Source organism: Drosophila arizonae, chromosome 5 (assembly GCF_054131065.1).
Source record: "Drosophila arizonae isolate 15081-1271.41 chromosome 5, UAZ_ARI_1.0, whole genome shotgun sequence".
NCBI classification, from domain to species: Eukaryota; Metazoa; Arthropoda; class Insecta; order Diptera; family Drosophilidae; genus Drosophila; species Drosophila arizonae.
Window position 1 is genome coordinate 17,081,291 of NC_142925.1, and position 60,948 is coordinate 17,142,238.

At 38.3% G+C, this 60,948-nt stretch overlaps 9 protein-coding genes and 2 long non-coding RNA genes across 18 annotated transcripts in view; 6 read left to right on the forward strand and 5 right to left on the reverse strand.

Moving 5' to 3' along the window:
• The window catches only part of LOC108615233 (uncharacterized), a 5,821-nt gene extending 3,467 nt beyond the window's left edge, over positions 1–2,354 (reverse strand). The window contains exons 1-2 of the long non-coding RNA XR_001915934.2: positions 2,104–2,354; positions 1,940–2,041 (exon numbers count right to left, since the gene is read on the reverse strand). This is a non-coding gene — a long non-coding RNA (uncharacterized LOC108615233). The remainder of the gene's footprint in view (positions 1–1,939; positions 2,042–2,103) is intronic.
• A 200-nt stretch (positions 2,355–2,554) lies between these two features.
• LOC149268586 (uncharacterized) lies at positions 2,555–3,982 on the forward strand. The gene is made up of 2 exons (XR_016270452.1): positions 2,555–2,960; positions 3,051–3,982. It is a non-coding gene; the product is annotated as an uncharacterized LOC149268586 (long non-coding RNA).
• A 7,911-nt stretch (positions 3,983–11,893) lies between these two features.
• On the reverse strand, positions 11,894–16,229 carry LBR (lamin B receptor). The gene is made up of 3 exons (XM_018012150.2): positions 15,845–16,229; positions 15,229–15,566; positions 11,894–14,169 (listed from the first exon to the last, which is right to left on the reverse strand). Exons 2-3 carry the CDS (start codon positions 15,535–15,537, stop codon positions 12,361–12,363), a joined length of 2,118 nt encoding a protein of 705 aa, XP_017867639.1. The 5' UTR covers positions 15,538–15,566; positions 15,845–16,229; the 3' UTR covers positions 11,894–12,360.
• A 74-nt stretch (positions 16,230–16,303) lies between these two features.
• On the forward strand, positions 16,304–20,767 carry Tango11 (transport and golgi organization 11). Of its 3 annotated transcripts, none has more exons than XM_018012153.2 (3): positions 16,304–16,458; positions 16,618–17,269; positions 19,497–20,767. In XM_018012153.2, the coding sequence occupies exons 2-3, from the start codon at positions 16,706–16,708 to the stop codon at positions 19,785–19,787; spliced, it is 855 nt and encodes a 284-aa protein (XP_017867642.1). In that variant the 5' UTR covers positions 16,304–16,458; positions 16,618–16,705; the 3' UTR covers positions 19,788–20,767. The 3 variants fall into 3 exon arrangements, with proteins under 3 accessions (XP_017867642.1, XP_017867643.1, XP_017867640.1); XM_018012154.2 differs by having other exon boundaries at positions 16,305–16,458; positions 16,621–17,269; XM_018012151.2 differs by having other exon boundaries at positions 16,319–16,458; positions 16,540–17,269.
• On the reverse strand, positions 18,062–19,425 carry LOC108616739 (MIT domain-containing protein 1). Its single transcript, XM_018012157.2, has one exon. It carries the CDS (start codon positions 19,027–19,029, stop codon positions 18,193–18,195), a length of 837 nt encoding a protein of 278 aa, XP_017867646.1. The 5' UTR covers positions 19,030–19,425; the 3' UTR covers positions 18,062–18,192.
• Positions 20,768–21,944: 1,177 nt separating the features above from the next.
• On the reverse strand, positions 21,945–25,132 carry HmgD (High mobility group protein D). 3 transcript variants are annotated; one of them, XM_089472018.1, is made up of 3 exons: positions 25,108–25,132; positions 22,380–22,591; positions 21,945–22,306 (listed from the first exon to the last, which is right to left on the reverse strand). In XM_089472018.1, exons 2-3 carry the CDS (start codon positions 22,527–22,529, stop codon positions 22,118–22,120), a joined length of 339 nt encoding a protein of 112 aa, XP_089328144.1. In that variant the 5' UTR covers positions 22,530–22,591; positions 25,108–25,132; the 3' UTR covers positions 21,945–22,117. The 3 variants fall into 3 exon arrangements, with proteins under 3 accessions (XP_089328144.1, XP_089328143.1, XP_017867650.1); XM_089472017.1 differs by lacking the exon at positions 25,108–25,132 and adding an exon at positions 24,182–24,255; XM_018012161.2 differs by lacking the exon at positions 25,108–25,132 and adding an exon at positions 23,488–23,647.
• Positions 25,133–27,055: 1,923 nt separating this feature from the next.
• LOC108616740 (uncharacterized) lies at positions 27,056–28,539 on the forward strand. Its single transcript, XM_018012158.2, has 2 exons — positions 27,056–27,679; positions 27,763–28,539. The coding sequence occupies exons 1-2, from the start codon at positions 27,347–27,349 to the stop codon at positions 28,234–28,236; spliced, it is 807 nt and encodes a 268-aa protein (XP_017867647.1). The 5' UTR covers positions 27,056–27,346; the 3' UTR covers positions 28,237–28,539.
• Positions 28,540–37,134: 8,595 nt separating this feature from the next.
• HmgZ (HMG protein Z) lies at positions 37,135–48,286 on the forward strand. 3 transcript variants are annotated; one of them, XM_018012162.2, is made up of 3 exons: positions 37,135–37,507; positions 46,928–47,154; positions 47,231–48,286. In XM_018012162.2, the coding sequence occupies exons 2-3, from the start codon at positions 47,002–47,004 to the stop codon at positions 47,411–47,413; spliced, it is 336 nt and encodes a 111-aa protein (XP_017867651.1). In that variant the 5' UTR covers positions 37,135–37,507; positions 46,928–47,001; the 3' UTR covers positions 47,414–48,286. The 3 variants fall into 3 exon arrangements, with proteins under 3 accessions (XP_017867651.1, XP_089328146.1, XP_089328145.1); XM_089472020.1 differs by lacking the exon at positions 37,135–37,507 and adding an exon at positions 39,793–39,964; XM_089472019.1 differs by lacking the exon at positions 37,135–37,507 and adding an exon at positions 39,793–39,960.
• A 1,048-nt stretch (positions 48,287–49,334) lies between these two features.
• Positions 49,335–55,283, forward strand: CngB (Cyclic nucleotide-gated ion channel subunit B). Of its 2 annotated transcripts, none has more exons than XM_089470246.1 (6): positions 49,335–49,494; positions 49,804–49,933; positions 51,724–53,304; positions 53,534–53,683; positions 53,745–54,174; positions 54,239–55,283. In XM_089470246.1, the coding sequence occupies exons 2-6, from the start codon at positions 49,907–49,909 to the stop codon at positions 55,153–55,155; spliced, it is 3,105 nt and encodes a 1,034-aa protein (XP_089326372.1). In that variant the 5' UTR covers positions 49,335–49,494; positions 49,804–49,906; the 3' UTR covers positions 55,156–55,283. The 2 variants fall into 2 exon arrangements, with proteins under 2 accessions (XP_089326372.1, XP_089326373.1); XM_089470247.1 differs by having other exon boundaries at positions 49,407–49,564.
• Positions 55,284–57,506: 2,223 nt separating this feature from the next.
• On the reverse strand, positions 57,507–60,354 carry Cpr51A (Cuticular protein 51A). The gene is made up of 2 exons (XM_018012159.2): positions 60,194–60,354; positions 57,507–58,006 (listed from the first exon to the last, which is right to left on the reverse strand). Exons 1-2 carry the CDS (start codon positions 60,248–60,250, stop codon positions 57,650–57,652), a joined length of 414 nt encoding a protein of 137 aa, XP_017867648.1. The 5' UTR covers positions 60,251–60,354; the 3' UTR covers positions 57,507–57,649.
• On the forward strand, positions 59,350–60,153 carry LOC108616742 (waprin-like protein). Its single transcript, XM_018012160.2, has 4 exons — positions 59,350–59,507; positions 59,587–59,658; positions 59,724–59,897; positions 59,966–60,153. Exons 1-4 carry the CDS (start codon positions 59,504–59,506, stop codon positions 60,064–60,066), a joined length of 351 nt encoding a protein of 116 aa, XP_017867649.1. The 5' UTR covers positions 59,350–59,503; the 3' UTR covers positions 60,067–60,153.
• Positions 60,355–60,948: the final 594 nt, after the last annotated feature.

The following is a 60,948-nucleotide window of genomic DNA, read 5'->3' on the forward strand; positions in this document are numbered from 1 at the left end:
CTATCAAATCTAATATAAAATGCAATTTTGCTGCCTTCACTGTTAATGGCATTTGGCCTTTATCTTAAGACTTCTCATTTATTTAAAGCATAATCTACTCTGGTCAGATTAAAATCTCGAAGCTGCTTCTTTAGCCAGTTTTCCATTTGCCAGCCAAGTTATAAAATGCACAAATTAAAACATACCAAAATGAGTTTTAAATATTTACAACGCGACCTCAAAGTGCCCTCGCACTACAACAAATGCATAGAAACACAAACACACACACACATGTATACTATACTACACACGCACGCACACACACACACTACACACACATTTAGCATATACTCACAGCACTCGCATAAATTGTTGCTTTATTGCAAAAGGTTTAACAAATATTTTCATATGCAGCCTTTGCTTGGGGCGTACAACCAACACCCTGCACACACCTACACACACAGACATCACACACACGCACACACACACAGGAAAGTGCGAAACCCTTTGAGACGCGCTAGACATACGCAAAACAACAAGTTGGTGCGTTGGCATTCGGTTGATTCCGACTACAGCATACTCTGTTTTGAGGCATACGAGAAACTACTAAAATACTACATATTGTTACATTAGTGTTGGCGTCAAGCTGAGAACTTGAAGGCATTATACGAGCCAGTTTATATCTTGACTTCTGCTCTTACTCTTAAAATAATCTCACTACTAAGAGAGAAAGAACGTAGTTCCAGACATTGCGTAGTGAGAGTGAGATGATCATTCAAAGCATTGATGCTCAGTGGATGTGGAGAAGATTATTAGAAATAAGAGACTCGGAAAGAAGTCGTATTTGGAGACGGCAGTACACTAGGAGTCTTAAAGTCAAACATAGGTAAGCAGAAATTATGTTTAAAGCTATGTATGAAATAAAAGGAGGCGTGTCTTAATAGCCCAAAAAGTCCTCTAAGTATTTATAGATAAGTATTTCTATATATTGGACCGTCCATCCAACCAACTATCTACATATCTATGTGGACCTATAAGAATTAAATACATGCTTGCATTAAAATAATCTGTAGTATTAACAATTTCCTCAAGATCTATTAAAATTTATATTGATCTTCATCTATATCATACTACATTTAATCTAAAAGTATATACTGCTAAAAACTATACGAGTTAAGGATAGTTGCTATAGTTTATACTTATATATTTCATTTATTTCAATAAAAAATAGTTAGAAATCATTCAAGCGTGAAGAACCCAATTGAGCATCCACAACCAAACACATACGCTCGTCTAGTAACTCAGCAAGGTGTATAAAAGGAAAGCCGAGTGGGAAAAGATAAAGAAGCGCAAAACAAAAATGTATGAAATTATTTTACAAGTGTTTGCATGTAACGGCAGCGGAAGTGTTGGGATAGTGGCGAGCATATGAAAGGGTCTGCTGTCTGCCCCATGATATATAGACGCACACATATATGTACATATATGTATAGAGGTAAATTTTTAAACAAGCGTATATCCTTATATATATAAAATTATACATGTTTGCCCGAAGAAGTCGAGTTCGTATGCCGCTTGAATTAAAATGAGTTTAAGTGGTTTCGCTTCTGGCCAAAGTTTTTTTCATAGTTAAGGCAGCCCACACAATGGTTAATTGTGCTGTTAGCCGTGGCTGCTTAAATACATATTAAGCATAAATATATGTAAATGTCTGCAAAGTTACAACGCCTCTTTTAATTAAAGCCCCATTTGCAAGTGAATGGCAAAAGCGTGTAGCCAACTTTAATAAAAAAAAAAATAATTATTAACAATTAAATGGATGAGACGCAAACTTTGAAATTGTAAATAAAAATAAAGACAGAATTATAATACAGAACCAATTGCCTTGAATATATGCATATTATTAATTAAAGAGAGCTCAGTGTGGATTATAATACCAGATATAAAAACTCCGACTTACCATCCTTTTCCATCCCAGTTTTACAAATGCTGAACAGTTGATTAATAATAAATTACTAAATGGCATCCATACTCTACACCGCGTATATTACGTATGGGAAATCTGCAAAGAAAACCGAGAATGATTAAAAATTTGCTGTGTTTTATATCCATACATATACATACACGTGAATATCCATATAAATATAAGTATTAACTCGCTCAAAACGATCATTTTGCCTATCCATAGTAAAGCCACGCTCTTTAATAAACTCTGCCGTACTTTCGCAATAAGCTTGCTCTCTTTTTAAATCGATCTCGTTAATTTACAGCTTCCTCTATATTGTACCGCTGTCAGGCAACTGACAAACACGTTGATTTTTCGATGAGAGGCCTACTGCCATCTCGTTCTCTCTCTCTCTCTCAGTGACCGCTTGGACTATTTTCATCAACAGCTCTATTTGTCTCACTCTCGCAAGGTGCCAATTTGAGTAAACTAAGACGAGTGCTGCCAACTCGAGTAATAACTCCTACAATACTCTAATAATAAGACGTTATGTTGTCTATCACAATATCAAATCACATTATATTCGTGACACGATAATTTATATATTGCAACAAATTTTGTATATATCAATATAATATAGTTTATTTATATATTACAGCTAAAGCATAAAAAAATAAATATATAAAATCAAGATCAATTTAAAGTAATCATAAAACACTCTTAAATTAAAATACAATAAAAACCTTTTATGCTAATCTCTTGTCTATTCAAATAAATTTCGATATTTCATATTTAATAAATTCACAAATTTTGCTTATCTGGCATTTTCAATTAGACAAGATTTGGTAGGCTTTTTCGACATGAAATCAAATTACTCAACGAGAAAGTCAAGCAAATAAAACTCAAAGTTGACCAACACAAAAACCTTTTAGCATCAATTAGTGCTATTTCTTGGGCCAGATCTCAACACCTACGCCGGGGTAGGCCAGATAGACAGATATACATAAACGTAACGTTAAATTGCTTGGCTTGGATGGTAAGGAAAATATGCGAAGCAAAAACAAACTTAATTGTCTGCACAGTTTTATTTACTCGGACGACTCACATCCTTGGCATGTCCTTGCAGCCTGCAGTCGGCAGTCTGCTGGTAATTACGGACAGCCAGTGCCTGTGTGCCGCACTGCACTGCACTCCAGTTCCACTTAACGAACATGCTCCGAGTCTGGACAAACAATAGGCCTGGGCTTGGGCCTGGCCGGACAACATGCACGGATCGTTGCCCGAACAGGGATAAGTTGGACCTTGTTCTTGTTTAGTGTCGAACACAATAAGACTGCACGAGTCGAAAGGTGCTCTGTGGCATGCACTGTGGCATGCTTGGCCAGGCAGCGCGAACAACTCTGTGGCATGTTGTAGGTGTTGTTATCATATTTGCATGTTCCCACACTCGGGCTCCTCTATCTGTGGCTCTGTCTCCCTCTCACTCTGCTGCCTTTGCCAATAACTCAATCAGTGGCGCATTGCAGCTGCATCGTTGAGCATCATTCATCATGTCCAGACCGTAGTCCGGTAGCCGGCAGACAGCTCACAAAATATGAATCGCACTTGCCCCAAGTCAGTTCAGGAATCATCGCGATTATGTCACAGCATCAGCAGGAGCAGGAACAGGAGCAGGAGCTGGAGCAGGAGCAGGAACGGAGCAACGCAGCTTACAATTTATAATTGTCAAACGGAAACTTGCCAGACAAATGGATAGATAGTGCCAGCATTGTGAGCATAACAAGAGTCTATATACCCTTACATACATATTGTATGGATCGGCTTCAGGAATGCAGCTGCTTCCTGCGCGCTCCACACAAATTGAAGTAACCAACTGGCTCGTATTGATTTATGGACATGGGAAATTGACTTGTGATATATTGGCGGGACCTTGAAATCAAATATACACTGAGAGAAATATAAATATATAATATATAAGAGATTAAAATATATTTATAAATACTGGGATACTTTACCTATTAAAATGTATTTAATATGTGTTACACTTAGATAAATATATATGAGAATAAATTTAATAAATCATTTATGTTTAAATTATATATATTCAAATTCAAGTTATCTCAAACAGTTGTTCTTAAATTCATATAAAAATGTAAATCAATAAAAAATAATTCCATTATAATTTCTCTGTGTGCATTTGCATGCAGCATTGCATTGAAACAGAAAGCGAACGCATGAAGCTCATTTCAAATTCCATTTCGAAGGTGGCATAAATTAAGTGCATTCATAATCACAATAATGCTATTAACTATCTGCCCTTTGTCCTCTGACCTCTGGGCAAACCCACACAGAGCGGAGTCCTTAAACGCACAAGCGAATGCAAGGGGAACAATGAGAAAAGGACTTACTGCTCGAAGGCTTAGCCGTGGCTTTGACATTTTAATTTATGGCACGGATTTGCCAGCCATTCAGTGGGTTACGGGCTAGTCCGCGAAATAATTGCGAGCTTTGGAAATAAATTTTAAACGTTGATATTTAATTTTTAATGAAATGCCCCATTTGTTATATTTGCAACAGGAATAAAAATTAGCTTCAAAAAGAATTTAAATTAATTTTTTATTTATTTCTTTTGATCTCATGATAACAATCTTTATATAAATAATAAAGAAAACTGATTTGAATACACCAACATCCTATACCAATTGCAGGCATAGTGTGACCAAGGCAATGATGTGTGAAATGTGCGCAAAATGAACGTAAGGAGGAGATTTGTCATCAATGCCTTACACCAACAACAACGATTTCTAATAGCTTGCGACGCAGACAAACAGACACACAACATGGACAGATCGTTAAAGTATTCAAGAAGTCAAAGGACTTGACAACTTTGTCAAGTGAGAGAACAAAAGGACTTTGCCGCCTGTCGCCAAATGCAGCTCATTCATCTTCGTCACGAAACTGGGGCCAAGTTTGCATTTAAATTGGTAATTAACGCAAATGAAAACGAAAGTCACGCAAAACAAAAACAAAATGCGAAAAAAAAAACAGCAATGTGCACAAACACAAAGACAGATAGAGCATCAGAGAAAGAGAGAGATAGAGTGAGCGAGAGTGCGGAAACAACTTATTACGTAAAACGGAAACAATCAACTACACAAAAGATAACAAACGTGCTGGGCATGAAGGATGCGAGTAAAAGCAAATGATAAAGCGCAGAGCAGAGCTTAGCTGAACGAACGCCAAGGCAGCACACACATTGGCAACTGAGAACGTACCGTTACTGAGCGCCAAATTGATTGCCTGGCTACAAAGAATGGAGAGAGCACTGAAGCGCCGAGAGAGAGAGAGGCAAAGCGAGCGACCACTTAGATGGCAAATGTCAGAAAAATGTCACCCAGCGTAATGACAATAACATTTATACTATTCCTTTTGTTATTGGTTCCGCTGCTTCTGCTGCTGCTCCTAGTGACGCTGCTGCTGCTGTCGTTGCTGCTACTTCTCTCAGCTGCTGACTCTCTCTAATGTTGCTGCTAGTGTTGGTGACTCTGCTGTTGCTGCTTATTCTATTTCTAGTGTTGGTGCCGCTGTTCCTTCTCTTCTACTGCCGCTGCCTCTGCATCCGCCAGTGCCACTGCCACCGTTATCATTTCATTAAATCGAAAGAGCGAATAATGAACAAGAGACAAAGCGCCAAAAATTCGCTGGGTTGAGCCCTTTGCGACCATCAGCAGTGAGTGCGCTGCCAATTGAATGTAAATCAAAAGTGGCTCCATACCAAATGAATATGAATGAAGGCAAGAGTGAGATAGACACAGATGCTTGTGTTAGATTGAGCGAGTGAGAGTGAGAGCGAATGCCGAAACAGCTGCAATCAGACTTCTGTTGAGCAGGTTCCAATGAAAGTTTTAGGGCGTCGCAGAGACAAAATGCAAAAATAAAAAATTTAAAAAGAAAGATTGAAAGATGTTAATGAAGCAATCACAAAAATGACATGCAATTTAGCTGATGTCAATTTTACAGATCGAAGAGGAAATGGAATATATAGAGTGAGAGTAATTACAGTTGAATTTTAAGGTCTTTATTAGAAGTGCCAACTGCTTTAAATTAAGTTGATTATGTTTTAATGGAAATCAAATGAAAACATCTATATTTTATGTATTTGCACACGCTAGAACTACTATAATAAATAGGGATTTTTAATATGAGAACAATTTTATACTCAAGTTCCTAAATCCATTGCAAAATATTCGAAACTATTCAGACCCTAATAACACATAAGTGAACATAAATTGTAAATTGATACTTTAGCTGTCCAAACTGAACCTCAAAACAGTCAATATCAATTACAGTCGAAAACAACTTTCGGTTTTCAGGGGCCATTCGCTGTCAATCAATCAATCAAATCGCATACACACACAAATTGCGGTGCATTAAACTGCACTACATAAACAACAAATGGGGCCATTCGGGTACATAAATAACTCACTTACAAAGCTAATTACACTTAATACAATTTTATTGGCCCAACTGCAGCCCGATATTGATATTGATCTCAATGGGTTGTTCTCGTTGTTCTTGTTGTTGTTGTTGGCATGCAACATTTACAATAGCAACAAAGTGCAGCGACATTTGCCACCGGCGCACAGCAAAATTGATAGAAAAGTTCACAATTAGCGCCGCTGCCAAAGGAAACCAAAGCAAAGCCACGTAAAACAGTTCCAGGCAGACCGAGCGGCACCCACGCAGACGACACACAACGGGACAGTGGGACAACTGTGACATTTTCCTTGACAAAATTTCAACTACTATACAATGTATTTTCTGAATTTACTTGTTGCACCTTATAAAGCGCATTTAGCTATATATTGACATACTATGTTAATTTTTATACAATTATTATTGTATTTTATCAGGGATGTTAGATAGATGAGAGATAAATATCTAATTTGTATAGCCAATGTGGAAATTTCTGTGTGGACAGACGCAAAGGCGCTCAAGACTCGAACAACTAAGCTGTTTCATATTAAATCACATCTAGCAAAAGTTTGTCTTACTTTATATGGCAATATCTCCTATTTTTAAGAACTTATCTTATTCAGCTTTTTCAGTATTTTTCAAATCAACTCCCATTTCTCTCATTTTAAATATTTATTTCAGCTTTTTTCTACATCCACTTTTATGGCACGTTTTTGTTTGATACTCCCCACTGTGCGACAAGTCACCAGCTCGTGGCGCGTGGAGCAGCTTAGTGCCTAAGAACCAGCCAAAGACCTGTCATCAGCTCCAAGCTGCCAACTGCCAACGCATTTTAAGTGTTGCAGGCGTTTAGTGTTGGGAAATACGGCAATGGGTAGTAGAGAAAATACAATACAGTTTTGCAGTTAATTGCAGTGAAAGATTTTTTTTAGCCAGGGCTCAAATAAATACAATAATTTAACAGGTTCATGGAAAATGGAAAAGTTAATTTAGCTTCCATGAAATAAATGAAAAAAAAATAATAATAATGATAAAAAATAAAACAAAATATAATAATAAAAAATAAATAAAAAGGAAAATAATTTAAAAAATAAAGTAAAATAATGTGAAGTAAAGTTAAGTAAAGTAAAATAATAACAATATAAGTAAAATATATTAATTAAAATAAGCACAATTTAAACATTATTTTCGGTAAATATTAAGTATACTTGTTTAATATAATGATGTATATATTTTTGTGAGTATCCACATATATTTTCAATAAAAAAATATCTGAGTAATCGATAAATAAAATGAAAACTTACGTAATATAATTTGGTTAATATATATATTTCAACTAAAACAAAAAAAAAAAAAAAAAAAAAAAAAAAACATTAGTAATGGTTAATGGAAGATCGCTGACCTTAGGCATATAGGGTATATTTATGTAAATAGCACTGACCCAACATCAAATGCCCATTGTATAATTGTCTACTAAATCTATTAGCCTATCAATTCAACAATTTCAGTTCGATGTAGCATCGACCAGGCCTAGACAGTTGGTCAACAGCCCGAACTACTCGCCATGTCGTCCATTTGATTTGTTGCCACTTGTGACGCTTGAGTGACAGCAAATGTGCCGGACAGACAGAGGTGGGAAGGAATCTGCAGGGTATATATATTTATATAGAAATCCTAAACTGGTTTCTCAATACAACAGCAACAACATTTAGCGCTCGCTGCGCTGTCATTTAGTTGGTTTGTCCGGAGTCAGAGGAGCTGCCCACACTTCGAGCTGTAATTAATTATTTGATAAAAGTACAAGCATTAAGTCAATTAAAACTAAATTTATGCCAAACGTTATCTGATGCTGACAAAAGGCGTGATTTACAAGGTGTATTTAAAGCGTGTGGAGATTTTTTTCTAAATTCAGAGTTTTCAGTATCTATCTATCTCTCTCTCTCTCTCTCTCGCTCTCTGTCTCTGTGGGCCGTTGCTTCTACAGCTACCGGCTATAAATCCTCGGCAAGTTGAGTGGGTCGAGCATTTAGCAGAAACCAAACCACACATAACTGAATAATCCAGTAGTTATTCGTAGCCTTTCCATTTAAGAGTCTCCTCGTTCGGAAACTCTTTGCCTAATCTAATCAACGTTAAAGCTTCTTTGGTAAATTTACAAATTTAAACTCCGGCTGCAATTAAGAGAGTTCACCACACAGCTCTTCGAGTGCAGGCCAGCAGGAGTGGCCAAGTGGCTGAGTGGCTGGGTGGTTGGGCGGTGATATGGTACCATGGTGTTAGAATGGGCTTCTGCGTTTCTACTCTGTTTCGAGTGCAACTTTTCTAAATGTTTCTGCAAATTTGTTAACTGTAATTTTGTGGTCAAGAAACAAATACACACACACACAAACGCACTCATACACAGACAAAGGGACAAGCTACATTTTGTGCTTTCTCAATGGCATCCATTCATATACACTGAGAGAAAAATAATATACATAGAATTGTAATTTATAGTCAACTTGACATTTTTCATATATCTAAATCAAAATATATAATAAATGAATATGAATAATGAAATGAAATGAATATAAATAAATAAATATAATAAATGTAAAAATAAGTATAAAAGATTATTCAAACTAGTAACAAGCAACAATTTTTGTTCTTAAAAAGTAAAGATGTATTAAATTAATTATGTAATTAAATTAATTAAATTTGATTATAAGAGAAGTCCAGATAATATTAGTTAGATTTAATTTTCAATAAAATTTGTATATATATAAAACATGAAACACACAAATATTTAATTTTTTTTTTTTTTATATATTTTAAAAACATAAAACAAATTATATTTATTTTAAACAACTTATTAATTTAATTAATTAAAATTTGAATTTATAAACTAGCAAATTATACTAATATAGAATATTATATTATATAATATTTTTTTAATAATAACATTTAATTTTTTTTAATGTATTCATTTATTTTTTATGAAAATAATAATCACATCACATATTATATATATATTTTTTAAACAAATTATTATTAAAAATTAGAATTTAATAATTATTTATTAATAATTATTTATATGCATAATATTTATTTTTACAATTAAAATATTTCAATTTTATGTATATATTTTTAACAAATAATTACTCAAATTATATTTATTTTAAACGAATTTTTATTCCATTTTTAGCTCAATAATTAAATTTAAATAATGTTTATAGATTCACTAACAAATTCCTTTTTTTTCAAGTGTACAAACTTGTTTTGTTCTTTGGGTCGCTTGTTGTGCGTAATTAAAACAATGTTTGTGTTGGCAGCTTTAAGAGTCGCCGTTGAAGTTGGATTTGGAGTTGGAGTTGGAGTTGAAGTGCGAGTGCGCGTTGTGTGACCGAAATTGAATCAAAAAAGTAAAATATTATATAGCATATTTCAAGGCGTTTACACGGCAGCCCAAGCGCAAGGGCCGAGCGCAGAGACCAAGCGAATGTTGATGATGATGAATGTCAGCGCCCTCACAAAAGAAGTAATTTTGTGTAAAAAGTAAGCAACCCCCCTTCTAGCTGCCCTGCTGCCCAGCTGCCCAGCTGCCCCTCCCTCCCTTGGTAGGCGTGCCCCAAAGCCGTTACAACTGTTAATGACATTTACGAATGTTTGCGAGAGTCGCCGCACATAATGCCAAAATAATGACGATGGCTGGCTGGAGCCAGTCAACCAGCCCCCCAAATAACACCCCCAGCACCCCCCGCCAGCCTCACATGCAATAGAAAAATGACGCGGAAACTGTCAAAAATAAAAAAAAGTAAAAATGAAATAGAAATGCTGAAGGAGAAGGGAAAAACCGCAACCAGCGACAGCGTTTTGCGGTCTGCTTTACAAATGACCGTCGGCGTTGATAATGAAACTGTACCTTCCCTTAACCCTCCCACCCTCGTGTGTCCCTTGCCCTTGTTCAGTTCCCAGTCCCGCCCCGTCAAATTATATAATAACGGCGTCAACATTAGCAAATTGTTCGCTTCTCGCTGCATTCGAGCCCAAAGCCAAGCGGACTTTATTCTGGCTGTTCCGTTCCGTTTCGCTCTTGGCTTTAATGGAACTTGGCTCAAATGCGAAAGCAATGGCAAAGCCTATGATTTGTATTTCTTGACATCTGATTTCTACTGCCATGAGTCTGCATAGTTTCAGCTGACCGGTAAAGGTGACCCAGCAAGAGTGTTACTATTTTCGGTAATTATATTTTGGCTATTGCTTAAGTTATTATTTATATGAAACATGTTAAAGATTTTATACCACTTGTCATTTATCTTACAATTTTCACAGACATACATTAATATAAGACAAAATAAAATATGATTATTATGCTTTTACCATTTTTTATAACTACTCTACAATGATAATTTATTTAATTTTGATACAATAAATATTTTTGAATAATTAATCCTAGTCTTAAAGCATTGATTTATATGTATACATTTATATATATTTTATTTTGACTTTTTTAATGTTTAAATAAAATATTAAAATATAAAAATAAAAATGTAAAATTAGTGTAAAATATATAATTTAAAATATAATAGCTCTATATCCATGATTTTAATCAAAAAATAAGGACAGCAAGCCAGAAGGCTGTAAATAATAAACAATATATATACTTCAGTTTTAAAGGGTAATGAGATAATTTCATCAAGAGGTAATTAAATGATAATTTGAGGCCATAAACAATTTTTAAATTACCACTATACATGTCTGCCAATTTAGTAAGTCTACCCATATTCAGGATTTAAATTTCGCATATTCACATTAGCGCCATCTGTGTACGAGTAGCATAAAATCCTACGTGCTGAACTGCTTCTGTAAGCTGCCTGCAAGCAGTGCATCAAAAGAAAAGCAGTGTAGCCGTTACAATACAAATTTTGGTTTGTTAACCGTTTCTCGATGTCATTTACTTTTACTGTCTCTTACTGACACTGAGAAATACTGAGAGAAAAATCGATTGCATCGGCTCTTCATGAAGTCTGTGGGCTATTTATTCACGAACAACGTATAGGGAGCGACACGATTCACGATCACGTAATGAGACTGTTGCTTACTCGGACTCATTGCACGAACGTCAATCGTGTCTCTCCCTAAACGTTGTTCGTGAAGGAATAACATCAAAAAAGAAAAGAGCCGAAAGTTCTTTCTTGCTCAGAGCGGTAGCGCATACGTAATACTCTTTTCTATATAACATACAATTTATTAGTTTAAAAATAAAATAAATAATAAAAAAATGAAAAAAAAAGTATTTAACTCAATTAAAATCAAATAATAATTCTTTAAAAAATAATAATAAGCATTAAACTTAAATAAAATCAAAGAATAATTCTTATCTCATTTGCAGAAAAATTACATTATAAAAAATTTAAACCAATTAACAAAACTAAAATAAAATAGAATAGTTGTTTTTTTTTTCGTTTCCTTCAATTGAGAAACGAATGTATTTTGTTTATTAGATTTAAGTAGTTGCAATATATTTACATGGTACATGTATTTAAAATTGTTATAACTAAAATTATATATCATCATTATATATCAGAGTTGTTAAATAATAAATTCTAAAGCTTAGAATATCAATCAATCATATAAGTCGCGTGTGTGTGTGTGTGTGTATATATATAATTTGTATTACATCCTTTATATGGCTAGTCATATAATCTTGTCCTTGAAGTAAAATAAATGTCGAGTTTTGTTTTGTTTTTTCTTTGTACTAAAATCAATTAAAATCGAGAAAAATGAAACAGGTGAAAATGTGAAATGAAGGACGACAGGTCGCTAGCCTGTGAATATATGTACAGGAAAATAATTCGAGTTGAAATCCAATGAAAAATAAAAATACAATTAAAATAAAATTAAAATAAAAACAAAAATTATCAAAAATTTGCGGTGGGCAGAGCCAAATCAAAAAATGAGCCTTGAGCTTTCGCTGGGGCTTAGAAAACCTTGGGTATTATGTAGTATTTGACCAGGATGCAGTAGCGCTGCCAGGAGGAGAAATAGCGTTCCTGATTGCGCGCATTGGCGCGCGTGGCCCGATGCACCAGAACTAGGATCAGCAGCAGCAGCGACAGCAGCGGCGGCCAAGCCGGACGCAGGATCATGGGCGCGGCCAGAGCGCAAAGCGCGATGATGTCACCCAGATAGTTGGGCTGGCGCAGATGGCCCCACATGCCGCTCAGCAGCAGCCGGTTGCCCTGGTAGGTGTGAATGGTCTCGATGTTGGCGAAGACGGGATGCTGCGAGTTCAAACGGTACTTGTACTTGTAGGCGCAGCTGTAGCGCTTGATGCCCAATCCCAGCAGCAGCAGGCAGAGCACAGCGTACGGGGCATACCAGCAGCTGATGGGCACGCGCTGCTCGTAGAAGTATTTGCTGACCGAGCTGAGTAGATAGGGCGTGGCCGCGTAGCGCAGGAGCAGCAGGCAGCCGTAGCCCTCGTGCTGCAGCTCGAAGGAGCAGCTGAGATGATGTTCGAAGATCAGCGCATCCAGCACATACAACAGGAGCGAACTGGCCGCCAGCAGAGCGCCGGCATCGTAGTTGACATTCTGCCAATAGTAGCGCACGAGATGGACGTAGCCCTCCTGGGCTTGGGGCCACTGGGGCCACTGGAGCGTCTGGTAGATGTAGCAGACGGCATAGAGCAGGGTGCTGACCAGGGAGAGGCGATAGTAGTATTGCTTCCAGTCGACGCGTCCCAGCCACTTGGGATTCAGTTGTCGGCCCAGGGCAAAGTCGATCACGAAGTTGCCGCTGCGCCCGTAGTCATTGACCAGCGTCTGGCGGAGCACATTGTATTTGGTGGTGTCGACGCGCCAGTAGCTCCAGGCGGCGGCCACAAAGGCGCTGATCAGGCCATAGATGCAGAATCTGAGATAGTGACGGAGTATGAAGCTGACCACGGGATACTTCAGATACTCGGCGATGCCGCCAGCGAGCAGCAGGGTGAAGCTGACGCCCAATCCATTGAATTTGTACGTTTCACGTGTGAGATGGACACGTCGTCCGGGCAGCAGGGCCACCAGCAGAAAGACCACAAACTGGTAGGCCGAGAAGACGCCGACGACGTGCGGCAGGAACACCTGATGCGTCAGATAGTTCCAGTCGAGCAGAGCCATGGGATTGGGCCGCTTCAGCTGACAGCCGTTGCGCGCCGTACAGCTCCAGGTGAGATAGTAGACCAGAGCGGGCACATTCAGCAACAGGAGCAGTGCTCCAGGCCAGCCACCAAATTCCTGGGGCGCCAGCCGCTTCCGGCAGGAGTTGTCCGGCGTCCTCGACTGCCGCGTAACATTGAAGCTGCGGAACTCATCCTCATCCTCCAGCTGCTCCTCCTCCTCGATGATGTCCTCCTCGCCGGTGGAGTAGCTGCGCTTCGAGCTCTTGTCTTCGTCATCGTAAACGGAACGCGACACAGATCGGCTATAGCGACTGCCCCTGTCCGAGCTGTTCCTATTCTCATCCGCATTCAAGCCCGCCACAGTCGAGATGGTCTTCGAGAGCGAACGACGCAGTCGATCTGTGAGACGTTTCCGTATCGATTCCGAGTCCACCTCATCCCCAGTGCCCCCCTCGGTGCGTATCTCAATGTACTCTGTGGTGGTCGTGGAGCTGCTGTATGTGCGACTGATGTTCGGACTGTTCACCGAGGACGTGAGCAGCGCCACATTCGGCGCACGAGACGATGTGTTCGTGGTCATGGTCATTGGAAAGCTGCTGTGGGTGCGCACGGGAGACGATACCTAAGAAAGGAGAGAAGAGACGGATGAGCATCGTTGGAGTAGTCAAATTATAAGGAATATATTGATATTCAATTATCGTATATAAAGAATGAATAAAAATAAAAATAAAAAAAAAAAAAAATAAAATAAAATAAAAATAAAATATAAATAAATATAAATATAAATATAAATATAAATAGAAATATAAAATATAAATATAAATATAAAGATAAATATAATATAAATATAAATATAAATATAAATATAAATATAAATATAAATATAAAAATAAATATATATAAATACTAAATACAAATATAAAATAAATAAAATATATATAATAATAATAAAAGAATAATAAGAAAATTAAATAAAAGAAAAATGTATATAATTATAAAAATCGACATATCTGAAGTAAATAATAATAAAAATATAAAATATATATAATAATAATTGATACATAATTACAAAATTACAAAAAATAAAATCTATATAACTACAGAAATTAATATACAGATAAAAATTAAATTAAAATGATAAATAATTAAAAATATATATCTCTTCAGATAAAAATGATTACTTCAAATATGATTACTCCAAATATTCTTTTTGGTAATATATAATACAATATTTTATATATTCTTTACTACTATTATATAATAAATTCCATACACAAAATTTCATGGCGAGGTCAGTTCACAGAGTATTATAAAATGGAAGCTAACTAATAATACTAAACTAAAAGGCGTTGACCTTATATTGTATATATTTCATGAAAGAGCTCCTACTAATCACAATTCACTAAATAGCCATATAAAATCTTTAATTATAAATGTTTATATATATAAACTTATACTACACATACACATTCAAACAGCTTACGAGATAAGACCTCAACGTTGATTGTATTGGACCAAGTCAAGATAACAAAGTTGAAAAAACTTAACAGGCAAACCGGTTAAAATAAACAGAAACACATACACACGGAGATATCTACTACATATATCTAGTTTATCTATTTATATATAGCTAAGTTTATCTCTATATATAAACAAATGGAATATAGAAACCTGCACCAACCTCATTGACTTCCTTGATTGGCGTTGGCGCTTTGGCCGTAGACCGCGTGGCGGTTGTGCGGGGCGCTGCGACCGGCTGTCCGGCAGCGGAACGCGGCCGGCTGGAGCGACGGGCGCGCAGTCCGACATCGGCGACGGGCGGCTCGGGGGGCGGCACCTTGTTGCGTGAGGGCGAAGCACGTGTGCGAATTCCAGCATTGGCGCGCCGAGTCTGTGTGGCGGCGGCGGCCGACTGTGTAGTGGGTGGGGCGGCAGCAGCAACGGGTGCGAAATCCTCTGCGCGACGCGAACGTAATGAGCGTCGATCCATTGCGTTTGCTTAATTTAAATATGCACGATCTGCAATAAATACAGAAACAATATGTATTTAGATAATATATAGAAAAGCGCGCTATATTTTATTTATAGCCATTTGTGTTTACAGTTTCCCGCCCTGTCTGGCCACTCAAACTGTTTACTGCTACAACAACAACAGCAACACTTTTCAGCTGGCACGAAAAAAACGGCGCGTACTGTACCCGGCGACGTCGCCGTCAACGTCGGCGTCGTCGTCGTCGTCGTCGCCAACAGCGACAGCGACTGCAACAAATATTGTTATCTACTCGTAATGCACTTACAATTAAACAGTAGCCAATATGCTTTAAATGTATTTCCAGCTCTGCGAAATTAATTAATATTTGTACACCAATTTTTGTCTTTTAAAATTTTCAATCTTTCTGACATGTAAAAAGGACGCTTGTCAATCCGTCCGAATCCGGCAGAAATTATATTGTAAATGAGCGCGGCAACGCGTTGTTGTGTGCGTTTGTTGTTACCGCTTCGTGCTGAATGGCTGTGCATTTCCAGAGTTGCCAATACGCAGCAGATAACAAGATGTCATTATTAAAAAAAAAAATGAAAATGTAACAAAATGAGAATAAATATGATTCATTAGCATTTATATTATTTATCCATTTATATTGAATTGTATTTATGTTTTAAATGGCATAGTTAGTTTCATTGTTTTTCGCACTGCTTTCCTAAACAACATTCTACTGCAAATGCAAATATAGCGCTTTTATGGTTATATTTAGTACATTCTTTTGCTGCCTTTTTGCACGCACATATTTCTACAACAAAAGGCACGACGCAGCGAGCGATAAAGACAAAAAAAGAATATAATAAAAAAAAACTTAGAATTTACACGGCATATACGAATTTATACGGAAGCATTTCTGTCAGTTCGAAAAATGTAAGTAACAAAAAATTAACAAAATCTCCACGACACATTAAAATAGCAAACATGTTGTGCAATCTGAACTTAAATTACCAGTGATTTATAACTGTTATGAAAACGTCTCCTCTCCCAAACGCCCAACGCCTAACAAAATCCCTGGCCGTGCCCCAATAGCAGTGTCCCGCAGCAGTCGCAGCCGCTCCCCATCCCAGTCGGACGAGGGCAAGTAAATACGAGAGAGGAGCCAAAGTCCAGAGACGAAATGGTCACACCACAATCGCCCGTTCCCATGTTCAACGGGCTGGACGATGATCTGTTTAATGATGCGAAATATGCGCACGAGATCAACGACAAGATGCGCGTGCCGAAACGGATAAAGGCCACCGGCGAGTACTCCGACGAGGATCTGTTGCTGTCGAATCAGAATGGAATGATTAGTTCGTGGAATTATCATGACAAGATCGATATGAATGTGCCAGACAGGATTGTGGTGCTGGGCCACAATCAGCATCTGGAGACGCGTTCGGCACCGCGTGAAATCCAATTGGAGAACTCCATACTGCCCAAGAATCCGTCGGTGGGCTTTCTGCGTGTACAGACGCCGCCGCGCGTCATCACACTCACGGATCATCCTTTCCCATCGGCCTCGGAGCAAAACTCACCGCACCAACGACCCAACGGCAATTTCTATGGCAACGATCTGGACGGCGATGTGGATGACGACGAGGAGGGACAACGTGCCACACAATATGTGCGCTCCAATGGCAACGTGCGCATGGGATTTCAGAACAGCAACGACGCCAATTCCGTGGAATCCGACTCGCAGGTGAGCAAATGCACTATAGAAATTATCTCTAGTTATCTATATCTTTTATATAAGTCAGATCTGTCTGCGAAAGTTTCTAATCTAACACCTTCTTCAATTTCGTGACGTGCCAGGCACATTGCACGGCCGTAATTCGATACGATTTCGATCCCTTATCAGCCCATGAGCCAGTGCAGCTCATGACGAAACTTTCGCCCCGCCCCGAACCACATTTCAATTGTTTTGAGATTAGCGAACTGCTGAGTGCTTATGAATTGCATTGATATTATTAATATTTAATCCGTGTGGTCAGCTGGTTAATGGGAGTATTCTGAGAGAGTTAGCATAGCTCAATTTCAACTGGTAGATCAGAGAGGATTATGGAATATATTTATATATTTCATTTACTTATATTCATAGTTCTGTCTTTTTTTCCTTTTTCCTTTTCAATTAGTTTTCTATATCATTTATAAAAGATTGTTAGGCTATTATTAATGTATATAAACATTGTCAAACTCTGCTCCTAGAATATAATTAAAATGTATTCTATAAACTCATATAGATAATTAATATTAGGCTAGATCAAAAATACCATTTCATATATGATCTTCAATGATCTATGATATACATATACATATAACTATTGTTCATTTTGGATATCTTAGCAAATCAGGAATACTTTATATATCTACTAATCTAAATATCTTCTATATATAGTCCTTCCTTAATATTATTTAACATTTGATCTATAATGCGCTCGCTCTTCCACTTCTCCTACTTGTATATTAACGCCTCTCGCCTTTTCCATCTGTGTCTGTATCTAGTTTTCATATATTTGTACAATTTCATCTCTAATACCACAATTTTCTTTGAGTCTGTGAATATTCGACCAGGAATGCTGCAGTCTGTATACCCTCAATAAGCCAAATTTTCTTTACGGCCCACTATTCGCTCGAGTAGATGCTGGGCATGCCCTGGTGGGCCCGTTGCTCGATGTCCTTGGGCGCGGTCGGTTGGTAGACGGGATGCTCGGGCTGTTGCCGGAGCGGCTTGGCAAAGGCCCGGCACTTCCACACGTCCACCTCGGTGGCCAGGCATTTGCGAAAATCGAAATCGCAGAGGCCCAGCGTATAGAGATGTTCGCACGGCTCGAAATAGTGCAGGCCGCGTCCGATCTTGATGACTACGCCGGAGCTGAGCACGATCTTGCGATCGTGCAGCGTCTCATCCAGCTGGAAGTTCATGTGAATGTTGCCCGTGGCCAGATCGGCGCGAATCTGCTGCAGGATGTGCAACTGATTCTTGGGCAACGCCAGATCCGGCCGCGTCGTCAGTCGTATGTACTTCAAGTAGCGACAGCTCTTGACCAGCACTTCCAAGAAATTCACCAGATTCTTAAAATGATGCTGCTCGCAGAGCTGCGGCTCATTCAGATGCGCCTCCTTCACACTGTCGTTGAAGTAGGCGCCGAGCAGACGCTGATAGCCTCGTCCCCTGGCATCCCGTTCGATGGTGATGTGCTCCAGCATCTTGCTGGAGTGCAAATGAGCCTTGACCTGATCGCGCAGCTGATTGGCGCGCGCCTCGTACATCTTCAGGTACTTGAGATAGAGCTGCTGTTTCTTTGGATCCGAATTGGCCAGCTGATTCAGCTTGAAGATGCTCTCCTCATACAGCAGTATCGCCTCCATAATGTGGCCCGTCTGCTCGCACTTGACCGCATTGCTGATGGACTCCAGTTTGGGCAGCTCATCCTCCTCGGAATAATGCGCTTGTGACATACTCTCAGCTTGACTTATATATATTGATTTGTTTTTATTTATTTATTTTTTTTTTTTTTTCTTAAATTTTGTTTACCAATCTGTGTGGAGAGGCGTACGATGTTCAGATGCTGACTGAAAAGTCGGGGAGTGTTACGATCAAAATTTTCATAAATCTATAAATATTTATTTGCATTGCCAATTTTCGATTGAGCCAAGTTAATTTTTTTTTGCCAATTTTACTTCTAGACGGTTTTTAGTCAGAAATCTGTTTAGACTAACTGAAATTAGTTGTCATTGAAATTATCGTTTGTAATTTGTCAAAATTTCCGAGAGCTAAACAACTATTTACGATAGATATATTTTATATTTAGTATTTAAGCCATGGTCTATCAGAACTTTGATGTGAGTTGAGTGACGCCTTTAAGCCAAGTTTACTAACCTCCTTTTCCTCTCTCTCCCTCTCTCTCTCTCTTTCTCTCTCTCAGCTCACAACGGGCAGCGGCAGCAAACGTTCGCAGCTGATGCAACAGCAACTGCAGCAGCAGCAAAGCAATTTGGATGCCTCCATGCTGTCCCAGCGCGAGGGCACGCCCATGGGTGAACTGTCGCCGCACGAGGAGATCCTCTATCTGCGCCGCCAGCTGGCCAAGCTGAATCGGCGCGTGCTCAACATTGAGATCAACAACGAGCAGCGGATGCAGCGCGAGAAGATTGTCTACTGTCTGGGCCTGGCCTACTTTGTGCTGAAGACCATCTTCTGGCTGAACCGCAACTAGAGGGTCGGGCCGGATCGGGTCAGTTCAGGATGCCACAGCCTGATGGTGCTTATCTCCGTTTGTTTGTTTGTCTTTTGTCTACTTGCTGCACACACACACACACACACACGCAACGGCCAGCCGGGGGGAAAAACTTGAGCAGATTTTCCTTTACAGTTCGCATGCTCATGATTTGTTTTTCATTTTTTGTTTTTTGCCGCCGGCATTGGGAGAGATTTTGTTGTTTTTCATTTTCTTTTTTCTTTTTTTGCCATATTTGTTATAAGTTCTGTCTTTAATTAAATAAGCACAACTAAGATATGTTTGTCCGTCGTGGATACCCAAAAAAAAAAAGAAAGAAAAAATCAAAAACAAAATCAACTTTTAATATTTGTCAATCTATGGAAATGTATTATTAAATCTTCTTCTATAAGCAGTTCAAGGTATTTACATACATATATGTCTGAAGCAAACCAACCGAAGTAACTCCAATCAAGCTCTACGATCTTAAATGCCTTTTTTATATGTGTGTGTGTATATCCCATCCGAACCAATCCAAAGCACGGAACTGAAATTGTTTATATATATATACATAGATCTGTGTATTATATATATATATATATGTTGTGTATACCTAATGACTTAATTTTATAGCGCATAATTTTAACTATCGCACCTCAAAGTTGATCTGAATTCTTATTGTGCTTTTGTTAAATGTTAGTTTATAGGCTTAACATTGTTAAACATAATATCCCATGGAGTACTATACTTTGATCCCAACAAGAACGTGAATTAATTAATAGCCTAATGTAATGAAACGGTATTTGTATGCATGAGATAAACAACATACATAACATAGCATTAAACATTAAACATTTTACATCTAATGGAATCCCAAAAACAGCAGCAGCGACAGCAGCCGATGAAATCATTTAGCTTTAGTGATCGATTATTGAATATGAGATGATATTTAAAAAACAATAAATAAGAATAAAAACGTTTCAATTTGAGTTTGATTTCTATAACTAACTATACAGGGTTATGCTCTATATAAGGATAATTTATACATAAATATGTATTATGTATATAGGAATTCCACATAATATTCAACTTCATATAGGACTATACTCCATAGGTAACAATAGGCAATTTTTTTTTTTAGATATTCCTTCCAAAATGAACTGTGAACTCCCCAAAAGTAACCCTCTTCAATCTATTTCTAATAAAAAAAAATAATAATAATAATAATAAAAAAACAGCAATATCCAAACATTTTCTTTTTAACGCATTTAAAAAACGTATTTTATTTTATTTAATTTTTTTTTTTTGTTCTTTATTTTTTTCTCATTGGAATTAAATTATATAGATATTAATTAAGACTACAGATTAAATGCAATATATATTTTGTTTCTTTTCTTTTACTTTTTTTTATTTTGCAACATCTTTAGGGATTAACAAAGATGTTTATCTAGAGTTCAATAATTACGAAAAACCTGAGCGAAATTTCGTTCGTTTTTGAACGTCATTTGAAAAAGCTCTCTCAACGCCTTTTCCCTTCATTTGTTTTTGTTTTTGCATTTTTGTACACTCTTTTTCATTAAATCTGATATAACTTGTTTAACATTACGCATATAGAGCTATTGGTATATATCGATCTATATAATAGACGGTAAATATGCCGTTCGTTTTGGCCGACCCTAGCAACGTTTCTCAATGTGTTTTTCTTGTTGTTGTATGAGTAAAATTCTACTCACGTACAGGATATAGTTTTTCAGAACAATTTTTGTGTTTTGTATTTTTTTTTTTTTTTTTCTTTTTTTTTCGTTTTGTTTATTTATAATGGAATTACGTTATCGTTTAATTTACAAAATTTTTATGCAAGATACACAAATCAATCAATTTCATTTGTTTTGCCGCCGTCTTTTTCTTGAGTTTTGTTAATGCGGCGGGATTCAAAAATCCAACGCGCGTTGAGCTCGACATTAAAAAAAAAAACTGAACTGTTTTGTCCTCTCGTGAAATGTGTATACTAAAAAACTCGCCTACTATAAACTTAAATTCTTAAGTATAAATACAATTTTGCATATGTTCATTTTGTTGTTGTTTTCTTTAGTTGCGTATTTCGGACAGCATTCCTGTTTCTTTTGATATTATTAGAGGTGGTCTCATTGTTATGGGTTTTTCTTTAGCTTTTTTTTTTTTTTTTTTTTTTTTTTGGGTATGTGGTTTGTGTGGAGTGTGTGTGGGTTGGTGGTGTAGCTTAGACGAAATGGGATTGACTGAATGAGGAGGAGGTCCACTATATTTGTTCTTGTGGTTTCCCTTAATTATGCCAACAAAGTAACAATGCTTTACTCGCTCTCCTCATCGTCGTCATCTTCGGATTCCTCCTTTTTGCTTTTTTTCGCTGGCTTTTTGGCAGGCTTTGAGCGTTTCTTGGCATTTCCATTCGGCGCACCACCACCACCGCCATTGGCCTCAAAGTCCTTCACGGCACGATCGTAATCGTCCTTGGCCTTGGCTGCCTTTGCCTCCCACTCCTGCAAAGCAATTAAGAAATTTAATTAGTTATCAAATATATAATCGAAGTTTTCTTTTTAATTATCAACTCACCGACTTATCCTTCATTGCTCTCCATAATTCACCTCCACGCTTGGCCACCTCGGTGACTTTGATGCCAGGATTCTCGCGTTTGATCCCCTCGCGTGCGCTGTTCAACCACAGCATATAAGCAGAGAGCGGACGTTTTGGTTTATCGGCCATTTTATTTTGTGTCTTTGTGTGTGTAAGTAGTAAGTTACTAAATTAATTTGCTAAGCTTCGAGCTGTAATGAAATTATTAATAAAAAAAATTATCAAATTAGTATCAGTTGCAAAATACGCTAATGAAATGCCGCTCAAAAAAAGGGCAAAGAGAAGAAGCCACCACCATAGAGCAAGCATACACACACACAAGCAAGCAGGCACATATACATGCAGCAATGGCCGAACGCATCAAAAGAGATGGCAATACTGCTCACGTACACACACACAAACACATACACTGGTGCTAGCGTCGAAGCTGACAATTCAGAAAAGCGCGCGCGCGCGTCTTTCTAACTAGAAACGACATCCAGAGTGCGCGCAGCCTAAACAATATTAGCAGATTAATAAAAACAAAAAATCAACATTTAAATGCCAAATCACAATATTATGAACATTAGCAGCCATTTTCTTTATGCTGCTCCCACAGCGTTGAGTGCAAAAGACCGAAATGGCAACACTTTTTTCTGTATGTACTGGCTGCTTTGCTTGGGCCTGTGTGTGGTACAGCAGCGTCGTGTATGCGACGCGCTCTTTTGCACTGGCACAGCAAGCACAGGCCCAGGGCCAAACGACGTTTTGTATGAGAAATGTACTACAAAGAGCAAATTTTTATGGTGAAAAATTAAGCAGCAGGCGAAAACTAACTGAAAAGTCTGTTAAATATGTCTTTAAAATTGATGTTGAAACCGCATTTTCACTATTTAATTATTATAATTGGCCTGTCATTCAAGAAATTGCACATTGTAAAAATTTTCAATTTAGTTCGCCTTCCTTGTATGTAAACAGTTTTATTTTGTTTTATGAATCTTTTCAATAAATGAAATAACTATATTGTCACACTTTAAATTTAAATTTTAAATCTTGCACAAAATTAATTTAGTTTTTTTTCAATTTTTGACTGCGTGCGTTTACCAACCTTTCACGTTTCTCTGCTGACTTCAACTGTACTGAGTGAATCAAGCAAAAAGGCAAGGAAACTAAAAGCAGCAGTAAACGTTGGTCACGCAGCGCGACAGCGACGTCGGCAGCAGATAAATTGCCGGCTGGCCAGTTTCTCTCCCTCTCAGAGAGTGAAAGAGCGAGAGCGAGTGAGAGAGCACAAATGAAGGGGCAAAGCAGAAACGCTGTTAAATGCCAAGTAAAAACAAATACAAATACGGAAACAAAGTAAAATATGTGAATAGGACAAAAACGCGCGCATTTCAGTTTACTGGCCGTGCGTTATTGATGAACAATAAATTGTTCAAGAATGTAACGCATTTTTTTTACACATAATTATGCAAAATGAATTCAATAAATAGCCCAAGCAGCCATTTTGACTGAACGCCGCTCACGACAATCAAAAAGTCAGAAAAAGACATCGCTTTACTCTCTTCGTACAGCAACGTCGTACGTTGTGATGAGGCGATTTGAAGTGTGCTCACTGGGCACTGGAAAGGTATCAATGATAACTGAAAATTGTTAATTTCTTTCATGAATTAATTCACTACACAATTTAAATTAAAAAAATAATATAAAAGTCGTATATCCACTATTTCAATTCACTTAACGAATTGTTCGTACTATTATATATGTATTTTATTAAACCGAATTCTTGGGACACAACCAACCTTTCTCTTGAGCTGCTCAATATTAACTGTACGAACTCTGCATCCAGTGTTATAACGAAAACAAGCAGCTGGTAAAGATGGTGATATCGTTAAAGTTGACATACATACATAAGCAGAAATGCTACCTAAGATGAGCGCGTACCCTTAACGAGGCACGACCTAACACGATTACTGAAATATCTTACGATTTATATATGATTGTTCGATATTTAAAATGATTAAAGTATTTATGAGTTAGGTTCGCTTGTATGCATAAAACTACATAGCTTTGCTTATTATTAATGACATTAAATTGATATATTTATATTTGCTTATTGCAATATATTGTTACTCTCGTACGACACGCAACCATATCTAAAAGAGCGAATGTACGAGAGAGCGAGTGAAAAGCCAGCCGGCTTATTATCTGAGACATACACGTTGAGATAAATCGGAAATATAGAACTAAAGCGGAAACGCCGATAAAAGCCTGGTAAAAACAAAAATAACATCAATAAATATTCCGTTTGAAATGTAAATGCAATAAATGGCAGCCGCAAAGCGTATTTACAATAAAAACAATTTCAAATTAGCTAACTGACAATTATGAACCATTTAAATACTTCTTCATCTGCCCCACATTTTCGGCTATGAGTGTGTAGAGCAGTGGAGTGTCTTTTCATCTGGCTCTTTCCAATGGCTCTCTCACAGTCACGTAGAAGTACATACAGAACGGGCTCTGAGGCCTGACTTAAAAATGGCGCCAAAAATGACAATTTAATCCCAGGCAAAAACATATTTTACAAATCCACATGCACTAAATGCTAGCATAGGCACATATGTGTGTACATATGTATAAATATCTGCATATACTTATATATCCACATTTAATTATATTAATATGCGCATGTATGCATCTAGTTTGTCTTTGCTTAATTTATACTTACTAAATAAATGGAAAATTGTTTACCACTAATTTTAGCAATATGAATTATGAAGCAAAGTTCTAGAAAATGTGAGCTTTATGCATAAATAAGTTTTCAATTCAATTTTTTCGGAAAATCAATGATATCCACTAATTTACCAGCAGCTTCTTTAATCAACGCGTATGTTTGGCTTTAATGCAGAAAAAACAAACTCATTCGACGAGCATTGCTTTTGAATGGTATAGCAGCAAGCTTTTTGTTGTGCATATTGGAAAAACAAAAAAGGTTGAAAAAACAACTGCTGACGTCACAAATGGACTGCTCGATGTCTTGGATATATATTATATATATACGAAAAATGTGAATATTGTAGTGGAAATTATTTATATGACAAAATCGTACGCTGCTGCTGATACAAAGTTTTCTTGAATGTCCATAAAAGCATTTTAGGGTGTATATTATAGAATAGCATTAAATGGATTTGTTATAGTTAAAAAATTTGTAGACATCTTTAAGTGACCTCAAAACCTCATTTAGCTCACAAATTAAATTAAAACCCAATAAATTATTAAATGCAATATATTTCCATATCAAAAGGAAATCTTTTATAGATCGTTATCACAACCATTGTTACCAGAGGCTTACCTTATGCAAAAAAGAGAACATAAATTACCAGACGAACCTTCCACACTTCTCTCGTTGTAAAAAATCTCAAGCAAGGCAGTTTTTTTTTTTTTGTATGGACAAACATACCTACATCCATTGTAACGGTTGCTTGTAACGGCTGCTGTCCTGTTTAGGGTTAAGTTACCCACCCAAACTCAGCGTTGTAGAAAGAGGGAGAGAAAGAGACCGAGACTGAGAGCGAGAGCGAGCTCACAAGTCGTGCTGTGGATCGTTTTCCCGCCATCATCTTATTGAATAGCTCTGTGAAAAAAGCCGAAGGCCTAGAGGAAACCTCTCGTAATAGTCGATGCTATTTGAGGGTAAATTTCTAGCTGGGAGAGGAAAACGCAAAGGCAGCGGCACGGCAACGCCGTTTGTACAAAGGATAACGATGTCACGCGCTGTTTGCAATGCACAAAGGCAACAAGGACAACAGGAATGGCAGGCAGTCGAAGGACTCTCTCTCTGTGAAATTCTCTGTGCGATTTCTAGCCAAGCTGCAGCATTGGGAAATTGCACAGAAAATCTTTTTAAGACTTTTTGAGTTCTTTGAATTCAAATGAATTGCATAGGGTAGAAGCGCGAAGTAGGTAAGGTCATATCAAATACTTGAACAATGCCACGGCGTTCGATTTGTCTTTTTATTCAATATGCTTTAGTTGATAAAATAAAAATAGAATTGATTGGCTCTATGAGTTTCAGAGGAGATTCTACCCCATCTTAAGTAAAGATCCTACAGGAAACTTTTTACCTCTGTTATTTTATAGTAAAGGATCTCTAAAGACTATAGGCTTAAAAGAAAGAATACAAAATAAATAAGGAGCTAATCTTTAATCACTTTCAATTAATCGTATGCTGACTGCCAGCAAGTATCAAAACCTGCTTCTGCTCCTAAGTCGTTATCTGACGTTTTCTAAGTTTAAAGTCTATTTAGACTTAATTGCCTTCGATTAGTCGCTTATCGACTTCAGCTGCTATTGATATATGACTGCTTATGAGCTTATCTCAGGCATGCAAATTAGCTCCAAAGCCTACACATATCAAACATATTTTATTAATCGTAATCGGTAATCGATTGTTAGCAGTATAAACTTTGCCGTTCTTCTCTTACCTAAATAACTTAACTCACTCAAACAAATCTAAACACTACTTTTATACATATGTACGTTTACATACACATACATATACATATGTATGTGGAATCGCCTATTATTTTCCTTAAGTTTAAGCGTTAATCGATTGCCATCAACTATCGATACAACGGCTCTACAAATCTACTCCACTTGCCCAGTCTTCATCATCTCTTAATTGACTGAAAGAGAATTGTAAAGCACGATAACGTGCAAGCGGTGGCATAGAGCAAAAGCTAAAAGCAAAGCGAAAGCTTCGGCAAGTCAGCACAAGCAAAAGCAACAGCAAGAGCAAGAGCCGAGCGCCAACAAAAAAAGGCACTCAAAGCAAAGCAAAGCAACAATCGGCTGCTCGCAGTTCTCAGCGAGCATTGCAAACACGCGGTCGCCTAACGGTTTTTTTTTTGTTTGTTTCTGTTTTGTTTTGCTCTCCCATATACTGTCATTGCCAAACACCCATCCACATGTCCAGTAATGGCGGCCTACCATTCCGCTTCACCGACGAGCGTCACATGAAGTTCGTGGAGCTTTACAGCCGTGAGCCGTGCCTTTGGAACCGTCAACCCCAGCTCTGGGCTGCTCGCAATGCCGCCTACAAGCGCATCCAGATGGGCATCAATGCCGAGGCAGAACCCACTGAAAACCCGATTACCATACAGGGTGTCAAGATGAAAATCAAAAATCTGCGCACGGGCTATCACCAGGAGCTGAAGAAGATCAGAGCAAATCCCAAGTATACTCCGAAAATTCCCTGGTTTGCACCGCTGCACAAGTTTATGGCTCAATTTCTGGACAAGGTAAAGCATAATTTTGGCACAGCATTCCGATTTTATATACAATGTAGCTTATATGTATGCATCAATGTATTTCGTATATACAGAAATCGGACGAAGACATAGTGCTGGTAAATACGCCGCCTTTAAAGCGTTTGCAGATCAAATTGCCGCGCTTGAAGACCATCAAGCTGCTTCCATTGGAGTCCGAAGAGAAGCGCGAAATTAAAATGGAACTCGAGCCCGATCAACAGGTGCTTATACCCACAACAGCTCTATCCGTAATGCCCACGCAAAGTCCGCCACCCCCGTTGCGGCTAATAACGTCACCAGCCCAACCCCCTTCCCCCGTCGAAGTTAACCCTACGCCGGTTGTAAGCTCTGCGTTGTTAGATCGAACTCGGACGCTACCATCGCTGGGCGACGATGAATTTATGTTCTTCGGACTCAGCGTTGCGGCCCAACTAAGGAGCATGCCTCTCTCGAATGCAATGATTATGCAATCCAAAATTCAGTATATGCTCTCAGTGGAGCGTCGCAAGATCAGCGGCGATACCACAGAGGTAAATCTATTTACTTAAAACTTTTACTCCGTCAAATATACCAGAAATGGTCTTGACTTAAGGGGAATCACAGGTCGAATTATACATTAGTACTTCACAAAGCGCAACAATATTTATAAGTATTAATGAAAAAAGTGATTAATAATATTAAAAATCAATGTTATTTTTACTTTCCTTAGTCAACGCAGGTGAAATGCTTATACAAAATGAGCTTAAAGATTGTGTAGAACGACAGATCGTATAGCATTACCTATATTTATCATTATATAAAACATTATCACTTCTATAAGATCGTGAAAATATATGTATGTGAATAAATAATCAAGCATTCATTAATGTCGTGTCACGATAGATTTTTCAGCACGATGTCATCTCTAATTATAATATTTTAGCCGACGTGTTGAGGGAAATTTTGTTTATTGGTTTATTCTAAACAAAGAATATGCGAATACTCTCTAGTCAGAGCATGGGACGCACAAAAAGAGCGAACGCCAGCAAATGTTAAAGCACAAGGCAAGTAATTTAAAAAGCAGAAGCAATAGCGATAGCAAAAGCAGAAGCAAAAGCAAAGCGAAACAGTAACAGCAATGAAAGCAAACCGTACTGTACCACTGTAGCGAATAGCAAACGAACGAGCGAACGAGCGAGCGAGCAACTGAGCTAAAGTGAAGAGAGAACATGAGAGCATGATAGCGCGAGAGTGTGAGACCGTGGCTGAGAGAAGTATGTGACTGAGTGGTGTATGAGTGTATGATGTGAACGCGTGTTATTGTGTGGGTGAGTGTAGGCTGAGCCGAATCATCGTCTTTTCGTGCTATAACATAACATTTTTTCTGAAATTATGGCGCAAACTAGCTGTCTTTGGCATATGCGGCCAGCTCGGCTAGCATGAATCACAGACACCCTACACGTACGGACACATACACAGCTACGCGCTGACATTGGCGACAACGGCTATTACATGTAACATACAACATACATATGTATGTACTTATGCATGATTATAGATATTTATGAAAGTGCATGTGTGTATGTAGGAATCATTGGTCAATTTCTCAGACTCAGAGAAAACTGCGAAAACCGGACGAAAACAGCGACAACGACAACGACAACAACGACAACGGCGACGACAACGAACTGCTGACTATGATTGTTGTTGCGGTTGTTATTTCTTTTTTGCTTACTTTTATGAGCAGCACATGCTTATCGTTGTCTCTCTGAAATTTCGCAACAACAAAAACAACAGCGAAATACGCTACACTGTGTCCCACAAGCACAAATCGCATGAAAATGACACCCAAAAGTTTTACAGTTTAGTTTATGGATCATTTTTGTCTCTTTGTATCTACCTCTCTCTCTATCTACCCCTGTCACCCTTGCTAATTCTTAAGTTACAATAATTACTGTAGTCAAAGTGAACGTTAATCAGTGATAAGATAATGCGGCAAGAGAGAGAGAGAGGGAGTAAGAGAGTCAGAGTATATACAGTGGTTCAAAGCTTATTAAATCTAAACTAACAGAGATATGAACAAAATGAAATGCAAGTTGCTAGTTTAATGTTTTAAATTATCAAAATTAACACTTTTGTTTTGTTATGTTTAAGTATATATTTTCAAATATTGTATAATATTTAAAAACTAAATAATCGACGAAAAAAATATCATGGCTTATTTCAACCACTTATTAAAGCTAAATTTTTATTGTATGGTATGATCATATGCATATGTTTGTATATTTACATTTATATATACATTCATATATACCTACATATGGACATCTGCATTATCCTTGCTAAATCATGTCAAGTTTGACCTTTGATCGTCTTGTGCACTAATTGTATTCCCACCTGCCATAACGGGGATTCCACCCACCGGCTGATGCGAAAATGAAGTTCAGAGCTTCACTTTCGCAGCTCGCCGACGAAATTGGGTCACATGAAGGCGGCTGACTGCATGGCCCAGAATCACGGCAGACTCTCGCAGAGTTCGAGTCGAAGTTGGTGTTGGAGGGGGCTGGGATGGGGAGTGAGGAGTGCAGGGGTTTGGGGGTGCGACTGCGAGTTCTGTTGTTGTTTCAAATCGCGCAACTGCAACGCCAGCCGCACACACACACTCGGTCAACACACAACAATAGGCAGCACATGAAATGTGTGTTCAAGATACTGAACTTGGCCTTTGAAAGACTCGGTGGGGGCTCTCTCGTGTGGGACCAATCGGCCTGACCGCCTGTCTGCCCAGCTGTCTGGGCTGTTTTGGGGCCCCGAGCCACACACACTCACACACACACACACACACGCACGCACACATAGTCGAGCAGCCTCAGTAGTGCCAACGCCATCGTCATCGCCATCGCCATCGCCATCGCCCTCCAAACAACAAAAACCCATCCGCATATTTTGCGAGCACTCACTCTGCTCCCACTCGGTATTTATATGCATCATCAGCTGTTCGTGCGAACCGAGCGACCGTACAGAGAGGCCAGAGACAGCAACCGCAGCAGCGACCAGAGTCTGATTCCGAATCAGATTCAGTACCAGAGACCGCCGGCAGCGCATTACGAGGCGAAAATACTTTAGACTCTAGCTGGAGCTTCAGGTGGTCGGCTATTACTACCTGTGCTTATGCATGCATACTCAGCGCAATCAGGGCTTAGCTTAATTGCACGTGAAGCCATTAGACAGTTTGATTTTCTTGTTGTTGTTGTTTGTTGAGATCAACTGAATCTTAGACGATAAGATATGATCAGAGGATGCTTGAAAGTATACAAATATCAGTTCTGTAAACTTTTAATATTTTTATATTTATCCTAAATCTTATATTCATTTCTATCGAATGCTTAAGCACCAAAAGTTTTATTTAAGCTGTATAAAATATGATCGAAAGACGTAAGGATCTAAATAAATGTAATAGAAAAAGCTTTTGATCGCATCTCTGACTATTATGAATCTATTATATAATTATCTAGCTCCTAATCAGACGATTAACAATATACAACAAACAACTAAAGTTTAGGTCTTCAACTTTTTATTTACTTTTGAGACTTTTTTGAGGATAGCAAAGCAAGTTTTATGTAATATTAATTTTTTAACTTTTATGTAGAGTTAGACTAATTTGAGCCAGATAATATATTTATTTTATTTACATATGCAAATAGCAAATAATATCTCTCTTAGGGCATCTAGAAAATGACTATCAATTTCATTCCTCCCATTTCAAACAATAGCCAATTAACGCTCGAAACATTTTGCATTTGGCATGAAAAACAGCTTGGCCAAACTTTTGCATAATAACACACACAATTGTATTTGTATTGTCCTGGATAGTGAATATGCGTATTACATGTGCATTGCGACAGCATAACGTAACGGTAAACGTGAGAGATACATTGCATCCATATGGCAAGCATATTGGCTCAAGTAGGCGACGACAGGAAGACGCCACTGGACCAAAAAGCAAAAGAAAAACAACAACAACAACAGTAACAAGAGCAACAGCAACAGCAACAGCAGCAAACAAACAAACAACAGCAACAACGACAACAAGTGCCTGGCACTCTGCTCTGACCATCTCTGTGCCTGGCCAGGCCGTCCTGCTGTGTTAAGTATATTTATATATGTGAGTGTGTATGATTGTGTATGGGTGTGTGCAGGGAAACTGCTAGATTTCGCTCATACAGGCTGTCAGCCAGTTCTATAAAGGGACCAACGGCAACAATCACAAACACACACACACACACCCATTCAGGCTCACACACGCACACTTACACACATCTGAGGCATATGAGAAATCCAAGAATCATGCAGAACTGCAACTAAGCTAGCAAACTATGCCGTCCTCAGAGCGTCAGCTCTTCAAGCTAAACAACATTGTAAGGCCAGCGACCACCCCGAATTGCAATTCTCTACCAGAATAACAGACTCAATGGGCTACTTGGCCAGAGCAGGAGCTTGAATGGCAAGGATACCAGAAGAAAAATTACCTAAAAATATATAAATATTTGCAATAATATCATATAATTAATATTCAAATTCATTCATTTTAATATTTTTTAACTAGAAGGAACTCTACTAAGTTAGGTAAGTAATCAAAAAATAACTTAAATACGTTATGAGACATTTTTAATGTCGAAATTTAATTTGAAAGTATACCAAAACAGATTACAAATACACATGGAAGCTAATTTAAATTTAATATTAAACTAAAATTTATTTAACTTAGAAAAACAAGAGGATTTTTTGAAAGGGTTATTTTTCAAAAATATAATAAACAAAAGCTCACAAAAAAAAAAAAATTTTTTTTTTGAATCCTACTAATTAAATTTTTTTTAATTAAAAAAAAAATAACGAAATTTATTAAAATTTTTATTTTGCACTTAAATTGATAAATAAAATTGATTTTATATAAAAATTAACTAAAATAAATAAATAAATTAACACTTTTAATCAATGTCAAAGTCTTCAGTTAAAGTTTCTTTGTAAATAATTCAAATTTCTACATAAAATAATAATATATTTAAAATTAATATAATAAATAAGGGTATAATGCTTTTGTTATGTTGCATTTGACATTTTTAAATAAAAGCAATTTTGCATTAATATATCAGTTTTGTATATATAATTATTTAAATATAATGAATATAATATTTATTATAGTATCCTAGCAATTTGTATCGACCTGTGCCAACTACAACAGTATTAATAGTCTACAACACCAGTATTATTAGTCGTAATTGGTCAATTAATCAATCAAAGAACAAAAAAAAAAAAAAAAAATTAATAATATTGAAAAGGTACTTTAATTTTCTATTAGTCAACTCCTCTGAATCGTCTCAATAATTAACAATAATTAGGTAATTAAAATGGTTAAAAACATGATAATTATCACTCATCGGTAATGCCATATCAGAACATGTCCCCCATGTCTTTTGTCATTCTCGATTGATCTATATTAGCTATTATGTATAATCAGTAATTAGAATGTTCATCACTCAATTACAGTTGCCAATAGCTATTTATAAAATCACATTGTACATTTTTTTTCTTTTTCGTCAATTGTGAATAGGGTATATGCAGTTCGAGTTTGGCAATGTTTGTTGCTTGGCTCTTATTCAATGTGCTTACCAGTTTGCACTTTGTTTCTATGCTCTGACACACACGCAGCATAGGAAAGGATACACACAGACAATCGCATACAGACACATACTTACACGCATACATGTACATATCTATATATATTCACATCCTGTCGAGTGTGCGTGCGTCGGTTCGTTAGTTCGCTCGCTCCTTCGTACGCTTCCATTGCTGCTGCTACTGCTGCTGCTGCTGCTGCTGTTGCCTGGTTTGCATATATCCCGAGCATATATTCCCGTTCATACAGCCGACAATTGCCACCACCGAATCGACTGCAGCCAACAGGCGCGTCTCTCACCTCACAGCCAAAGCAACAGCAGGAGCAGCAGCAGCAGCAACGACGGCAGCAGCAGCAGCAGCAGCAGCGCAGCAGGCTGAATCTACACCCCCAACCCACCCGATGTCAACGGCCCCGTTAGGTTTGATGCGGGACACGACCAAACGAACGACCGAAAGACCGAAGAGCCTCACGAACGAACGACGACGAGCGAACGAAATTTCTCGCATTGAGACGAGAAACAACCAGAATAATCGACATCGACCCACTGCACTGTGGGCTGAGCTCTGTGCGTCCAACTTCTGCCCAATCGCCAGCTTTTTGCATTTTCAGTACATATATTCAACAGATTATTGTGCTGCCCGCAGTATACAGTGCCTCGAATTCCATTTTATTGTGGACAAAATCTATATAATTAATGTTGCTCTACTTTATATGATCAAACAAAATTTACAATTTAAATTATAGCTTTTCAAATTTAAGATATTTATCTTAACAAAAATTATAAAATATAATAAATATTTAAATTTTTATTTTGATAACAAAAGAGTTCTTTACAGATCTACAAAGATTTTATACACTTGTGGCCAAAATAATGTATCCTGTGTACGTTTATTAGCAAATATTTTAATTTAAGCTTATAATTTTATTTGGAATTTAAAAAACAATAAATTTAAGTTTTTAAATAATTTGTTTTTTATTTAATATAATTTTTTTGCTGCAAATTACACTTGTAATATTTGTATAAATTATAGACACTGATATTTATTATAAAACATAAAATATTTTTATATATTATAATAAATTTACTGACCTGTTTTTTTTTTTTCATATAATTAATAATTTGTTCGCATTAAACTAAAACCCTTTCTATATATTTTGTCAAAATGTCAACACAAAAAATATAAGATCTAAAAATAATATTAAAATTTTCTAAAAAAAAAAAAATTAAAAATTAAATACCTAAAAAAAATTTTAAAAATTTTATTAAAAAAAAAAGAACAGACATTTAAATATATTTGAAAATATATTTTAAGAAGCAATCAAATTCTATTTGCTATAAGAAACATTTATAAAAATTTTATTCTAACTTCATGCATCAAAAAAAATAATAATAATAATAATAATTCTTTTAAATTAAAATAATCTTAAAAAAAAAATAGACTTAAGGCATACAAATTAATGTACGTATATTGGTTTTAAGAAACGCTCATTTTGCTCTTCTTAATGCGTTAATCTCTCCGCTTATACTTGAATTTGCTTTGATTGGTTGATTGAGTCAGATAAAGTGTTAAGTATAGATGAAGAGTCTTAATGAATCTCTCAATAAATTAACTAAAGAGCCTGTTCTAAGCTCAAATTGAATTGCTCTAAGTGAATTGCTCAGTCTGTTAGACCCGTTTTCTATTGAGGCCCAATTGTATATAGATTCATTCATCTTTTAATTGATAGATCTCGTTCGGGTTGTCAATCACAGCATATTGCTCAACATATTGGCTGCACTTTCTGATATTCGCATAGAATTTGTTTTGTATAGCGCTTGGCCCACTGCCTGAACGTTGTTTCCCCTACACTAAATGCGGCACATTGATTTTCGCAGTGTATCTGGTTTGTCGCTGGGGGCCCGTTTGTGGGGCTGTGAGCTGTTTGCTTGCATAGATACAGATACACGCACACAGCAACAGCAACGATTCATGCACACACACACACACTCATACACAGACACAGTTACAGATACAACGCAGTCGCCGCTGCTGTTGTTGCGCCCCTCTTCACCGCCCGCTCTGCCCCTGGCTCTGACTCTGGCCTCTGCCGCTGCCTATTTCGCTCGTTTGCTCGTTGGCTCGTTCGTTGCGGGCCTCTGCTACTACTGGCTGTACGCTGACTGCGGCTGTCTGTGGGCTCACTAGAGCGAGATACTCGTACTGTAGCCAGAGCTATAGCCATACAAGCGAAATGCTTCAAACTGGTCGAAATTCATGCTGCGCTACATCCAATCAGCTTTTTTGGTTTTCACATGCAATTTATGGTATTGATAATTGATTGTACAAGTTCTTATATTAGACCTGAGAATTGAGCTTCACAATAACCTAAAGTTCATCTATATCTTATATGTATTGAAAGTACGAACTAAAATTTCATTTATATCTTTAATTGAAAGTACAAATTTGATATATGTATGTATTTCAATATCAAATTATTTTAAAAATTTATCAAATTTATACTATAGTTATATTTATGAAAAATATATATATTAGCCTTTAAAGAGTAATAGAATAAAATATTCTTTTATATTAAAATAAATAATTCTTTTAGCTTCGATTTACAGAAATATTATATGTTCAAGTAGTATATCTCATTCTTTTTAGGTAGATAATGGAATTATGATCTATAGAAACAGTAGAAACAGTAAATTTTATTTTTTAAATTCAGTCTTTCATGTTTTTTAATAAGTTTGACAGTATTAGCATAATGCTAATATACCTTAATATATAAATATAAGATTTAATACTTTATAAAATTTAGAAAAATTATTAAAATATAATTTAATATTAATATAATAGTAAAAATAAATAATATTGAAAATTCTTAGATTTGAACTTTAAAGATTGTAAAATTGTTAAAAGAAATGTAATTTAAGTTTTGATACCATAATATGATTAATAAAAGCTTTTTATTTTTATTTCATTTATTTATTTATTTATTTTTTTGTTAGATATTTTATACTAACAAATCTGAAAAGATTTGACAGTGTTTTATTTATAATTTTTAAATTCATTTCCGCCCTCATATTAAAAAATTTATTAAAATCAAGAAACAAATATCAATATACAATCACAATTTTAAGCTTTCATAGAGCCCAGTTCCAAGGGTACTACCTTCCAAAATTCCAAGTGAAATACCCAAGTAGTAAATTGAAGCAAACCGTTCAGCGCAGGGCAAGCCAGAGCAAACCAGCCTCAGTTACAATCAGCAGGCAGGCGGCCATATTCAGTGCTGTTGCCATTGCCGGTTGCTGTTGGGTTCCCCCTTTGCCGCCCCGCTTAGCTCTACGTACGCCCCTCGCTCTATAAAGTGCTGTGACTGCGGCTGCTGCTGCTGCTGTCTCTGCTGCTGCTGCTGCGGCTGCCGTGTGTTCATATAACGAACGAAATTTTTGTTCAGCAACGCACACATTGAAAGCGGGCCAGATACACACGTACACGTGCATGGGCATCTGTAGTTGTGCGACGTGAGCTGTACTGTGCCTGTGTAGCCGTTGCCTCTGCTTTGCGCACATACTACTAGAGCGAACAAACCAACGAAACGTACCGAGCGAACGAATGAACGAAACACACAGTCACACGCACACAAATAAAACACTGGCACACACACAGAGAGACACGCATACAAAAATATACATATACAGCTACATTTTCACTGCCTGCGTTTGCGTCGTACTTCGTATACTGGTGCTTGGTGCTTGGCCTCTGCTTCTGCTGCCTCTGGCTGGCTGGCTGACTGGCTGCCTGCCTGGCTGCCTGGCATTCATTCTGTGTATTTGATATTCCACTGAAGGCAAAAGCTGTACGTACGTACGGTACTCTACGCTGCTGAACAAACCGAGACCGAGACAGCAACTGAGAGCACAGCACAGCACAGCACCAGCCAGCCATAGGCAACAGCACCGCACAGCACAGCACCAGTACAGCAAAGCAAAGCAAAGCAAAGCAGAGCAGAGTAGAGCCAGAGCAGTGCACACAACTGACTTGAGTTTTTAGTAGAAGAAAATTTATAAAGTGAACAAACAACAGCTAAACGGCAGTGTACAAAATATAACCACGAGTCGATATATCGACGAGGCCCGCAATTAAAAACGCAAATTTGGCGACATTTTCGTACGGGTGAGTGAAAAGTGTCTCACTATGATTGATTTCTCATTGTATTTGCAATACGAATTGACCAAAATGCGTCGCCGATGCGGCCATTTATTATATAAATTTTGCAAAATAAAACTAAACGACCCAAATTTGTTTGGCTGAAAAGCGCAAAAGGTGGCATGGCATGGCAAGGCCTGTACTGGGTTGGCCTGGTCAGGTTGGGTCTGGCCTGCCCTGGCCTGGCCTGGCCTGTTTGTGATCAAAAAGCCAAAGACCCAGAGCTATAATCACTTGAATATCTTGGTCCCAGAATTCTTATGATTCCGTTCCGTTGTCGTTGACGTTGTCATCGTTGTCGCTGTCACTGTCGTCGTCGTCGTCGTCGTCGTCGCCGTTGTCGTCTTCGCCGTCGTCGGCGTCGTAGCTGTTCTTCTCTGCCCGGTATTGTTGTTGGTATTGAATTTAAATTTTGAATGCGCGCGCTCATAATATTGACGGTTATTTTTTGAAAAATGCTCGGCTCCTGCAGCAACACCTGCTCAATTATTCAATGGCCAAATAGGTGTGAATAACAAATGCAAATTACAATTTATGCAAATGCCACGATCTTGATTCACAAATTTGCGATTAATTTGCTTGCATTAAATTAACGAAAATTAGTCCAGTGCTGTAAAATGTTGTAAATACTTATTTGTTATTGTCTTTTGAGGTTGAATATACATTCGAGTGTGGGTGCTGACGAGGTGGGCAGGGGGGTATCTGATGGCAGGCATTTGTTGTAGATTTGAGCGCGTGAGCGACGGCGGTGGGGGTTAGTCAGGGGGTGGGGCAGGTGGGCGGCATATTTGGTTATATGTGACGACGGCGACGGCGACGGCGACGGCAACGACGACTACGTTCATGGCATGACGGCGGATAGCATGGAAAGCCGAGGGGTAATGAAGGCAGGGTCCGTTGGGGCGGAGGGCGGTGGTGGTGAAGAGGTAGGCGAGTGGCAGCGGCGCCGCTGCTGCCGCGGCAAAATGCTACTGGCATTTCGTTCGCACAAAGCTTGTTCGCTCCACGCTTTTTATATGGCTGAAGCAATAAGCAGCCACAGCGTACAGTCACATCAAAAATAGTCGAACATGCGCGTGCCTACGAGAAAATCAAGAGCTCACTGGTGTGGGGTGTTACAGTGTCGTAGAGTATGATAATATCTATCTATATATCTATAAACTAAATTAAAAAAAAAAAATTATATACATTTTATAATGTACAAATAATTAAACAAAAGGCTCTGCAGTAAATAAATAATAAATAATTGAAGAGTAAAACATTATAATATTTGATCATTTTTCAAATAATAAAGTCCGTGCATTATTAAAGAAATATTATTATAAATATAAAATTTAAATATTTAAAAAAATTTAAATTAATTGAAAAACAAATATAAATAAAAATATGTTTGCAACTTTCAAACTATATTAATAATAAAAATGATTAATATATAAAATAAACCTTAAATTTTAATCAAAACATTTAAAAATTTTTGGATATTTTAAAAATATTTTCCACTAAGATTTATCAAATATTATTTTTTGTATATAATTATTTAAAAATTTTGTTTTTTGTTCAATGAAATATTCGGAAATCATAATTTCACATACGCCCATCGATAATTCATTATCTATTGACCATTTAATTATTTCCAATGCCCTTCCAATATTCAGCGACCGCACTGTGCATGCGCTGTACAAATTCCATAGCACAGCCAGTCCACTTAGTTGGTACACTACTGTTGCGGCCACCGCAAAAACACAAATTATTATTCTCACACACACGCACTCAGCAGGCGGTAGCTGTGCGCACGTAATTTGCCACCACTGTCGGCCACTACATACAGTTGCCCGTCTGCCTGTGTTCGCTCTGCTCGTTGCCCGCCCTCTGCCGTCGTTGACGTCGCTGTTGCTGTCGTCGTCAACGCTCTATGTTGGTTGGTTGGTTGGCCTGGCCTGGCTGGCTGCTCGACTCTCAGCTACAGATACGTTTGCCTGTACTGCGCTCACTGCGGCGCGGCTCTGGGCTCTGTGTATTATTTGATGGTCTCGCTGTTCACTCGTTCGTTCGGCTCGCCTCAGCGTGCGTGTGTGTATGTTTCGCCTCTGCTTCTGTTCTGCTGCCGCTGCTGCTGCTGCCTGCCTGCCTGCCTTGTTTCGCTTCGACTCGACTCGCCTCGCCTCGCCTCACCTCGTCTCGCCTATACTCGCCCTGCCTCGCTTTGCTTTGCCTTTGCTTTGCCTTTGCTGCTGGTACAGCTGCTTCAGTTGAATTTCAGTTCAGTTCAGTTTTCTATAGACACTCGCAGTACATTTTGTTCAGCGCTCAGAGTGTTGTTCAGTGCCAGTGCCAGCGCCAGTGCGAAGCAAATTTCTAGTCCGAGCCGGGCCAAGAGTGAAGTGTAAACAGACAGCAACAACAGCGGCAGCCAGAGCAAAGTACGTACGTATATCAGAAATAAGAGTATTTTTCATTAGTCGTCTGTGGGTAATAATTTTTACACTGGCGTTTAGTGTTAGGCCCACGGGGCGTCACAGTTACAGTGTGCGTCAAATTAGTAGGACAACCTCTGTTCACGTTTTAGTTTTGCTTAGCTGGTTGCTCAATGTTATCATCAATTAAATTGTTTAACAGCTCAATTGCTGAGCAGGCCATGTTGAATAGGAAATGCGATTATTGATTTGATTATTTATGTTTAATCAAGAACTAGTAAAATTTATGCTTTTTGATTAATATTCAAATTAGTTTTTGTAATGATTATTATATGATCACATAAATTAAATTGAATTAATATTATATTAATAATATTGTATAATTAATTAAAAAATATTTAAAATAAATATTTATTATATTATAAAAGTAAATATTGCTAATGTAAATACATACTTACAACTAATAGGAAAAATTAAAAAAAATTTTTTTTTTTTTTTTGATGCTAATATTAATGTTTTTAATGTGTGCTCAATATTATTTGCCGCGACTGTAATCGCATCCAATAGCAGTGCATCTGCTTGGCATTTCGTTTCGATGCTGATTTCGATTTCAGTCATTGTTCCACGCCCGATCTGAACTTGCTGAGCGCCCTGTCACCCACCTGTCGACAGACTAGATTCTAGTGGCGATCCCTGGGCACCTATGCATATGCATCCAAGTCCTTCGGTGCATTTGTGTGTCTGTGTGTGTGTGCTTCGCTGCTGGCTTCAATTGTTTCACACATTTCAGTGCGTTCCGTTGCGTTGCATTGCGTCTTCTGCCTTATCATATGGCAACGCAATTGTCGCCAAGTCGCGCCGGCTGTCGATGGTCAGGTTTCCCGCTGCCCGTTTCCCGTTCCCTTTTCAAGCCGTTCGAGTATCCAGTGCAATTTGCTCATATTTATTTTGCTTGAATTGCATTTTGCAGCTGCGTGCACAAAATTGCCCGGCGGAATACACATTTTCCTGCTCTTGATGAAGTTTCAGCTCTCTGACCGTGAAATGTGATTTGTAATTGAGAAAGCGTGAACTCACTCTGAGATCCGTTCTTAAAAACCTTTTGCAAGATTAGCAAATCAAATCATAAACATTTCTTATCACAATGAGAGCTTTTTCTCCCCCATTAAGCTGAAAAGCTAAGTTTAGAGTGTTGATCAAGCGAAAAAAAAAAATAATAATAATAATTAATATAACTAAATTTGAGGTATTTGGAATTAAATTTATAAATATTAAATATAAATCAAATAATAAAAAAAAAAATAAATAAAAATAATTACAAATTAAATTATAATTTTTAAATGTATTATATTTTAATTTTTTACATTTGATATTGATAAATATATAATATATTATGAATTTACATTATTTGTATATTATTTAATTATGAAAATATAACAATCAAATATATTAAATAATATTATTACAAATATTATTATCAATATTTGAGATCAATCAAATGATAAAAAATAAATAAATAAAAATAATTAAAAATGAAATGATAATTTTTAAATTTATTATTTGTTTATTATAATATATTATGAATTTATATTATTAATATATTATTTAATTAAGAAGACATCAAAATAAAATATAACAAATAATGTAATATCTTTTAATATTTATATATTATTTAAGCTTAACACAAATAAAGACTACATATAATATTATTAAAATTCTCACAGAGCTAAAACTTCAATCAGAACATAAATCTTTTGCTAGTTGTTTTGGCTTTTATGATATTTGTCGCTGATTTTGGCCTGAGCTCAATTTCCGCATTGTTTGTTTATTTATTTATTGTTTTTTGTTGTTGTTGTTGTTATTTGTGCTTTTTGCATTTCGCGCGCGATTTGCTTATGCACTCTCGTATCGCGAACACTCGAACGCAAACTAAAAATGGCGCCAAAAGTTTGCCACACTACCTGCACAAAGAGAGCCGCGTGTGCCGAAAGTGTGGGCAAGAGACAGAGAGAGAGAGAGAGAGAGTGAGATAGGGAGCGAGCTGTAGTTCAACTGACAGCGTGCCGCATTTACAGTTGTGCAAGAGCTTTTTCGCGCCATTTTCACTTGTTCAAAGCGAACTTTGCCGCCTCGTGGGCGGTCGATGCGATAATGAGTCGCAAGCAAAGATCTGCCGTTTATAGTTTTTGTTTTTATTGTTTCCAAAAGCCAAAAGCTCACTGGCCTTATTATTTGACTGTTGTTGCTGTGCTTGTTGTTGTAGCTTGTTATTTGCTGATCATCGCCTGTCAACTGATTAATGTGTGCGTGTGTTGATGCACTTGTTGTTGTTTGTTGTTTTGGCAAAGCTTTTTGCGCTCTCCCTCTCTCTCTCGCTCTCGCTCGTCTTTTGTTAGCTAATCGATGAGGCCTTGCTCAAATGAGTGTATTATTTATTTTGTTTTGATAAAAGGCATAATACGAAAAGGAGAAAAAAGACAAACAAGCAAACAAACAAAGACAACCTGAGAACGAGAATATTTTGAGCTGATATTGCAATTATTTGTTTTATTTATTTATCATAATTATTCTGCTTCTATTAATATAATATAAGATGAACATAATTTTTGCACGTTTAACTTGTGCCAGCAAAGCAAGTTAATTATCTGGCGTGCTCATTATTCTTGCCATGACTGTACGCCAAATGTCAGTTACACTTCTCGAAAAAGTTGGGGCGCAAAACTCAAACAAATTATTTGCAGTCAGCCATACTTTGTGGCAAGGCCATAAAAAGTCACCACTGTGCGCACTCTAACGGTAAACGTCAGTCACATAGGAAAACACACACGCACACACACACAGAGACATACATTTATATATAATATGTATATGTATATATATAGAAATACACGCGCATACATACGTACGTATATTGCCACATATAACGGTTGTTTGCCCAGTCGACATCCACTGCGCAAATCCCTGTAAAAGTATCTACCCTAAAATGCTGTCACTGCGCACTAGCCCGAGCTGGAGCTGAAGCTGAAAGTAGCATTCAGGCAACAATTTTACAGTTCGAGCTCGTTGCTTTTGGGTGGTTCGGGTGGCTCGGGTGGTTACACTGACAACAACCACTGAGCGTTCCAGCAGCAGCAGCAACAGCAGCCGCAGCAGCGCTGTCGGCGTCAGCTGCTGCGTTGTCGGCATTAAAAATGCCATAAACACACACACACGCACACCTACACAAATACACGCTCACGCACACTCTCTCATATAGGTAGAGATAAGCAGAAGCCGCTGCTGCTGCCGTAATTTTATGCCTGTGTATATTTGTGTTTGTGTCTTTGTATTTGTGTGTGTGTGTGTGTGTGTGCGCTGTGTATTCCTTTCAGCAATTTCACATTTCATTCATTTGACGTTGACTGCGACGCCGGCTGCGCAGCTGCGACGCTAGCAGCAACAGCGACAGCAACTGGCGTCAGCTTTGGCGTTTTGTGCTTTTCAATTTTAGATCAACGCTAAAATGTCGGCCCTGCCTCATTTTGTATGCCATTTAATATCATTTGTTGTCCTTTGCTTGGCTCTTGCCTTTCATTTCAATCTCGTTCGTTGTCCCCAGCTAGTTATCTATTATGTATGTATGTGTGCAAGTGTGGGTAGCTGTGCCACGCTGCGTATGCGTAACGTACACAGTTTTTAATGCATTTCCAGTACGAAAATAATCAGCTCAGCTCAGCTCGAACGATATGACTAATGAGAGCATTGCCAAACAGAATTTGTATACATGTGTATGTGTGTGTGTGTGTGTGTGTTTATTGTCGGGCTAAAGTTTTAATTAGAAGTTAAGCATTTGATTATGTTGGATGGCTACAGCTGGGAAATGATATAGAGAATAAGCCACGTTGAAATTAGCTAAAGAATTGTAAATGTTGGCCAAACAACTTTGTGATAAGCTCTATATTTTGAAAATAATTTGAAATAAATATCAATATTGACATATAATGTTATTAATTTAGATTGAGTGCTTCGTGGCAGCACTATTTTTATGGCCGCAGCTGTGTATATATGCGTGTATATATATGCATGTTATTTGTATATATAAATAGCATAATATATTCATACCATATTGATATATTGAAGTTTTCTCAATTGTTGTTCTGAGAGGATTTTACTATTGTATGCCCTCATTAGTATGCTATAACATTTTTGATCAATGCATTTATGCATATATGTATGTACATATGTATAATTTTTACAAGCCTTCACGACATGTAATACTTAAAGAATTTTTTATTTTCTTGTTTATAGCAAAATTTTTATATTTTTTAGCTAAAATTTCTTCATCCAAAATTTTGTATTCGTGTCTTTTTTTTTTTTTTTTTTTTTTTTTTTTTTTTTTTGAATAAAAATTACCTGCTTGTGTTTTTATTTTTTGTTTTCTGATAATATAATTATAATTTTTAATAAAATTTTTTGTCTAAATAATTAAATAAGTTTTCTGCCATCTTCACTAGAAAATTAGTTTTTTTTATGTTAATAATAAATTAAAGCATTATTTAAGTTTTCTGGGATGCTTAATGAGGTCACTTTACTTATTTTTCGTTTATTATTAAAATTGGTAAGCTTTATAAAAAAAAGTTTCTTATACAATATGAAAAGGTCTTGAGAAGTATTTTGCCAGATTTGTTAGTTAATTACTTATGTTTATTATTCATATTTTTTTTTTTTAGTTCTTTTCCTATATCTTACTTTTGTATTTTCCAATTAGTTTTAGTATTTTAGGTTTTTTGTTTTTGTTTTCGTTTTCGTTTTTTTTTTTTTTAATTTTAGGAAGCAACAGATCATATTTGTTACTCTATTGAGACGCATTTTAATCACAGGCTTACTTTTTTTTGTGTTAAATAGAAATTTATATATTTTATTACCAGCTTTCTAGCATTGTATTCATATTTTAAAGTGTAGTAACTGTATTTAACTATAGCTTGGCATAATTTAGTTTCACATCTGCTCTGCTTGACAACAGCTTTGCCCATGAATATTTTACATAGCATACCTTTGGGCGCAGCTTAAAATGTCAACGTTTGCTGTTAAATCTCTTAAGCCCGCACAGAAACATCTTTAAAGTTTGGCATATGGCATAAATAACTCCGCCTAGTCACCTACATCCTATGCCCATCAATTGGCCAACGGCTCCGGCAAGCAACGCCGCACGCACACGCCAGACAAAATATATTTCGCTTTCGATTTTGTAGGTGGCTGGGCTACATACTATGCATACATATTCATATGTGTATATATGTGTGTGTAAATATATAAATACAATCGCATGAGTTGTGCTCAGCGAAGGAATCCTTTTGGCCATGAAGCTGCTGCTGTTGCTGCTGCTGCTGTTGCTGTTGTTCTTGTGCATCACGTGTTGCCGCCTCGTGTGGCGACATTGACAACGTCATTGCGTGTGCTGCTTGTGTGTGGTCGGGCAAGGCAAAGGCAAAGGCAGAGGCAGCTCTGCGGGCGTAACAGTTGCGCGCGTGAATCTAACAACAATTTTGCCGCCATTTTCCCATGTTTGCTCTTGCAGCAGCAGCCAGACTGCAGACACACACACACACACGCACACGCACATACATACATATATACTCGGCTCATGTGGGCGCAGTTGTCGCTAGCCACTGACCACTGCCAGAATTTGTCTTTGTGATTGATATGACTGCAGCTCCAGCCACCTGCTCACCCAACCCCGACTCGCCCCCCTTCCCACCATTCCTACTTCCAGCTCTCGTTGATTTATTGTCTGCTGTGCGCCCACTGTGCGAGTGCTCAGTTCTGTGGTTTGTTAACCCAATTGTCGCAGCATCTCGTCAGCTTCAGCAGCAGCAGCATCAACACCATCATTGTCGTCGTTTCTCTTGGTTGTTGTTGTTGTTGTTGTTTTCGCTGTCTCGTGCGCGTTGCGTTATTTGTCAGTATTTCTCAGTATTTGGGTCAAGTGCATGGAGGCGATTGTCTGGCGATGATGATGATGTTGATGATGATGTTACTCTTGCTGCTGCTGATATAAATAACATTTGCATAATGTAGCTGAAGTTTGGAAAAAGCGCATCAAGACTTTTGAGTTATTTGAGAAACTTTAGCAGAGTAGAGCGAATGGAGAGAGCAGTTTTCCGAGTTACGTTGGGATATGCGCTTCATAAGTAATTGTTTCATTTGAGCAGCAGCTCATGACAATATATATATACTTATACATGTACATATATAAATACTCATAGGCCTCTGCATATGCCACATATCATTGTATATTTACTGTGCAGCTATTTAAAAGTGCATTGCCCTGATTTTACATATTTGCAGGTGTGGTATATATAGCTCAATGCACTGGTTCATCGAAAAGTGAATTCCAATCACACACACAGATACACAAATGCATAATTGAGTAAATTATGTACAAAATATATACATATATACACATGTTTATATAGACACGTATGTATATACATAATAATTGCGTCTCTGTGTGCATATAAAAAAGACTGCAGCAAGGCATATGCTTGCTGCCTATACACAGATACGTATATAAGTGTGTGTGTGTGTGTGTGGGTGCATTTGTGTGGGTGGTTGTGTAAGCCGTGTACAGTTGCCGTCACGAATATTTGATGAACATTTGTGTGTGTGGCAATATGAAATTATTGAATATTTAAGAGCCTCTTCATAAGCTGCAAGCAAATGGATAGAGGAATGTGATATGAATTAAGCTGTAGTGCTTGAAAATATAGTTTTTCAATATACATATGTATATAGTATATACCATAAAACATAAATGATCAAGCTATCAACTAGGAATGTACATAATATTCACTGTTATTTAACATTATAGATGCTTGATTTTTTCTCACATTTGTAGCAAGTTTGCTTTTGAGCAACGCCAAATGGGAGATTAGTAGTAGGCTTGCTGCTTCGTACGACTCGACTTAACATTTGCTCTCATTCAATTTTACAGGTTACTCTGAGGGAGGCAACAAGTAGAACACTTTATTTAAAGTCTACGTAAATCATACAATATCCAAGGCAAAGATGAGCGGCGAGCGTCCGAAGCGTCCATTGTCAGCGTACATGCTGTGGCTGAACGAGAACCGCGAACAGATCAAAAAGGAAAATCCCGGCAGCAAGGTCACAGATATAGCCAAGCGAGGCGGTGAGCTGTGGCGCGGCTTGAAAGACAAAACTGTAAGTAGATCCTCTCTCTGATTTAAAATATTTTACAGATTTTCTAAAATATTTCTTTACCATTCATTTCATTTAGGAATGGGAACAGAAAGCCATCAAAATGAAGGAGGATTACAATAAAGCGGTAAAGGAGTATGAGGCAAATGGCGGCACCGATTCCGGTGCGCCCAAGAAGCGAAAGAAGATGGCCGCCAAGCCCGCCAAGAAGGCCAAGAAGAAAGAGTCCTCCGAGGAGGACGATGACGACGAAAGCGAGTAAATTCACACTGGCCACGTTCGCATCAGTTTTAAAATACATTTTACTAATGTAATTTTTTAAGTGACATAAAACAAATGAAAAAAATTAAGAAAAAAAAAAAAACTACAAAAACAAAAGAAACAAAAAAACAAAACCTTAAACCTTTAAATATGCACTTAAAACAAACAAACAAACAAACAAAAACAACAACAAAACACACCAAGAACCCTAATATAAGTTAAACATATAATTTTCAGTCAAAAACAAACAAAAAACAACAAAAAAAAAAACATAAAAACACAAAACAAAAAACTAGCAACTGTTTCTTTATAGGTTTATACGTATGTATGTATGTATGTATCTACAACAACTATTTCATTCTAATGCGTTTCTCAAATTCCTCATACGCCAGGTCGGCCTGGCCACACATCGTTGCATCTGTAAATTGAGGTTTATTATTTCTTATTTTTACATTTTTATTTTATTTTCATTTGTTTAATTCTTTTTTCATGGCATCTAATGTAAATGTTTATGCATAGCGTTCCACAGTTTTGTAGGAGAGGCGCTGGGTAAAATCATCTCATGATGCGCAGACTCTAGAGAATCAATCGATTCGCCGTTGTTTGCGTCCAGCGCTCTCCTTATTCGTCCTTTTAGCAGAAGTTCTCACTTTAATTACATACAATTAATACAAGTTTAAAAACCACAATCCAACAAGTTATATATACATTTTAATATATACATAAGTATATATATGTAATTTAAAAGATAAAAACAAAATACAAAAAGAAAAAAAAAAATAAACAAAAACAAATATGTAATTGTAAATGTAGAGCTGAACGGAATATTATTTAAAAATATATAAATAAAAAAAAAATTTAAAAACTTAAATAATGTGTTTCAATGATTAGTATTAAAATGATATAGTTCATTAATTAAAATCAATAATTAAGTTGTGCTACAGGTTACATTAGTAAATTTAGTTTAAAGTATCTATTATATATCTTTAATTTTTATATGTATTTTTGTGTCAAGATGTTTTAAATATATTTAATTATTTTTATTTCTTTATTATATTTTTATAGTAGTTAAATATATTCATTATATTAATTTAATAAAAATATTAAAATACCAAACTTACTTTTGTGGCTAATATTTAATTTAAATGGTTTTTATATTTTAATTTTGTATGTATTTATTTTATTTATTTTATTTTTTTTTTTTAATATTTGATACTTATTAACAGGGAAATCATATATTTTGGTTCCAGTTCAATTTTACAAGATACAAAAATATTATTAGCTAACTATTTTTTTTAAATTTTTATTTTAAAAATTAATATTAATAAAAAATTGTATATCATATAATTAATTAATAATTAATATCAAAAATGACAAAATATAATAATTTTTTGTTGTCTGTTATTTTATTATATATATTTATATTACAATAATTAATACTACAATTTAAAGTTAATCGTAATAGACTAATAAAATTGTTATGTATTAGACTTATTTTAAAATTATTAATTAATTAAAGAATATTTTCTGTTATGAAATCATGGATAATAGAAGTATTACTATTTATTTATTTATTTTTAATTTATTTATAATTATATTAATAATAAATACTTAAAATATAAGAAACATTTAATTCACTACATAATTACTATAAGCCATTTGTCAACTTAAAGCTCATCAAGTGAGCTTTCATTTAACATTACAAATTTCTGTTATTGACACTGTTAACAGTCGGCTTTCATTTGAAATCGCGTTAAGTTATGTTAACTGAGTGCAACTATCGTGCAGACAATATTTTAAATGACAAATGGCTTTAGATAAAATTAAATAATGTAATTATGTTAATTTAAGCAACAATTTGCAGTTGAATAAGTTTTCCTAATTTGATTTCCAATCATGTTTCATACCACGGTATCTGCGCATGCGCGATCCTTTGTGCCCGGAATCGCTAGACCAAGTCAGCTGCTGCTGCTGCTGCCATGGCTGCTCTGTCTAGTTTATTATCATCGCTGAGCAAAGGAGGTGAATTCGCAACTAGTTGCCTGCGTAGTAGTTTTTCTATGCAAATGAAATGCATTCAAAGTGAGCAGAAGAATTCATGAAAATATTTAAAGTCATTTTATAAACGCTATAAATACCTAAACATTAAGCGGTAATTAATTGAGTTTGATTGAACTGTGAACGTTCTGGCCAAAACACACACACCTGTTGAGCTGCTCAGATTTGCTTTGTTCGTGCATGAAACTGCAGCTCTGTGAAAAATCAATAAGTTTTCCAACATATGCCACTCACTGATAGTCGGCTGATAAGAGTAATTGGACACGAAATGATGGCATTTCGCATTAATCATTCGCCGCGTGTGCCACGCAACGAACTCTACTTTTATTACAGAACAGACAGAATGGCGCACTAAGCGAGACGACCCTGAACTTTGAACTGGCAGTGAACTTGCACGGAAGTCGATACAAGAGCAACAACAACAATAGGCAACAACATGGCTAGCAAAGGTCGCAGTCGGAAGGTAAGAAAAACGAAAAAAACGGGAGCTAAACTAAGGGCGCTAGATGTGTTTTATGACATTTCTTTTATGTGTTTATTATTTATTATAATTTTTACTTTTCTTTTAATATTAAAAAATATTTTTTTAAAAAGGAGATATTTTTTGAATTAACGTTTTCTGCACAAATGCTAGCAATGCCTGCTGCTTGGGGTAGCCCGCCTCGATCCATTTTAATAGTTGGTGTTTACGAGCTCAATCTTTGCGGTACTTCGGCACCTGCTTTCATATTCCTCTAAGTCATTGCAGTGAAATCATTCGCTAGAATGATTTCAAAATATTTCCCTTTTCTATCCCCTGGCTCCCTCCAGTAAGTCTTATTCTACGCCCAAAACGCTGCTTGGCAATGGCTTCTGGTCCATGAACTGGCGTCAGCTCATTGACACCAAGGCCTATAGACCTATTTACCTTGAACATAGCTTGCTTGTATTCCCTACAACACACGCGACTCCTATAAATGACAAAGTCCTGCTTGACACGACAACCCCGGCGAACTGCCTTGACCGGACGGCTGGACAGACCGATGAAATGATGAAATGAAATAGTGCAGGACGTCGCTTTGCTTCATTCTATAGAATTCCTGAATGCAGAGATGTAAAATGAACCATGTCGAACAGTTTTTCGAGAATTCGCATAGTTTTCGCAAAATTCAGTTAAGGCTTTAGACACACGACTTAGACGCTTGTTATATTCCAAGTAGAGATTGATAGAGATTGACAGTAGAGTCCCGATAATACGAAATAGCAATGGGGTAAGTTTTGTTCGTTATACACAGAAATTCAAATTAGCTAAATTAAGTATAAAAGATGTTGCCATTAAAACAGATTGCAAATAGAACATAAATTGAATATTTTATTTGACAATTGCAGTCAAGATTTTAGAGCGTAAATAAACGTATAACAAGGCTACTTTATTGGCATTTTAGGTATGCGGTATTTGGGTATACGAAAGAAACCTATATAATTATGACATTTAGAATTTCTGTTCCCCACTTTCAAGAGAGTTTCAGTCCCAATGCCAGCGTCATATATTTGTCCTAGGGCAAACTAACTAATTCAAAAAATGGAGTTAGCATCTAAAAGGTGGATAGTGAAATACATTGGGATTCGCATCAGTTAGCTGACTAGGCGTCTAGGTACTGCAGCTCAAAGATCTGTTGGTACTAAGAGAAGGTTGGAACATAAGCAAACTCAGAAGCTAAACGATCGAGTCCTGACTTAAAATTGATAAAACAATCTCTTCAACTTTATCCTTATAACAATATAATAAACATAGATTTATTTCCCATTCCTTCACCAGTTCAAGTCTCCCTCAACGATTGTCCTGAAAAGGGTTTACCACACTTTTTATAGGAGTTTTAATACATTAAAAAAGAAAAAACAAAGTTCTATTTAATATTTATGCCTAGTTTGGAGTTGATTGAACGTCCTTCGCTGGCCAATGGAATGAAACTACTCCAAGCGCATTTGCCTAATGGTCCGTTGGCTGAGGCGCTTGGGGTTGCGCTCGCTCAATTAAATCGATTCGATGGGATTGTGCGGGCGTCCCGGGGCAATTAGCATGCAAGGCACAGACGTACTTTGTTTGTTTTCGTTTTTTTTTTTCGTGTTTTTTTTTTTTTTTTTTTTGTCTTTTGTTATTATATTCGTTTTAGCTTTTATTGAATTTGCGTGTCGTGCGACGCCAAGGTGGTTTAGCTGTGCCGTGTGGGGCCAGTTGCTAGAGCGCAGCACTCAAGCTCGTTTCATTCGCAGTTGAATCAGCGCAGCGCGCAGCTCGATACGGAGGCCAGTGCAGCGCTGCTGAAGTCATCGCCGAACATCTTGGAGAACTTTGCCTACGACGAGTTCCAGGTGCCGGCACACACTCAACTGAAACGGATGGCCACGCTGCCGGGTCAGGTGGCGAGGCCGGCGTCGCCGCGCTTCTGCGAGACGCTGGAGCGTCATGCGTTCATGCGGAATGTGATTAATACGCGGCCGGAGCCGCAGCGTCGCTACTCCACTCCTGGCGAGAAGGAGGCGAATGTGCGACGCAGCCTGGAGGAGATCACCAAAGATATCAAGGAGATCGAGCAGTTTGTCAGCGCCACGGAGCAGCTGATGCAGCGCGAAAAGGAGCAGGAGCTGGCCAGCAGCCAGCGCAGGCGCGACAAGGAGAACAAGACGCCCAGTCCGGCCAAGCGCATTTGCTTCAAGATCAACGCCTACAAGGCCCCCCAGCGCCGTCAGCGTCCGCATAGTCCGCGGTTCTATAAGTCGCGCCTTTATTTTCGCAACGGACGCATCGGCTGTGTGGATGCCGAGCGTTCGGGCCAGATCAACAACATCGAGAGCACCCATGCGCTGGTCAAGCACATACTGAAGCACGAGAAGCCGCTGGTGAGTCCGGACAGCGTGCGGCGAGTGCTGCAGCCGCAGTACGTGGAGCTGACGCCGCTGCCGGGCGCCGTGGACGAACCGGATCCGGTGGTTGCTCAGCGGGAGGCAGAGCTGCGCAGTGCCACGGGTCAGGTGCTGCTCGATCCGCCGGCGGAGCCAGATCAGTGTGACAGCAGCTCGCAGCCCATCGAGGAGGATGAGGATGAGGATGAGAAGGATGTGCAGATCTGTTACAATGAGTCGCCGGAGCAGCAGAACAACGATCGCAATATGCGAACGACGCGCTCCTCCTCGCTCAACGAGAGCGAAATCGTTGCCGTTGTCGAGGAGCCACATCGCCCCAGCAGTGCTGGCAGCCTCGACTCCCAAGGCCAGCAGTTTCTGCGCGATCAGGTGCGGCACTTGGTGCGCCGCTTCACGGCGCGCGCCAACAAGGTGAAGTCGCGCATCGAGCTGCCGCCAACGCCCTCGTCCAGCAGCGCCAGCTCACCCACACCGCCGCCGACGCAGGCAGCGCTGCACGCGAGCACCAAGAGCTTGCATCCCTCGCCCGAGCACAAGGTGCGCCTGGTGCCCGCCGGCCAATCGCCGCACCGCGGGCGTCTCTTCGAGGCGGACACGCCGCGCTCCAACGTCTGGCTCTGCTCGAGCCTGTGCGGCGCCAACAACGATGAGCGCACCCTGGATCCGCAGGGCAAGATCTACATCTCGTGGCTCTGCGTGGTCTCCTTGTCGTTCCTCTACAATGCCTGGGTCATACCGCTGCGCGCCTCCTTTCCCTTCCAGACCAAGGCGAACACAAACATTTGGCTCGCCTGCGATTTCTGTGCGGACATTATTTACCTACTGGACGTGGTCTTCTTCAAGCATCGCGTGATGTACCTCTTCGAGGGCTTCTGGGTCAAGAACAAGAATCTAACGCGCAAGAACTATATGAGGAAGCTCCAGTTTAAGGTGGGTAAAGCGGGACTATCATTGCAAATAGGAAATCAGATTATAATATGCGTAGAGGCTTGGCGGAACTGATTCAATGAACTGAGTTCGTTCGTCTGTCAGTTCACATATTTCAACGCTTCGTTCTCAAGACCCTTAAGAGCTAAAGACTTGAAATTTGTTTCCTAGTTCTCCTATATGATAGGCTATAACTAAGTAAAATATTCACTCACTTGACTAATCTTTACAGCTGGATCTGCTCGCCTTGCTGCCGCTGGAGCTCTTCTATCTGAAATATGGCACTGGCGCCGTTTGGTTGCGCTTTCCGCGTTTCTTCAAGATCCAAAGTTTTTGGGAGGTTTTTCGACTCCTAGATCGGGTCATTTCCTCGCCACATTTCGTAAGTTGTTACGATTTACCCTTGAGTAAACATATCAAATATAATAGCTCTGCCCTTGCAGGTGCGCGTGGCCAAGACGCTAACCTATATGCTCTATATGATCCACATTACGGCCGCTCTGTACTATGCCTATAGCGACTATCAGGGCCTGGGCCAGAATCGTTGGGTATTCAGCGGCAAGGGTCATCCCTATGTGAGATGCTTTGCCTTTGCCACCAAGACGGCGACGTCGATTGGCAAGAATCCGAAGCCGGAACGCCAGGGCGAATATGTTTTCATGACGGTCGCCTGGCTAATGGGCGTCTTTGTGTTCGCCCTGCTCATTGGCCAGATCAGGGATATCATTTCGACGGCGACACGCAACAAGCACGAGTATCGTCAGCTGGAGGATGAGACGCTTGAGTATATGAGACGTCTGAATCTCTCCAAGGAGGTGCAGTCACGTGTCAAAATGTGGTTTCAATTCACCTGGGAGCAGCAGCGCACGCTGGGTGAGACCTAGAAATGTTTTTATTCGTAATCATTATAGCTTCAACTTATCCAATTTCATCTTAGACGAGTCCAATATCTTGGATGCTCTGCCCATCAATCTGAAGACGGACATTGCCATCTCGGTGCACATACAAACCTTGTCGAAGGTTCAGCTCTTTGCTGACTGTGAGGAGGCGCTGCTTAGGGATTTGGTGCTGAAGCTGCGTGCCGTTACCTTCCTGCCGGGCGATTTTGTGTGCCGCAAGGGTGAGGTGGGTCGCGAGATGTACATTGTGAAGCTGGGACAGGTCCAGGTCATGGGCGGCCCCAGCAGCGATGTTGTCCTGGCCACCCTCACCGAGGGCTCCGTCTTCGGCGAGATCAGTCTGCTGGGCATTAATGGCGCCGATCGTCGCACAGCCGATGTGCGCTCCAAGGGCTACTCCAATCTGTTTGTGCTGTCCAAGTCGGACCTGAACGAGGTCATCGCCTACTATCCCAATGCCCAGGCGATCCTCAAGAAGCGCGCCCGTCAGCTAATGCGCAAGAACGCGGCCCGCGAGCGTGAGGAAGAGGAGCGCGAGCGCGCCCGTAGCGCTCTGCAGGCAGACGTTGTCATTGGCAACCCGAAGACACCAGAGACGCCTCCGAAACTCCTGCAAACTGTCATCCAGGCGCTGCCCTACGAATCGCCCGCTGTCGTCCTCATTACACGCGGCTCGAAGCGGGTGCGCCGCAAGCGCCAATCCCTGCAAATGGAGACGATCGTCGAGCCAACCATGGACGTGGCCGGCTGTGCCGAGGCCGCGCAGCAGGCGGGCAACCCCTATCGGGATAGCCTAATCTTGAAGCCGGGCCGCGGCTCACCAGATCTACTCTCGTCCATACAGCAGGAGCTCAAGTCTAAGCATAAATTCATAAATCTAACCGATTCGGAGAAGGCGCTGATCATCACGCAGTCGGCGAACAACTCGATGGAGTGCGTGCAGGAAGATCTTTAGTCATCGCAACCATTCAGTGTGCTATAAATGTATTAATTCTGCGATATATATGTTTCCCAATATGCTTTACGAATCCCAAATTGTCAAACAATGTTGCTTAATAATTTAAAATAAAAGTTAGCTTTAAATTATAGTCGAAAATTAATTTTTTATACCCTGAACCCATTTTCAATGGGAAATCAGGGTATAATGGTTTTGTTAAAAGTATGTAACAGGCAGAAGGAGGCGTGGCAGACCCCACAAAGTATATATATTCTTGATCAGGGCGACGAGCTGAGTCGATTTGGCCCTGTCCGTCTGTCTGTCCGTCCGTCCGTCCGTCCGTCCGTATGTATGAACGCGTCGATTTCAGAAGATATAAGAGCTAGAGACTTCAAATTTTTTTTAAATGTCCGTAATTACAGCGCGCATATCAAGTTTATCATTAAAAATCGATAACTCATCCCGATCTATTTTTATCGATAAAAACCTTATCGAAAACCAGTTATAAAATTATATCTTCTACACCCTTATTGCTAGAGTCTCCAAATTTTTAATGTATGCTTATATGCAATTTATACAATTTCCGTTTTTGTTAAAATTTACCCCCCACCCTTAAATTCACCCCCTCACCATCACTTTTGTAAAACGCGTATTTCAAATACTAGAGACTTGGGCTTTGGAATATACACACATATTCACCATATGATTACGCTCTAAAAGTTTCATTAAGATCGTATGTTTACAAAAGAAATTATTCAACAAATAAATTCTCATAATATTGCCCACACTGCAGCGCAGCCCAAGCGCAGTCGCTGCTTACTGCGCAGTTAGCAGAGCGCAGGCTTATGCGTGCGTATGTATGTGTGCATAAAAGAAGTGCAGAATGATTAGAATATCAGCTTGGAGGGTTCAGGGTATCTCCTAGTCGAGCAGTCTCGACTGGAGCTTTCTTACTTGTTTTTATTTATTATTATTCCGTCTCTCTCTCTTGGTTCGTTAAGACTTTACCTAGTAATTATGTAGGGGATGGGACAAGAGTAAGTAACGGTACAATAAAAGCGAAAGGCCAGAAATGTAGAATACTGAAGGTAGAATTTCCGAGTCGCCTAATGTATCGTATCCTAGATCACAGGGCTTAACCGGTACACATTTATTTATATAATATTTTTTCAAGACTCGGGCCTATGTCAGAAAGTCTCAGAGGTTTTAAAGTCCTTAAAAAGAACATTCCTAGGAATACCAGAACCCTCTTCCGAAACTTTGGAACGATTGCTGGAAGATGTCAAAATACGGGCCTGTATGATGGACAACTATTCTCAATTTATTAAAATATATTTTATATTATATATTAAATAAACAATTTTTAAAAGCTTAAAAATACCCTGGATTTTTTTTTATAACCAAGTGTTAAAACAATTTTCAAAAGGCAAAGAAAAATTGTTCATAAATAATAAGTAAACATTTTTCACAAGACAAACAAAAGTAATTCATAAAAAAAACTATAGTAAGAGAACAGCGGGTAATTACTTCTGGAGCACCCTATATATTTTGTTAATTACTTTTTTTTCATTATTTAACATTTTAAATTAATAATGAAAACCCACAATTAGAGAATTAGAGCAATAGAACATAGGTGGATTACTTCTGCAACACCCTGTATTTTTGGTGGTATTTTCTTAAATCAAAGTAGACTGGAAATTCCTGCTGAATCCAGGCTGAATGTCTTTTAGAAAATTTGACTGGTAGTTCAGTCGCATGTAAACAAGTGACAAGTCAATAAATATACAAAAAATTGTTTTTTCCCAACTTTTCTAAAAAAAAACATTTGCATTTGCATTCATATTAACGTTATTTCGATTCAATTCTTTTGCTATTCAACTTAGTTAAGGAGGCAGCTGAATTATGCGTTACTATATACGGATTCGCATTTGGCTATGCTCCCAGTTGCTGAAGATGAGATGTGCGTACGGACTGCTTCGTCCACAGAAGACTTGCGATGAGAACTCCCCTGTCATCTTCCGGATTAGAATTCGCGGAAGCCGCACGAATCTAGTGCCGGACGATGATGGTGTTGATGGGAAATCTTTGAACAGCCCTGGGAGCAATCGGCATCATATTCCAATACTACAGGCCATCATTGAGGACCGTATTGGCCGTCGAATGGCCGATTTACGTCTGCTCAATGCGCAGTGGGTCGTAGGGGAGGACAACCTCCGATATTATGAACTTATTTTAATGGATCTCAATATGTACCGTACAGACTCCTAGAAGAACTGAACATGTAGTCCACAATAATTACAACGAAGAATCCAGTCTGATAATAAAAATTGCAAACAGGCTAAGTCTATGATATGGCCATATAGAGAGTGTTTAGTTTTTGATTTACTTGACTTTATTACATTAGAATAACCACATTGGTTGATTTCTTATTTCACATTACAATTCAGTGCATTTCTAAATGTTAGAAATCATCCGTTCTGAGAATACTAGTCGACTATGTAGCGCCGGGGCATTACTGTCTAATGTCCTTGTAGTGCTGCTTTGTGTCGCTGTTGTCCAGCTTGATCGAGTACTGGCCGATGAGGGAGCCGGCGACATCGGCTTGTCCCTCCGGATTGAATTGAGGACCATCGCCAATCACTTCCATATCCTCCTTCACCACACGATATCCATTCTCATCGGCCTCATAGTGCACCGTCCGCCTCACGAAACCATCGCTGTAGCTGTACTTTCCAGTCACCTTTTTACCATCGCGTGTCTCCTCACGATCCATTGAGCCATCGTTAATGTCATCGTTGATCGTTGAACTGAACGAATATTGCGCATTCTCGTTCTGCTGTCTCTCGAGCTCCAATTCTTCATCGGTCAACTGGAAGAGAGCACAGAATAGAGTTTTAGATAAGCAACTAAAGCATGTGAAGTCATTGCAATTCCTACGAATTGCCTATTATCATCTACTTGTCTATTTAGCTTCACATTTATTACATCGTTAATATTCGCTGTTGCCGATAACACTTCACATTTTTTTTTTCAATCAGAGTTCTGTGAGTCAGTGTTGATACAAACAAAACCTTCTAGTGAGGGTTTCTCCGACTGTGAAATGTTGTTTGAGTGCAGTTCGCTACAGATTCTCATATCTGATATTTGCATATATTTACTTGCTTAACTTAACACACTGATTGATTTATTAACAATTTTATGGCTGTCTCTGGCTGACAGCCAATGTCAGCAATTGGTTTTTGTTTATCGTTTCTCTGGAAATTTCAGAAATTTGCAATAATTTGTTTTTCTCTTGTTTCTTGTTTACTTTTTTTTGTAAGGTTGACTTGCCAAGTGAATACACTTTTTGCTATTTCCATATATCTTATGTGGTTCAGCAGAGATCGCTTGAATGCCTGAGCGGAAATGTTAATTAAAGTTTCTTTTCAAAGCTGTTCAGTTAAGATCGGTTTATAAAGTCTTGCAAATGAGCTACAGTAAACTGAAGCTGACTAAAAATATAGAAGACTAAAATAATATTGAAATTATTATAAATAAAAGAAAAATATATTAAATATTTTATTTATATGGATTATGGAAGCTAAAGCTGACTTTTTAGACGACAAAAATAATATAGAAATTATTATAAATTTAAAAAAATATATGAATACTATTATATTATAAATGATTTTTTGATTCCAAAGTGACTCGATTGTGTAGCAAAGATATAGGGAATCAGTAATATTTTTATTAATTAAGCAATTAGTATTCTCAATTTTAAAATGATGCAAAATCAGCATAAATAAAGCTTAGCTGAGCTTAAATAATTAATTTTTTTAAATTTAAATTTCTGATAATATTCGTTTAAGGCGAACTTCTTTTATAATTTATGCAATTATTGCTGAAATCTGTAGCGTTCTATGCGGATGCCTCTAGTCGCATCTAACTATAGTTAAACACTCTATTATGACTTTTTGCGCTCTAATAATGTAGAAGAGGGTATGCTGAACTAGAGGGTAAGTATTTGAAATTCTAAATGCAAAAATTTGCAGCAATTCATTCATTTGAAAAATAAAAAGTTGAGTGAAATTAAATAAAATATATTCGCTTGCTGAGTTAAGTTAAGAAAATTTAATAAATTTTTTCTTGTTAAGAACTTGTTTCTGCCTTAGGGTATATTGGCTTCGGTGTCATGGTTTTTACCATGTTTATTTTTGCTGTAATTAATCACGAGGAAAAACAACAAAATCAAGTACAGACTCAAACTGGTTCGAGTAGTAGGCGGTACGACCAGGGACTGAGCCTGAGCAGCAGTATAAAGCCCAACTGACGCCAGTCGCTGTTAGCGAAGGCAACGAAGCGGACGTTCAACTGGAATACTAGGAAAATGGGTACGTAGATCGATAGTTCGAGACTATCACTCACTAACTCTCTCTCTCGCTCTCTCGCTCTTTCTCTCTTTTACTATAGCTAAACCTGGTTTTATACTCTTGCTGCTGGCTGTATTGGGCGCCTGTCTGGCTGTGACACTGGCAGCCGGCGGTAAGTCATGGCCATAATGAACAGGCAACAGGCACTAATTGAACTGAATTGAACTCTCTGCACAGACTGCCCCTCGTTCACCAAGGTGTCCAACTGCACGCCCAAGTGCCTGCACGACAGCGAGTGCAGCGCCATTGGCGGCAAATGTTGTCCAAATCTGTGCAACGGACGCAGCTGCGCATCGCCCAATCTGCTGGGCAACTCGGGCGCCGACAAGTCGCCCTTTGGCAGCAAGAACTGTGAGTAGAACACGCCGAACTATCTGAGTTGACAGCTGTAACTGATCCGCTCTCTCCGCTACTTGCAGCTGGCGCCACGGGCAGCTACTGTGGCAATGTCAAGTGCGGCAGCTTCGAGAAATGCGAAACAGATCGCAGCACGAAGCGGCCCAAGTGCGTGCGCAGCTAGAGCGACTGCTACACTGATAACTGATTTTCTTTACTCTGCTTATCTTGTGTATGGACTCCAAATATAATTTTGGCTTGAATTAACGTATTTTCGGCTTTTATTTTTTTATTTTCTTGGATTCACTCACGGGTGCGGCTAGGACAGCGCTGACCAGCAGGCTGGCAATAAACACGAATTTAAACATTTTTGTTTGGTTTGCTTTTCTTTTTTTGTTGCTGAAGGTAGATTTAGTCGCGAGCTCTTCACGCTGCAAGTTGACTTTGTACTATGGCTTGTTGGCAGCCAGGTTGAGTTGCTTTTATAACACACTTGAGCACGCACACACACACATGTGCAGACATGCACATGGCAGCGACGCCGGCGCAGCAAGCTCTTCATTTTGGGCACTCGGATCTGGCTTTTTGGTTATGGGACAAGTTGTTTAACTTTTTGTTGTTGCCGCTGTCGCTGCTGATGCTGTCGCTTATGCATTTGAGTTGCGATCTTGGGGCTTTCTGTATTTCAAATTTTGTGCATTTTGCAATCGCCGACAGTGGCTGCAATTTGTCGAAGTACAGAGATGAGCCCTAGCAGCAGCAGCAGTCGCCACTCTCAGAAGATTGAAGAAGATTGCATTGCATAAGCCCTGCTCAAGGTCAGTTGGTCAATTGTGAACCAACAACAACAACAACAACAACGAAAGTCAGATGATAAAAAAATAAAAACTGAACCAGTTTCAGCAGCTCCCTTTAGAGTTGTAACTTCGCTTTTTTCACTCTTCTGCAAGTTGGACTTTACTTTTGTTTTTGTTTTTTTTTTGACATCTTATGTAATTTATGTGAAGTTTTTGTGCAAATTGAAAGCTTCGATTGTATGTGTATCATATGTGTGTGTGTGTGTGTG

Excerpts from the sequence above, each read along its gene's own strand:
- Tango11 (XM_018012153.2), top strand. The coding sequence starts at position 16,706 with ATGGTCACACCACAATCGCCCGTTCCCATGTTCAACGGGCTGGACGAT. Across the intron at positions 17,270-19,496 it reads CCGTGGAATCCGACTCGCAG|CTCACAACGGGCAGCGGCAG; the intron begins GTGAGCAAATGC and ends TCTCTCTCTCAG.
- LBR (XM_018012150.2), bottom strand. The coding sequence starts at position 15,537 with ATGGATCGACGCTCATTACGTTCGCGTCGCGCAGAGGATTTCGCACCC. Across the intron at positions 14,170-15,228 it reads CAATCAAGGAAGTCAATGAG|GTATCGTCTCCCGTGCGCAC; the intron begins GTTGGTGCAGGT and ends CTCCTTTCTTAG.
- HmgD (XM_089472018.1), bottom strand. The coding sequence starts at position 22,529 with ATGGCCGATAAACCAAAACGTCCGCTCTCTGCTTATATGCTGTGGTTG. Across the intron at positions 22,307-22,379 it reads GAGCAATGAAGGATAAGTCG|GAGTGGGAGGCAAAGGCAGC; the intron begins GTGAGTTGATAA and ends ATTGCTTTGCAG.
- Cpr51A (XM_018012159.2), bottom strand. The coding sequence starts at position 60,250 with ATGTTTAAATTCGTGTTTATTGCCAGCCTGCTGGTCAGCGCTGTCCTA. Across the intron at positions 58,007-60,193 it reads GCGCTGTCCTAGCCGCACCC|TTGACCGATGAAGAATTGGA; the intron begins GTGAGTGAATCC and ends GCTCTCTTCCAG.
- LOC108616739 (XM_018012157.2), bottom strand. The coding sequence starts at position 19,029 with ATGTCACAAGCGCATTATTCCGAGGAGGATGAGCTGCCCAAACTGGAG.
- HmgZ (XM_018012162.2), top strand. The coding sequence starts at position 47,002 with ATGAGCGGCGAGCGTCCGAAGCGTCCATTGTCAGCGTACATGCTGTGG. Across the intron at positions 47,155-47,230 it reads GCGGCTTGAAAGACAAAACT|GAATGGGAACAGAAAGCCAT; the intron begins GTAAGTAGATCC and ends CATTTCATTTAG.
- CngB (XM_089470246.1), top strand. The coding sequence starts at position 49,907 with ATGGCTAGCAAAGGTCGCAGTCGGAAG. Across the intron at positions 53,305-53,533 it reads TGAGGAAGCTCCAGTTTAAG|CTGGATCTGCTCGCCTTGCT; the intron begins GTGGGTAAAGCG and ends TAATCTTTACAG. Across the intron at positions 53,684-53,744 it reads TCATTTCCTCGCCACATTTC|GTGCGCGTGGCCAAGACGCT; the intron begins GTAAGTTGTTAC and ends CTGCCCTTGCAG.
- LOC108616740 (XM_018012158.2), top strand. The coding sequence starts at position 27,347 with ATGTCCAGTAATGGCGGCCTACCATTCCGCTTCACCGACGAGCGTCAC. Across the intron at positions 27,680-27,762 it reads TGGCTCAATTTCTGGACAAG|AAATCGGACGAAGACATAGT; the intron begins GTAAAGCATAAT and ends TCGTATATACAG.
- LOC108616742 (XM_018012160.2), top strand. Across the intron at positions 59,659-59,723 it reads TGTGACACTGGCAGCCGGCG|ACTGCCCCTCGTTCACCAAG; the intron begins GTAAGTCATGGC and ends CTCTCTGCACAG. Across the intron at positions 59,898-59,965 it reads GCCCTTTGGCAGCAAGAACT|CTGGCGCCACGGGCAGCTAC; the intron begins GTGAGTAGAACA and ends CGCTACTTGCAG.